General features: G+C 31.3%; 4 protein-coding genes across 4 annotated transcripts; 3 read left to right on the forward strand and 1 right to left on the reverse strand.

Annotated features, from left to right (window-relative positions):
• Nucleotides 1–11377: 11377 nt before the first annotated feature.
• Nucleotides 11378–16796, reverse strand: LOC125814651 (probable polyamine transporter At1g31830). Its single transcript, XM_049494124.1, has 2 exons — nt 16637–16796; nt 11378–12826 (listed from the first exon to the last, which is right to left on the reverse strand). The coding sequence occupies exons 1-2, from the start codon at nt 16778–16780 to the stop codon at nt 11378–11380; spliced, it is 1593 nt and encodes a 530-aa protein (XP_049350081.1). The 5' UTR covers nt 16781–16796.
• A 7034-nt stretch (nt 16797–23830) lies between these two features.
• LOC125814673 (ubiquinol oxidase 2, mitochondrial-like) lies at nt 23831–26494 on the forward strand. The gene is made up of 4 exons (XM_049494144.1): nt 23831–24259; nt 24456–24584; nt 25299–25787; nt 26435–26494. The coding sequence occupies exons 1-4, from the start codon at nt 23831–23833 to the stop codon at nt 26492–26494; spliced, it is 1107 nt and encodes a 368-aa protein (XP_049350101.1).
• A 10043-nt stretch (nt 26495–36537) lies between these two features.
• Nucleotides 36538–41568, forward strand: LOC125814656 (uncharacterized). The gene is made up of 9 exons (XM_049494128.1): nt 36538–36911; nt 37943–38123; nt 38512–38589; nt 38913–39276; nt 39411–39523; nt 39661–39825; nt 40119–40258; nt 41092–41184; nt 41297–41568. Exons 1-9 carry the CDS (start codon nt 36850–36852, stop codon nt 41454–41456), a joined length of 1356 nt encoding a protein of 451 aa, XP_049350085.1. The 5' UTR covers nt 36538–36849; the 3' UTR covers nt 41457–41568.
• A 6071-nt stretch (nt 41569–47639) lies between these two features.
• Nucleotides 47640–59522, forward strand: LOC125814647 (protein root UVB sensitive 1, chloroplastic). The gene is made up of 7 exons (XM_049494117.1): nt 47640–48388; nt 54738–55013; nt 55309–55365; nt 55548–55746; nt 56498–56610; nt 57310–57486; nt 58590–59522. The coding sequence occupies exons 1-7, from the start codon at nt 47672–47674 to the stop codon at nt 58878–58880; spliced, it is 1830 nt and encodes a 609-aa protein (XP_049350074.1). The 5' UTR covers nt 47640–47671; the 3' UTR covers nt 58881–59522.
• Nucleotides 59523–72089: the final 12567 nt, after the last annotated feature.

Consider the following 72089-nt stretch of genomic DNA (forward strand, 5'->3'; position numbering starts at 1 on the left):
TCCCAAACATGGGTGACTATCTAGGGAAATTACTCAGTTAAGAAGGCTAGCTCTTTCTCTAACGAATTTCGATTAACAAGGAAGAGAAAAATCGAATGAGTGTCGTGTAAAATTGTAGAAAAGATGAGAACAAGCAATCAACTTCCAACTTTCATTTAGTTTGTGAGTGAATATGGTTGCTAGCTACTGAATAGGAAGACATGTTTAAAATCGAAAAGCTTTGATGTTATGAAATGCATATATTAAATTTTAAAGACAAATAAAAAATATGTTGAAACTAGCTCTTATATAATATTAGCAAAAAACTAGTCACTAAACATGGATCTTGCACATTTATGACACATTCAACTGTTATAAATCTATATATACTATAAGAAATAACAATTAAAGAACAAAAAGTTCAAAAGATCCATAAAACATCCCTTTTGTGAAAAATATTTGCTAGAAGAGGCTACAAAAGAAGATATATCTTATATAATGCTAATCATTATATATGTGTTGCATGAATATCTCATTAATTATTCTAACTTTTTAAAAAAAAATTAAGAATAGAAATTATGAACACAAAATTTTGAAAAATAAAACCTCCGTCTTTTAATTTGGAAAATATTTTCTACATGAAGGTACAAAGACGACATATTTTATATATGTATATTTACGTTTTCATCTATATTTTCATCATGAATTTTCTTATAGCAATCTTGGCAGTGGTAGATCTAGGATTTCCATTAAAGGGGTTCGAAAAAAAAGAGTAGTGCCTAACTCCTAAGATTTGATCTTGAAACCTCAAAGAGAGTTTTGAACCCCTCGACCACTAAGCAAACATCTGATCTTACATTTAGGAGGTTCAAAATCAACGATATAAAAATTATTTTAAATACCTTAAATATACTACGTAATATTTTGCTGAGGGAGTTCGGATGAACCCCTCGGCAACCTCTAGGTCCGCCACTGATTCTTGGGAGCGTCACTTCTAGAATAGATCCTGCAATATGCGATTCAAATTTAGTCGAGCAATAAACATCAAATAAAAAACCAAAAAAAAAACACACATTTCTCCCAAACAGAAAAATATAGATTATTTTTTTTCGTGAATTCTCTAGAGCATTTTGGAAGAGCTTTGGAAACGTGATGTTCACGTGTAATACGTTATACTTCTTTCCAAAATAATAATATTTTAATTTATTTTTTCTTACCCTACTCACACTTTTAATTTTAAAAAACCTAACCGTTTTTGTTTTTTATTTCAATTAAATAACCGGGTTTCATACCGTGGATTTGGTTCCCGGTTTTTTGTTTCCTTGTTTTCTCCTCCAAGCGGTAATCCCACTATATATAACGCTTCTCACTCAAAAACTGAGAAAGCAAAAAAAAAAAAAAACACTTTCTCGAATTCTCCGCAATAGGTAAACTTTGATCTTCCACCTCTTCATCAATTGTTTTTTAGATTCAGAAATCAATCACGATTTGTAATTCGAAGTGAAAATTTGATATCTAAACTTTGAATCTGTGATGAATGTTGTTTTTGCTGCAGTTTTCATGTATTTTTTCACTGTTCATCTAGTAGGTGAAATGGCGTAGAAGAAATTGGATTGATTTATTAAGTTTCTCTCGAATTCTCAGCAGCATTTTGGTAAGTTTGATCTACCTGCGCTTCATCAATTTTTTTTTTCGACGGATAAAACAATAACAATTGAAAATTCTATATCTAAACTTTGAATTCATGATGAATTTTTTTTTTTGCTACAGTTTAAACCGGATGTGTTTGTGTTAATTAAATTTTCATTGAGGAGGTGAAATGGACAACTGAAATTTTACTATTTGTGAAATTTTAGTTTCATCGAGTAGGTGAAATGGCTTAGAAGAAGTTGGTTTAATTTCCTACGTCTTCTCACGAGTTCTCCGCGGCATTTTGGTAAGTTTGAGCTTGCTCTAATACATACAGCCTCAAAAACATGCTGAAGGACTCAACTGAGTTCTCTTCTAAATCTGTCCCATTTTTTCTCCAAAATGTCACACTACTACATGGGAAAGAAGAAAATCACCCAAGCAAGTTTCAGGAAAAGTTGCATGCGAGGAAAAGGTGACCTTGAAAATGCTAGCTGCACCGACAAGGGTGTCCTCCATCATACATCGGCAAATTGGGGGGCTGAAATCCATGAGCCTAACTATAGCCCTCGCCTTTGGCATGGTACGATGTTGCATACAAACATTGTGGTGATAAGGTCCAACTCAATTTTCCCAATCATGTGCACACAAAAACCAAGCTCAGAATTTAACAGGCTCTAGCTATTTGATGACACACAGTGGAGTTCAAAAGAGGGCTACAGTTTGGCTCACGGATTTTAGCAACCCATTTCCCCATGTACATTGGATGACAATCTTGTTGGGACAATTTGCATTTTCAGGGTCACCTTTGCCTGACGTGCAGCCTTTTCTGAAACTTGTTTAGGTGATTTTCTTCTTCCCTGTATCAAGTGTAGCATTTTTGGGGAAATGAGACCGATTTGGAAGACAATTGAGTCAAGTTATTCAACATGTTTTAGAGGTAATATTGTAGTTAAGAGGACAATAAATGGAGGAATTTGATTTCTTATGTGTCTGTATACATGTGAACTTAAGAAGTTCACTAATACTTATCAAAAACAATCAAACATTTTGCTTGTAGTAGCAATTAACACGGAAGCTACGCATGCATATTTTTTGGTCTCATGCAAAGATCGCCGAGAGGGGACAATACATTACACCTCAGAATACTTCTTTTCTCGAATTTCTTTTTCCTTTTTAAACTTCTCCAATTATGACACTACTGACCAAAATCATTACTTTTTTCGTCTTCTTCCAAGGTGGATGAATTTGAATGTTTATAAAAAAATGAAGTGAACCCTGATGTCAGTGCTGAAAAAGTTGATATTTAGGTTCTGGACTCGTAGTTTGTTGGTGTCTTCTTTTTATAGAATTTTTTGGCTCAGACAGATGCTATTTTCTTTCTTCTGAGAAACCAACTAAAATGACCAGTGCTAAGAAAGTTAATATCTTGTGCTATAAATTAATGTTGGTGTTTATATCAAAGGATTTTCTAAATTACTGTTTCATCCTTTTTGTCTAAGCTAAAATGTTATGCATATATAACTGATGAACTCCTTATGAATTTGGTGTCAAAGTCTTCACTCTTTTTTCTTTTTGAACTATTAAATTCTTATTTATCATTACCTTAATTCTACTATTTCTTGTGCTATTGGTTTCTATATTTTTGGTCGACAGTTCAGACAAACTCTATCAATAGAATTGGAGACGCATTTAACAAAATCAATATAATTGCTTTTATATACCATGTGATTGTTTTGATCATCGTTATGAACGTTGAAGGACAAAGGAGATAAGCTTGAGAAGATGTTAAGGCATTGCTGATGGGAAAAAGATAAAAGAGGTATGTAGGGCATGAATCTATGATAATGAAATATCTTACTCTTAACTCTTTTTCCTTCTTAACGTTTGTATAATATATTGACAACATATTATACACTTCATTGAATACATTTTTTGTATTACATGGTAATTGTTTAGTGTCTTTTTTAATGGACAAATTCTATTGATAAAACAAGAAAAGTCAATTATACATATATAAATAAATGTTTTGATTGTTTTTGACAAATAGCAAATTAAGATCGTACTTTATTCATTAAACTTTTTATTTTAAACTATTGATTTCACATTTATAATGTTATCCTCTTCTCCTATTTTTGTGTAATAATTTTATATGTTTCCGATTGATCATAATCAATATAAGAGCTTTTAGGTATCACATGGCCATTATCACTACTAAAGAAAAAACATATTTAGAAGACAATATATCTTATATAAAGACTAGTCACTAAACACGGGCTTTGCACATTTTTCGCACATCATTTTTTACAACTTTATGTCATGAACAAAAATTAAAAAACAATAAGTTAAAAATAATAAAATCTTCTAATCCAACCCAATTCATCTAAATGGGTCAAATCTTAGTCATGCTTTTACCGTGGAGTTTGGAACCCGGTTTTGTTTTCTTGTTTTCACCTCCCAAGGAGTAAACACACTACAAATAATGCTTCTCCCTCACAAACTGAAAAACCACAAAAACACATTTCTCTCGAATTCTCCGCAACATTTTGGTTAGTTTGATCTTCCAGCACTTCTTCAATTATTTTTTTTGACTCATAACGCAATTACAACTTATAATTCGAAGTGAGAATTCGATATCTGAACTTTTAATCCATGATGAATTTTGGTTTTTGCTACCTTTTTCAAAAAAAAATTCCATTTTTTGTGTTTGTGTTAATTATATTTTTATCAAGTAGGTGAGATGGCGTAGAAGAAATTGGATTAATTTCCTAGTGTTCTCTCGGACTCTTTGCAGCATTTCGGTGAGTTTGAACTTCTTCTACTTTGTCAAAAAAAATTTGAATCAGAAAATAATCACGTCTTAAACTTTGAATCCACGATGAGTTATGTTTTTGCTGCAGTTTAGAGAGTGATTCTCTAATTCCTTTTGAAGAATCAATTCACTAAAAATAGTTCCTTTAATTTTATATTTTTAAGCTTTTGAATTGAATGGGCTCAATTTTAGTCCATCATATGGCGTACTTGTTTTGTTGAAGTGTTAATAGGTGGAGGGGGACGAGAACTGGGAAATTAGGGGAGCAATTATAAGGGGTATGGAATCGAAGGTCACCAACATGATCAGGTCTTGGCGCTTTTGATATTTATCATCATCTGGTATTGTTGTTGTTTTTATTTCTTTCTTGTAGGCTTTCCATTGCTTAACTTGTTAGTTGTTATGTTTACTTCCTATTTTCTTCTTCTGTATAACATTCTTTCTACCTCCACGAGGTAGTAGTAAAGCCTGCATACACTCTACCCTACGCTGACCCCATCAATATGATGTTTTATGTGCAAACCACCACTATAATGTCATTTAATTTATGAATTGCTCTTTTAGTATTGAAAATGGAAGCCTATATTTCTTTCTCTTCGCCTCGTTCATAGATGGTCATGGTATGAGAGCTTCTATTCATCAGAGGATAGCTTTGGCGGTAAATGTACACTCTTCCAAAAGTGCATTTACTATAGTTGTTCAAAGCACCCATATTTTGTCTCAGGTTTGTTCATACTTATCCATATTCATTTTTTTTTAGGATTGACGTCAGAGTCTACTTAATCTTCTTTTTTTTTTAATATTCCAAATTCATCACCTTGGAAGAAGAAAAAAAAATTGAATTTGGTCAGTACTGTAGAAATAAAAAAAGTTTAAAAAGGAAAAAAATTCTAAAAAAGAAGAAAACCTAAGGAAGTACCATGAGGTGTAAAACATTGTCCACTTTTGGCGATCTTTGCATGAGACCAAAAAAGTTTGCATGCTTAACTTCCGTGTTATTTGTGATACAAGGAAGATAATTGATTGCTTTTGACAAGTAGGAGAAATCAAATTCCTCCATTTTTTATCTTCTTAACTAAAAATACAGCACCTAAAACATGCTAAACAACTCAACCGAGTTCTATTCCAATTTCCAAATCAATCCCATTTGCCCAAAATGTTACACTACTATTACGAAAAGAAGAAAATCATCCAAGCAAGTTTAAGAAAATGTTGCATGTGAGGCAAAAGTGGTCCTGGAAATGCTAGTTGCACGTACAAGGGTGTGGGTGTTCGCCCATCATACATGGGAAAAAGGGTGGCTAAAATCGATGAGCCTAACTATGACTTTCACCTTTGGCTTGGAACTTTTGAGACTTCTTACGATGTTGTTGCATACAACTGTGTGGTGATAAGGTCCAACTCAATTTTCCTGATCACGTGCACACAAAAACCAAGCTCAGAATTTGACTGGCTCAAGCAGTTTGACACACAATGGGGTTCTAGAGAGGACTATGGTTTGGGTCGCGGATTTCAGCTACCCATTTCCCTTGGTGCATTGGCGAAGAACACCTTTGTAGGTGCAACTGGCATTTTCAGGGCCATTTTTGCCTCACATGCAACCTTTTCTGAAACTTGCCGAGGTGATTTTCTTCTTCCTAGTATAGTAGTGCAACATTGTTGAGGAAATGGGACTGATTTGGAAGAGAACTGAGTTAAGTTGTTCAACATGTTTTAGGGGCAGTATTTGTAGTTAAGAAGACCAAAAATGGAGGAATTTGTTTTTTCCTATGTGTCTGTATACATGTGAACTTAGAAAATTCACTTATACTTGTCAAAACAATCAAATATCTTGCTTGTAGTAGTAATTAGCACGGAAGCTACGCATGCATATTTTTTGGTCTCATGCAAAGATCGTCGAGAGGGGACAACGCAATACACCTCAGAATACTTCTTTTCTTGAATTTTTTTCCTTTTTAAACTTTTCCAATTTTAACACTGCTGACCAAAATTATTACTTTTTTTGTCTTATTTCAAGGTGAATGAATTTGAATGTTTATATAAAAAAAATTGAAGTAAACCCTAACATTAGTGCTGAAAAAGTTGAATGTGGATAATTATGGTCTAGAGAACTTGAGTTAAAAGATGGGTGCTTTGAGTAAATGTACACGGTACATTTTCAGTACATTTACTACTGAAGCTACCTTATGATAAATACAAGCTCTCATAAGTCATACCATGTCCATCTAGGGACAAGGGAAAGAGAAGGATATGTAGTCTTCTATTTCCAACACTAAAAATCAATCTCATAAATGAAATAACATTATAGTATTGGGTTGCACATAAAGTATCACATTGATATTTAGTTACGGACTCGTAGTTTGCTGGTGTGTTCTTTTTCTTGAATTTTTAGCTCAGATGCTATTTTCTTTCTTCTTAGAAACCAACTAAAATGACCTGTGCTAAGAAAGTTAATATTTTTTGCTATAAATTAACGTTGGTATTTATATTAGAGGTGTTTCTAAATTATTGTTTCCTCCTTTTTGTCTTAGCTAAAATGTTATGTATATATAACTGATGAACTCTTTATGAATTTGGTGTTAAAGTCTTAGTCTTTTCCTTTTTGAACTATTCAATTCTATGTATTATTTCTTGTGCAATTGGTTTCTATATTTTTGGTTGACAGTTCAGACAAACTCCATCAATAGAATTGGGGATGCAGATAAAAAAATCAATCTAATAGTTCTTATATACCATGTGGCTGTTTTAATCATCGTTATGAACGTTGAAGAACAAAAAAGAATAGCTTGAGAAGATGTTAATGCATTGCTGATGGAAAAAGATACAAGAGGTAAGTAGGGCATGAATCTATGATAATGAAATATCTTACTTATTTTCCTTCTTAACCTTTTATTCCTGTTTTACTAGATCAGCTGATTACGTTTTTTTCCTATTTGTTGCACAATTGTTCTTTTGTAATTTCAACTGATAGTTCAGATAAACTCTATCGATAGGACATAAAAAGTATGCTTCGTAATCAATTTACATTTTGTACTACGCAATCAATGTAATAGCTTTTAATTCTGCAGCTTCATTGAATAGTGACTGTTGATGAAATCATCACCTCTTCATTGATTGATATCTTCCCAAAAGCCAAATATGAGGTGAGTATGAAATAACTGCAGTTCTTTCTCCATGGAGTGTAGATCTATCAATGTGTCATTGTATAGAAGTCGAAGCCTATATTTTTCTATTTATCAGCCATTCTAAAATGAATTTCGATTTTGCTACAGTTTTCAAATTTTTTCCCCAATGGATATCTAAATTGGCTGATTTCCTAAGGTTTAGAGAGTGATTCTCTAATTCATTTTGAAGAATCAATTCAGTAAATAGCTCCTTCATATAATATTTTTTTAATAAAAAATTGAAATGTGTAGGCTCAAATTTAGTCCATCTTATGATGTACTTACTTTGTTGAGGTGTTAATAGGGGAAGGGGAAGGGGAAATTGACGGAGGAGATTACAAAGGTAAGGGATTCGAACCATACCAACAGGCCTAGTGACACTTCTTGTTTACTAGTTGTTAGTACATTGATTGCGTCTGTGCATTTTTTTGTGTGGTAAATATGGAATGATTATTGATTTTCCTTTAAATTTGGATTTGAGACAGAATGTTGGTGCTAATTCTCCTATTCATCTGTAATTCTGTATAACAGGTAAATGCCATGCTTGAGCGCCAAGTTACTGTTAGCAGAATTCTTGGATACACAGTTGTGTGAATCCGGCTGCTCTTTTGTGGTCAGTAATTTCACCCATGTGCTTTGTATTCTTGTTGTTCTTGCTATTGATATCTATCATCATCTGTTTATTGCGTTTCGGTTCTTATTTCGTTCTTGTAGTCTTTGCACTGCTTCTCTTATTAGTCGTTATGTTTACTTCACTATTTTCTTTTTCTGTATATCTAGATTTGCTGTATTTTGAGTCAAGGGTCTTTGGGAAACAACCTCTCTAACTCTACGAGGTGGTAAAGCCTGTGTATGCTACATCCTCTCCAAACCCAACTTGTAGAATTTACTGGTATGTTTTCAAAAATCCTCTCCTTTTATTGATATTAGAGTGAGAAGGTGAGCCTATGTTCATTTTGCATTTTAGTGTTGTTTATAGAATTGATAAGTTGTTCTCTTTTGTTGTTCTTTTAAAGATATCACATGTCTTTAAGTTTGGCATTGCATTGTTATTCAGAAGTGTAAACCATTGTCCATTCTTGGCGACCTTTGCATGAGACCAAAAAAAAACTTGCATGCATAACTTCCATGTTAAATACTCTATAAAGAAGATGTTTGATTGCTTTTGAGAAGTATTAGGGAATTTCACAAGTTCACATATATATATAGACACATAGCAGAAATCAAATTCCTTTATTTTCTGCCTTTTTAACTACAAATACAACCCTTAAAACATGTTGAACAACTCAACTCAATTCTCGTGCAAATCCATCTCTTTTCCCAAAATGATACACTTCTATACATGGAAGAAGAAAATCAACCAAGCAACTTTCAAGAAAGGTTGCATGTGAAGAAAAGGTGGCCCTGGAAATGCTAGTTACAGCTACAAGGATGTTCTCTAACGTACGTAGGGTAAATGGATGGCTGAAACCGTGGCCCTCGCCTTTGGCTCGGTACTTTTGAGACTTCTTACGATGTTGTTTCCATATAAACTTTATGGTAATAAGGCTCAACTCAATTTTTCTGATCATGTGCACACCAAAAACCAAACCTAGAATTCAATTGACTTAAGCTGCTTGACATACACTGGAGTTCCAGAGAGACTGAATATGGTGACAATGATTTCGAAAGCAACTGCTTCTCTGCAGGGCAAGCTTCATTTCCATTACCGGATATCAACATAAAGGTTGAAAAGGACAACAATGGTGAAAATGTAGGATTTGGTGGAGTGTGGAAAGATTTGAATGCGAACTTATCGAAGATTGATCATCATGGATTTTAGCCACTCATTTGCCCCACGTACGTTGCCAAACACCTTTGTAAGTGCAACTAGCATTTTCAGGTCCACCTTTGTCTTGCATTCAACCTTCCCTGGTTTCTTCTTCCATGTATAGCAGTGTGATATTTTGGGGAAATGAGACCGATTTGCAAGAGAATTTAGTTGTGTTCAGTATGTTTTGTAGGTTGTATTTGACAGAAAAGGGAGAAATTTGGTTTCTCTTAGGTGCCTATATGCATGTGAATTTTTGAAAGTTCACTGATACTTGTCAAAGGCAATCAAACATCTGGCTTCTAGTAGCAATTAAAACGGAAGCTACGCATGTAATTTATTTTTTCAGTCTCATGCAAAGATCATCAAGAGGGGACAATGCTTTACACCGCAGAATACTTCTCTTTTCTAGAAATTCTTTTCCTTCTTAACTTTTGATTCCCGTTTTACTACATCAGCTGCATAATCATTTATTCCTTATTTATCTTTTCTTTTGCATGTATACATTTTTTATTTAGGAAGTTGGGGTTTCAAGAATGGAAGGTGGACTAAATAATTAAAGTCTCCAAATGCATGTCGATTTTTTTGTTGGAGTTGATCGGAAGGATGACTGAAGAAGATGTTATTGTGATCTGCGAGCAGAAAAGTGTCCATTATATATCACTATCGCCAAAGAGAAACATATTTAGAAGATGATATTTCTTATATAAAGACTAGTCTCTAAACAGGGCTTTGCACGTCATTTTTTTCAAATTTATAGCACGAACTTATAATTTGAAGTGAATATCGATATCCATGATGAATGTTGCTTGTACTGCAGTTTTCATAAAAGAATTTCACTGTATGTAATTATATTTTCATCGAGTAGGTGAAATGATGTAGAAGTGTTATATTATAGGTGTTTTGATGGTCCTCACAAAATGCAGGGATTCGGTCCCTGGCAGAGTGCTCTCGTCCAGATTCAAAGTGGTGTACAACTGTAAAGCAGAAAGTGCAGCGTACTTCACCAACGAGAAGGGCGGACGAGGTTGTTTGTTTTAGTGGTCAAAACTCTTGTTAGTGATTGATAGATACAACAATAAACAAACAACATTATTCATTCAAAAAGGAGAGAGCTAGCAAGTCTATTCAAGAACTCACAAAGAAAGGGACCTGGTCCCGGAAAGACTGCGTACGTGAAAAAGTCAAAAGATAGTTGTCTAAAAGCTGTCACATCTGATATGGTGGGTGCACAGCTTTTCAGAATAGCATGCTCTCAGCCAATGGTGTCGTCCCTAGGGGTTTGTATCCATTTGATATAGTCTCTTCTCCGAAACAAAAACTCAAGATTTGGCAAACAAAGTTGTGAATTTCTAACAATTCATAAGCTCAACAAGAAAAGGTCATCTTCATGGAAGAACACTGCTCATGCTCAACAAAGGGACCTGATAGAGTGCTGAAGCGTTTTTATTGTATTTTGAGTTGTGTCTTATGTGCTTAAATTGTAAATCTACTCCTAAGTTATAAAAGATAGTAGATCGGTTGTTTGTCTAAGTATTTAGTTTGAGTCGTATTAACTAGAGTTAGTTAGTCGAATCATCTAAGTTTTGGTCAAGCCTTTTTACATCATTGTTTTGATGTTCTCGTGGGTAGAGTAGTGTCAACTAGAGTTAGTCTTGTTTTGAGTGGGTTTTTAAAGTCTAGATCAACTAGAGTTAGTTGATTTAGTGGGCAATATAGTTATTGCTTAGTTTTCCTTTGTAGTAGAATTGCTACATAAAGGGGAAGGAATTAAAGAGTTTTAATTCCTGTGCTTTGTGTCTTATGTGCTTAAATTGTAAATTCGATATCCATGATGAATGTTGCTTTTACAGTTTACTGCAGTTTTCATAACGCAAATAACGAATAACAGTAAAAAGAGATCATAATTGAGGGTGTAAACATTTTCATACATTGAGTAACTTTTAAGAGAACCATATCATCATCGTCTATTTCTCTAAACAATCAATGAAGTAATGTTCCATTATCGCGATGAATATCAGGAAGGTCAGGACTAATGGAGAACTTCAACCATTTCTTCTTCTCAATGTGTTTAAGACAAGGTTGCATAACCAACCCAATTGCAATAGCAGCAAGGCTTATTATCATGACTTTAACGGTTGAAAACGCTAAAACAACACAAACGAGTATGGTTGGAGGCATACACAGTAGAATGGCTCCGATTGTTCCACCAGGTATCTTGAAAGGGCGCGATGCATTTGGAAACTTTATCCTTAATCGTACGAATGCTATGAATTCCAAGATCATTCCAAAGCAATACAAGAAGTTTTCTGCAGCTACAATCTCTTGAAAGCTCATCCATGATAGTAAAAGCACACCTGAAGCTGAGAGGAGGATCCCGACTAGAGGTGTTCCATGACGTGATCTTTTGGCAAAGAACTCCGGTAGCATCCCTCTCTCAGCCATACCAAGTAGCTGAAATGAGTCGCTGCTCATTTCAGCTACAAATGTACCCATATTTGACAATGCAGCAGCCCCTTGAATCCACCATCTTAGCCACACTCCACCAAGTATTTTCGCAATGTCTGAGAAATAGCCATCTGTCCACAGGTCACGCTCAAGTGGAACAGCTCCAGTACCAACTAATAGAGGGAAAAAGTACGATAAAACGACTAGAATCACTGCATAAAACAGAGCTTTAGGCAGAGTTTTCTTCGGGTTATGTACTTCTCCTACTAGAGTACTTATAGAGTCCCAATAATTCAGATTCCAAAAGAGAGTGTTTAGATACAAGTTCCAATCCACACTGTGCACATCCATCACCAACCACCTCGTGGGCCTTAGTTTCGGAATCGAGATCAACCCCATAACAACAAAAGGAAGAATCGACAATATCCCGAGCAGAACAGCAACCCATCCAACAATAGTTAAACCCCTATAGTTCATGTAAGTAAGGACCACAGTAATGCCTATGACCGCGATAACACGAGGAAGTCCACCACCTAATGCAGGAACTCCTGATTTCAGATAATCAAGAAACAAGACTGGGTAAAGAGCGTTATCAATGACTCCACTCAACCATTTCACCCAACCTTGTTGAAATCCCCAGTATGGACCTAATGCAGATGAAACCCAAACAACATATCCGCTATTTTCGGGGAACATGGTGCCTAATTCAGCTGTTATAAGAGCCTCAGGTACACTCCATATAATTGGGAAAACTAAGAATCCAACAAGTGCAAGAAGTGGACCAGCTGCTTGTACAGTGTCTTCAACACCAAATGGTCCACCTGATACTTCATAAAAAATGAGAAAAACTAAAGGCAATAGAGAAAGTTTCCTATCATTATTTGCTCTTGAAGAAGAAACAACTTCATTAATCTCTATGTATTCTGCATTATTACACTCTCCCATTGGAATTGTAGCTTCTCTTTGAGGTAAGTCCCTTACTTTCTGCATTTAGAATCAAATCTTTAACATTACCATCTCATTGAAATTAAGTAAACAACAACAACAACATATATACTCAGTGAAATTCCACAAGTGATGTCTAGTGTTTACGTTGATTTTGCCCCTACCTTAGAAGATAGAGTGACTCTTTTCGATAGATCCTCGGACAGTGAAAGAAGTCATGGCCAAAAAAAAAAAAAAAAGAAAGAAGGACAAAACATTCGCAAAAGGAACAGTAACTACAACAAAAGAAGACAATAATCGGGGTACAAGAAACAATAAAAAGTAACAGAAATCGAATAACAATAAGCTACAACAGTAATACTACAATAACTAGCATGAAAAGATAAGTGACATAACACTCAATGTACTTTACTAACTTTCTATCCTAATATGTGTACTCCATAAGCTCTTATCTAAGGTCATATTCTTAGTAAGCTACAGATGTGACATGTCCTGGTGATTATCTTGCTAAAGCAATCCATGTTCTCCATACGCTCCTATCTAAGGTCATATCCTTGATAAACTATAGTTGTGCCATGTCCCGTTGAATATCGTGCTAAAGCAAATAAAGGTTGCTATCCTAATCCGTAACCTCCTATCTAAGGTTATGTACTCTCTAAGTTATAGTTGTGTCATGTCATGTTGATTATCATGCTAAAGCAAATAAAGGTTGTTACTCCTATCTAAGGTCATGTCCTCGGTAAGCTATAGTTGTGTCAGATCCCATCTAATCACCTCTTCCCAAGAATCATCTTAGCTAAAGCAAATAAAGGAGCAAACTTTACCAACTTATGACATAGTTCTTCACTAAAAATCAAATCTTTATACAGAAACAAAAGCAAGACAAACAAAAAATACAAAATTGCTTAGTGGGTCATCAGATTCTTGAACAAGAAGTAGGAAAAAACAATTAGAAAAGAAAAAAACATATATCCACTCAAACTATGCTATACAAATGGAAGTTTAATAATTTACCTAAACTGAACTCATCAACTTTAGTTCTTGAATCTGTTCTTTGCTGAGATTTTAAAAAAATTGTAGAAAGTTGAGAGAAAACATATATTCTATTTTGATAAATTCTATGAGTAGTGAATATTTTCATGGTATTTTGTTCTGCAACACTTTGTTGTTGTTCTGCCAAGTACACTCACAAACACAGTCACCCCACTACAATATTTTTTTGTTTTTTTTCACTTTTTGTCTTTTTAAAAAAATGTATTTATTAGGCTTTTATATTTATTTTTTATTATCAAATTTGTGTAAAGTCACAGACTTTAAGTTAGTTAATTATTTTTAAAAATGATAAAGTAGAGATGAAAGGAAAGATTATTGGAGATTTTGAAATTAAGAGAAAAAGTAGAGGTAAAATGGAATTTTTAAAAATATTTTATGTGTCCGCTTTGAGCTTATGCCGTCATTAACTTGACTTAATACATAAACATATATTTATACTTGACTTCCGTAGGCTGGTAAACATTTTAACTTTTAGAGTGCATGTGAGTATATTAAACGTTTCAACTCATTTTCACTCTGTTAGATGAACAATTTAACTAACAAAATAATTATTTAACACCTTCAAAATTATGTATTATGGGTGTCTACAAGATACAACAGAGACGAGTTAGTTCACAATCAAGATCAAGTTAAGGTGATTAGAAGTACGTACACTCTCAAAATTAAAGTATTTATTTGTCAGAGGCTAAATTTAATGTTTGTTTATATAGTATGTCAATATATTTTATACCACAATTTAGATACTAAAATTTTGGCACTCCAACTTTTTTTTAAAAAAAAAAGAGACATCAGAGGCCCCTAGTGTTCTCAACACCATGAAACTTCATCATTCTCTCCTTAAAGCTATTTATGTATAATTAAGACAATAAGACACCAAGTTTTTACATTGTAACTAAGAAAAGAAACATATGTAATAATTATTCTCAAGTGCTTTTGTAGCTTAATTTAGTAAAACAATTTTAATAATCTTTTTCAAAAGTAATTTGTAAAAACCAACAATAAACAAAGAACTTATTGTACTAATTAAAACTCTCCCTCTTCTAGTTTATGAAAATTATAAATACCTTCCCTCTTCTAGTTTATGAAAATTATAAATACCTTCCCTCTTTTCTTGATAATAACAACTACACTATTTATATACTCTCATCGTCACAAAACAAGTGTTGGTTTACTTCATGTCAGGTTCATTAAGAAAAATGTTCAACACAAGGTATAATTTACTAAAATTATCTCTATTTATTAGATGTTTCTCGAAAACTGAACACTGTTTTCATTAACCCATCAATTAGTTCACTATTGATATTTTTCATTAATGATCATATATTTAAGAAGAACTAGTTAATTATTTAATATAAGAGTGTAGTTTAAAACAAGAATTATTTAAAGCGATATTTATTTCAGGGCACATTTTATTTTTATTAAAATACGGAGAGTAGTTATATTTGTTGTCATGATTATTATATAAAGTAAACTAAGTTAAGCATGCGTCAATTATTTGTTATAATAATATATGTCTTTGCATGTGTGTTTTCTTTTCTTTCTTTTTTCCATCAAAATTCAAAGATAATTATTATTTAAAATTAGTGCACTCATTGTGGCGTGCAGAAAATACTCTTTTTTATTTTCCAACCAACATATAAACCCCACCAAATCCCATAACATTCAACAAAAACACACAACACAAAGTAACATAATAATGTTAAGTTAAATTAGAAAAACTCTTAATGAATAAATAAATATTTAATAAGTTTCTAAACAATGTGTAATTTGTGTATATATATATATTAATTATTCACATATTATACCGTAATTATATATTGATTCAAGGTGAAGTCAGGTAGGGGTAATTAATGGATTCATTCGAACACTAGACAAGTATATATATAGATGTTGAGTTTTATTAATTATTTATATATTTATGTTTTTATATTTTTGAACTCCGTTAATAATAATTTTGATTTTTCTACTTCATTAATTATACGTTACATATTGGTTAAGTTTTGTAAAATTTATATTCCCTCCATCTCATTTTAGCTATTACTATAGCTTTAAAAACTTTGTTCCAAATAATTAATCATTTTGGAATTCAGGGAAAAATTAAAATGAAACAATTATTTTCAAGTATATCCTTACATTAAAGTAGAGTGCGTTCAATTTAAGATAAAACAATCAATTTAATTTTATTATGTGTTCTATTTATTATTTTTAATGGAGATAAAAATAGCTAAAGTGACAGTCAAATGTGCTTAAATGAACAACTCTTATCTTTATGATATCAACACGTCTTCATTTAACCCCAAATATTAAAATAAATAAAATACACATAAAGTATAACTAACACATACTATACCACCCTTTAGTTAGTAGACATATCAAGGTGAATTAAATTAATCAACATTTTAAAATCTTAATTTTAAGTTGAATTAGTAAAAATAAATATTTATCTTTTATATAGTAAACACATAAAAGTAAACGAAAGGAGAAATTTAGTTTATATATATATATATATATATATATATATAAAAGAATTGAGATAATCTTTTGACGAAAAAAGATGGAATTCTAAACCTCTTATGACATCCTGACTCCACCTCTCACTCATCACATGAAAAAAATGAACAAAGAAAAGTAAGAATTTAGCCATTTTTTAGGGTAACGATTCGTAACCGTCAGTACGATTAGTAACTTGAAAAATAAGACAGTTATTTATTGGAACACGTTGAATAATATTTATAGTGGAAAATGAAAAATATTTTTTACGCTATCAGTATATATATAAATTCATTAATTAATCACCTGATCATCACCATTCTGCACAAATTTATCATTTTGTGCTGTTGTAGGGGAAGAAAGAGCAGATGTTTTTTTTTCAGCTACTGCTACTTGTTGTTGAGCATTGGCAACTTCAATGGAGGATTTTGTTTCTGATTTTGTTGTCATTATTTTTAAAAAAATTACAAAATAGGAGAAGAAGAAAAAAAAAAAAATTCCTTAGTTAAGAAGTGAAATAAATTAAAATTAAAATAGAGAGAAAGGTGAAGGATTTTGTGATATTTTCATGTTTTGATGGAATAATAATAATAATAATAAGACTTAAAAGAAGAAAATTGGAGAGGGTTGTGGGTGATGATAAGAAGGTGAGACTTATATAGAGTGAGTGATTAGGAAGAACGTGAGTGTTGTTTAAATAGTTTAGTTGATGGGGTTTGTCCATTTTTAAATATATTATGACATTAATGTGGCTAAATAGACTTACTTATTAAAGATAACTGTGAAATTAAGATTTGAAGTTTATGAATTCAGAATTTAGTCTTTTGAGTTATTAATTAAAGACATGTCATTAAAAATAGAGATAAAATAAGATTTAAGGCGTATGAATTCAGGATTTTAAGTCTTTTAAATAAAAGGCTTGTCATTAAAAAAAAGTAGTAATTTGAAGCTTATGAATTCAAAATTTTAGTTATTTTGAGTTATTAAAGATATGCCATTAAAGACAAGGCGAAGCAATAGTTAAAGCTTATGAATTCAGTTATTTAGTCTTTTTGAATTACTAAAAACGTGTCATAAAAGGTAAAGGCGAAATAGGATTTGAAGCTTTTATATTTTAAATTGATTTCTTTTTGAATTATCAATTTTTATATTAATAATTTATACATATTAAATTTCTTAACACAAGATAAGCTTTGACCTAAAATTATGGGCAACTTTTACAAATAGCCACTAAAATAATTTTAATTAGGCTTCATAGCTATAGTTTGCTAATTAAGATTCGTAGCTACATGTTAGAGGGAGGAGAGAGGCGAGCGAGAATAGGAGAGGGAAGAGAGGCGAGTTATATATGTATATTTGTCGAATTGTATATGTATATCTGTCGAATTGTATATGTATATCTGTCAGATAATTATATATATGTAACTGATATACATATGTATTTGTATATCTGGCGAACGAGATTGAGAGAGGGAGGAGAGAGACGAGCTAGAGAGCGCAGAGAATGGAGAGAGGCGATTGCAATTATCTATATGCATATGAATAATTTGTATTTGTATTTGTATATGTATAAAGCGAGAAGAGAGGCGAGAGAGAGAAAGAGAGGAGAGAGGCGCACATAATTATAACTAAAATTAAGGTGCGTGCAGTAATTAATTCAAATTATAACTATATTAGCTAATTAACCAGTATATATTTGCTTATCCGTGTAATTTTCCCTAAAATTATTAGATTCTGTCGAACTCACTTTCTACGCTTTAATTATACCCCTAATTGAAGAATTGTTTGATTCGCGAGATAAGCTACCTAGGATAAAAGATAATAATTCTAGAATAAAAATGACTATTTATCCACATTTGATTGAACTTTTAGTTTTGAAGTTAGCAATCTCGTAATTATTTATACCACAATTATAATATTATATTAACAAAATTGGAAAGGTGTGTCATGCTTTCTTTCTTGTGTTCAAAATAGAGGCAAGAAGTCAAAGGCACAGTAGTCATTATCAGATGTATTCATGTATTTGGGAATTCCAAATCCAATAATAATTTATTTATTTGATGTTTCTCTTTTTATTTTTATAATAATAATTTAAATAATATATGTTATATGTGAACTGAAATTTGAACCAACCCCATCATGATCAAGCTGTATGGTTGTCTATTTTCTCTAAATGTGGGCGTGGTGGGTGGGGTGTTTTTGGAAATTAATTTAATTAATAATAAATGTATAAACATGTGGGAATGATGCTTTATTTTGAAGTTACCTGGAAATCATAAAGGAATTTATTAATTTATTCACATATTAAATCTACAACTTAGTTATTCTTATTTAAAATCGTGATTTAAAAATTCAGAATTCATACAATTATCATAATTTTGCCTATGATTAGAAGTATGTTTGGTTTAATTTAAAATTATGTTTATATTTTATATCTTATAATATAATCTCTCCTGTGATCTTAAATAAATTTCTCACATCTTGAACTCTCAAATATATATATAGTTTTGTGAACTCTCAAAGTATTAGTTTTTGTTAGGATTATCAAACTTAGCAATTTTTTGTGCTTTTTACCTCTCCACTTTTCCCCCCTTTTGAGTATTTTGTGCAAATGCCTTCTACCTACTCTTACCAACCAAATCTCATATAAGATTTTTAGTAATGATATTCGACGTCTATTATATGTTCACAAAAAAAATAAAAATTGATAGGGAGGATTTCGATAAATTCTGAGCCAATCCAAATATTGCCTTCTCGAAAAGTAAGAAAAGAGTCCATTGTGATGCTATATATATATATATATATATATATATATATATATATATATATATTTATTGGAGGATTATTTTCTTTCAAATTATAAAGGATTATGTTTGAACAATTTCTTCCCAAGGGACAACATGTCTTTCTTTTTTAGATGTTTTTTTAAAATGATCTTGTTTCTTAGAAAGCTCTTCTTCAATGTATAAAGGAAATGGACTTTTTAATCATAAAAGTTGGCTCATGATATGAGAATTGTCTAAAAATTAATAATAACGACTCGTTTTATTGATCAATGTGGAACTCTCTTAATAATACAAGCATCGATTTTGATATTCAGAATTAATATATGAAGCGTGAATAATATAATATGAGCCCAATATTGAGTAGATCAAAAATAAAAATAAATATCATGACAAAATAAAAGGCATTATGCTCAAGCTAATTCGAAAAATTAGTTTATATGATGAGAATTGTCCAAAGTCATATTAAAAAATAACACATCTACGTTTGTAAACATGTGTTAAAAGAATGGCTACTACATTCTTCTTTTAATTATTAATTAAATCTGTTAAATATTCAAAACCCACCACAAAAAGTCTAGACATACCTATATTACATGTTTTTTTTCCTTGTAAAATAAGAAATATTAAGTATTATTAGTAATTAAATATTTGTGCACATGTTGAAGAACACAAATAGATATGACCCATATGAAATGCAAGCACCTAGAGTACTTTGTTCTATATTTTTGTGATTAGTCAATCCAAATTGCATAATATTGACCAACTTTTGCTTTTGCATATTCACTAAAAATGGCATGCTATTCAACACATTTTTTCCAAGATCTAAAAATAGATATTTTTCGATTATCATATTATCTATTGTTGTTATTGTTCTTTTCTATGTTACTTACTTTTATATTTTTATATTTCCTTTTCTAATCTGCTTCGATGAGACATGCTTTGAAGAAATTTTTATTTTACAAAAATAGTTTTGAAGGGTGATTACTGGTGACTTAAACATTCTTTGTTCGAAAATTATGTGGATAAGAAAAATATTGTTTATATAAATCAAAATTACTTCTAATAGATATATTTTATAAATCAGAAACACCATTAAGGATATTTCTGTGTTTGATATTAAGTATTATCAATTTATATATGTTTAGTGCATCCTAACATACTAATTAATACTTCATAAACATTTCTTAAAAAATTACACAAACTTAATTACATTTACATGTATATTCACCAAGCGGATTTACAATGTAATCCATGTGCTTACATGAATTCAAAAACACTTTGCCCAATTAAGAAATTTACTGAATATCTATTTAATTAACTGTCAATCCAACTATTATTATATGTCAACTTAAAATTGCTTGCTATAAAATTCATAAATTTCAAATCATGAATCGACCTATGAACAAGACCTAAATATTGTATTTTATTTCAAGATACCTAATATTAATTTATAAACATTATATACTTTAGAGAAATGTCACTCATCATAACATTAATGAACAAAAAAGGAGGTTAACATGATTAACATTTTTTCAAATTCCATATTTTTTTTCCTTTTTGGGGGTGCGGTGGGTGGGGGTGGGGGTGGTAGGGCAACAAGTTTTATTTTAGTGTTAATTCATTCATCCCACGCGTGACTTTTTTTAAAGCTTTTTGAAGATTCTTAGCACTTCATATATCCATAAAGCCAAAACACAATTAGAAAAAGCTTTCATAATTTTGTCAAAAAGTTAGAGGACAACATAAGAAGAATAAGAAGAAATTAAAGAAGATTTAATTGATGTAAAAAAAGGAATTCAATTGTTGAGTACTAAGAGCCTTCTTTACGGTGGGGTGGTAAGTACTCGTTCATCCTTAATAAGAGGTCTCAGATTCGAGTCCTCTAGGTACGGAGTCGTCTTTGTTAGGGAGCACTTTACCCTCCAACTTCCAACATGAATTCGAATTTAGTCAGACTCAAACATGGACACCGGACACCGAACGGAAAAAAGAAGAAGAAAAAGAGCCTCCATTGTGAATCATGCATTATTATTATTATTATTATTATTATTATTATTATTATTATTATTATTACTTCTAGGTTTTAGCACTTATTTTTTCCTCCTTTTGTTGTTATTAGGTGAAAGCTACATTTTCAATGGATAAATACTCCGATATTTGAATAATTAATTTTATCGTCATTATGTAATTTAATAAAATGAAACATGCATTAGTTAACCATGATTAAGTGATAAAGTGTATGCGCAAATTCAAATCTACATGCTTAAATATTTTAATTTGATGATCATATGATTTTTGTGCTTAAAGTACTATACTTACATTTGACGACTAAATTGCATGAAGAACAAATTAAAGCCATGTGTATATGCTCAACAAATTAGCTAAAAGTCAAAAGTAATTAAATTTTATGATTAGATTTAATTTTTTATTGTGTATAAATTTACATTGAATGTATAATTTTTATATATTTGACTAGCGATTGTAACTATAATGCGGTAATTGAAAGGCTTGTACAAAACTCTTAATCTAGTGCAAGTAATTGTGTGTGAGGCTTTATATCCTAGAGTCATACATCAAAATAATATATAAAAATATATATTATATACATATAATTAATTTATAATATAAATATAGTACATACTTAATATATAATTTTTATATACTTCAACTAGTAATTATAATTATTTTGACCGATCGACCAATAGCTTATCATGAATGGCTAGCCTACTACTAATCAAGTGAAGCCCAACTATATAATTTAACCCAAGCAGAATTGGGCCTTAATTAATTCGTATTTAAGGCTGATTTTTCAAATGTCACACTTTTTAGGTTACCATTTTTAGATTTTGCCTCTATTTTTAAAGTTGGCCAAATGTAATTCTTGAGAAATTATAGTTTCGGATAGAGATAGTAAAATTTATGATTATTTACTCGATTCTATCCATTTTATAAGATGAGTTGATTATCTAATTATTTAAAAGTGGGTCAAATATAATCAACCTATATACTGATATTCCATGAGTATTCACCAATTGCACTCCTTTTATAGTATGTAAGGACGTATAAACCTTTTAAAAAGTACACTTATTAGGTGTGTTTGGTTTGAGGAAGGTAAAATTACACAAATGTTACCCTTATCTCAGAGATAGATAAGTTATTTCTGATTGACCCTTGATCGGCTAAAGAAAGTAATTCAAAAAAAAAAATGGAAACTACAAGAAATAAATAGATAATAATAGAGCAATAGTACTACAACAAAACAATATGATAGTCGAAGTAAAAAACAACAGATAATAACAAAAATCGAAAAACAAGAAACTATTCCAATAATACTATAACTACTAATATGGTGAGAGAACAAGAATACTAGATGATTCATTCCCACATAGTAATTTTGTACTATAATATGTATCATTCATAACTTCTTAGCTACGGTTATGTTCTCGATAAGCTAGTTGAAACTGTATTCTTTTGGAAACTATGTTTCTTAAAAATGAAAAAAATGATCACTTTCTAGTGAAATTAAAAAACAAATTTCACAAGTGACATTCTATATTAACTACATCCTCTCCACCCTTCAACACAACTCATTTTTACGTTATCTCCATTTATAGCCCATTCTCACCACTCCAAACCTACTCCATTTTCACTTTTTATAATCTTCATCTAAATTATATATAATATTTTCAAAATTTTATGTTTATACATATTAATTAAATACATATAATAAATAAATAAAAAACTCAATTAAAGCTACAAATGATTTCATGTCCATATTAATTTTTCGTTATTCTAGAAAGTAGAACAATCGAGGGGAAGTTTCTAGTGGTGGACTCTACAATTACTTCGTGGCTAAATTATTTCCACACTTATTAAGTACAAAAGTCCTTTTCCATCCGCGAATAAGGTGTAGTAGATGGAGTTACTCTGTTCTAGTTAAAGATTTTGAGTTTAAACCCTAGATATGAAAGAATCCTTTGTAGAAAGCATTTTTTTCTCAAATAAAACCTTTATATCGCATGAATTCAGAATAATCAAACTCCAACGAAGATACAAATAATTAAACTCTCAATTACTTGCCCCTACCAAAACAAAAAAAAAAGTTGGACTTTAACTTTTGTCATTTAATTCTAAGGGAGAAAAGTTTAGTCAACTACGATTTCTCTAGTTATGTCTAGAAATCACAAGTAAATAAGACATCGTTTTCCACCGCCTTAATTTGAAGCTTAAATGTACCTTATAATATTTTTTTAATAAAATAATGTTATTTTTCCTGTTTCAATTTGTTAATTCTATTTTAGTATGAGACAAAGTTTCACACGTTTAAAATATTTTTAAATCTTGTGATCTTAAATTAAAAATATACTATTAAATATATTAACATATCTTAATATTATAGTCGCAAACATATTATATGAAAAATTGATCATTTAATCTTGTGGCCTTAAAGATGTCATGTGGTACATTAAAATTAAATAATTACCTACTAAAGATAGTATGTATTTTTTTTGGTAACGGACTATAAAAAAAAATAGGACAAATAGATTGAAACACCAAAAAGTAATTACAAACCCTATATAAACAAGTGTCTTAAACCCTTTTTTGTTTATAAACAAGTGTCTTAAACTTTGCCTTATTCTCCAAGTTACTATCCAAACTTATTGCAATTCTTCAATTAATTTCACTTTAATTTAAATTAGTTCAAATAACAAAGATGATTACACGTGGCGCATCGAGGTTGGCGCGTTCTATGATGTCTCACATTGGTCCACGTTACTATTCAATTATATGTCCGGTGGCCGGAAATGAAGCCGGAAAGGGAGTTGTTACCGGTGCATCATTCAATTTCTTGCATGGAAATTCTATTAAGGGTTTCGAAAAGACGATGGTGACATATGTTAAGTACTTTTCAACTATGAATTCGCATAACAACACAAGTACAATGAATTTGAGGGACAAGGAGAAAAATGAAGAACAAAATAGTCAAAGAAATGCTGATCAGAGCGGTGGCGAAGTCAACGCCACCGCTCTTAGTAGTGGTGGAAATAATAATAATAATAAAGGTATCGTTAGCTATTGGGGTATTCAACCCCCTAAGGTTACAAAAGAAGATGGTACACCATGGAAGTGGAATTGCTTTATGGTACGTACGTTTTATTTTTATCGAATTAAATTTCTTAGAAATATAAGTACTATACGCTTAAGTCCTTGTATATATGTCATATGTGAACATTTGACCTATGCATATTTAATTTTAATGTTATTTAATCATGTAAAATTTGACACTTTTAATACATAGATTTTTTAAATATTTTTTTTTTGATGGATTTTGAATATAGCCATGGGAGACATACAAGGCAGATTTATCGATTGATATGAAAAAACACCATGAGCCTATTACATTGTTGGATAAAGTGGCTTATTGGACTGTCAAGGCCCTTAGGGTACCCACGGACTTATTTTTTCAGGTAAATTTTGTTGTCTATCTAATAAGAGCGAGCGATCCTAAGTAGATATGAGGTTGTTAACGTACTTTCTTAGGATATTCATTCATATTTGACATGAAAATTCAATAATAATAACAATATATCCCATGTCAGAAGTTGTCATTGACAAATTTTAAACGATCATAACTTTATGCTAGTTTGTTTAATTTATGTGATTTTGCGTATTTTTGAAGATCTATGTGGATCGCCGATCATCATTTATCACTTACAAGTTACAATTTACATCCCCAAAAAAAAAAAAACAAATTAGTATGGATTTTAATCTTTCGATTTATAAATTTTAATGAGCATTTATCAATATATTTCAATATTAAATAGTTTCAAGTAACTTATGTCGATGTTAATTTTAGTAATTTAGTAAGAAAAAGAAAAAACAAAAAAAACCAACCAAATAACCTTGTTAATCTCTTAATGGGTTTTGGGCCGGGTCGGACACTAGTTTTTTGTCCCAGCCCAGCCCACTAAACTTTTATCTAGTCCAACCCCCAACCTATTAGTAGAGCCGCACTTCAATGGGTTGGGTTGGATTGGGTCGGCCCGGCCCTATTGACACCAAAAGTCAATAGTATGGGTTTGAACGGTTATTTTATAAAATAAATATATCATATCAATTTTTTTAATATTTAATCTTATATAAACAAATTTTAGTCGATTTATAATTATAATATGCTACAGAAGAGGTATGGTTGTCGTGCAATGATGTTGGAAACTGTGGCGGCAGTCCCCGGCATGGTAGGAGGAATGTTGTTACATTGTAAATCTTTAAGGAGATTCGAGCACAGTGGTGGTTGGATCAAAGCACTATTAGAAGAAGCAGAAAATGAAAGAATGCACTTAATGACATTCATGGAATTATCAAAACCAAAATGGTATGAACGTGCACTTGTCTTAATAATACAAGGCATATTCTTCAATGTTTATTTTATGACCTATATTTTGTCACCAAAATTGGCACATCGAATTGTTGGTTACTTAGAAGAAGAAGCTATTCATTCCTACACTCAATTTCTTAAAGAATTAGATGAGGGAAATATTGAAAATGTAGCTGCACCGGCTATTGCTATTGATTATTGGCGTTTGACGCAAGACGCGACTCTTAAAGATGTTGTCATGGTGGTTAGGGCGGATGAGGCTCATCATCGCGATGTCAACCACTTTGCATCGGTAAGGACTAAGCATGGTAAAAAATTTCAGTCTTTGAGTACTATTTGATTCTTGAAAAAATAGGTAGATGTATTACGAGGATGACTTGATTCAAACTTGAACGTTTAAAAACAAGTCAAATCATTAAATAGGTCAATAATTCAACACGCAAAATTTTTACTAAGATAAAAATAAATTGAGTCAATTAGTAACAAGTCATAACGTAATTGCTCTGCATGATTCAGCCCCTCTCTTTTTTTGCTTTTCTTTTCGAAAAAGGGATGTAAAGCTCAACATTTTTTTTGTATTTACATATTTTTCGATTCATATGTTTGGGTTTCAATTGCAATTGACCTATTTATAGTTACACTACTTCAACCCGTTTTTACCATTTATATTTCAATGAGTTATTTGAGGCTCAACTCGTTGGATCAAGTCAATAGAGTCCACAATTTCACCCGTTTAAACTTGGATAGAATTACTAGAGAATGAATTGATTTTTTATAACCTTCAATAAATAACTATCCACAATAAGTGGACCTAGTTACCTAAAAAATAAGACATACAAAATTTGTATCATAGAAAATTCTAATATTAGTATAATTCTTGCATAAATTAAATATTGTTTAGGGTTGAATTAAGTGAATTCTTGTGGGAATTGATGGCAGGATATTTATTACCATGGACAAGAACTGAAGGACTGTCCAGCTCCACTTGGGTATCACTGAGACAACAATTTGGTACTAATATTATACTCTAAAATAAAACTTCGTAAAGTTTTTTGTCTAACATTATTAATAAATATTATTCAGTGTAGTTATTGAAACATTAATAAAATAATGACGTTATTATAATAATAAGAGAGGATCAATGATTGGGAATAACTTCTTTCGTCAAAATATTGATATCTTTTTTTTTTTGGTTAATCTACTACAAAGATGTTCGTTTTATCAATAATGTATAATCTCATTCATTATTTTATTTTTTTAGATGATATTTTCTTCTAAACCTGCGTGCAATGATTTTGCTTGGAGTTTTATGTCGAGTGTAATATCAAAAGATCTATAATCTAATACTTCAACTAATCTCTTCTTCTATCATAATACTATCAATAAATCAGATTTTGATGTATGCCTTACAAAATTATATATGTATGCCTTTCGTAATTATATAGTTTGATATATATTTTAAACAATTGGATGACATTGTGTTAATTTAGTCCAAAGGTATTTTTGGAAAAAGAGTTGCACATATTTATTTCATGAAAAAAGAAACATATATTCGATAACTTAGGCTACCTATTCATAAAATAAGTTTTAGTAAAGTTTCAACAAAAAAATGTGATTATCAAAATCATCAATAGAAATATTTTTAGAATCATGTTCCATATTAGGATCAACCACACACTAAACATTGTTTGCAAAATCCATAATTCCTAATTTCAAGAAATTTGCGATCAACAAAATAAACTCACACTTAACATCTACGCCACATGTAAATCAACAAATAACTTTAACCTCACCTAACTTTTCGGACAAAATCAAACTCAAATATAATTGATTTAATCACATAAAAATATAATCTTTAACAAAAAGTTGTAATATAAAGCCCTAAACAATATATTTAAAGGTAAAAATTGAGATTAAACAATAGTTTAGGCTTTATACTTTGTCATTGTATAAAACTGAGATTAAATTCGGATTTTCAAGTTCTTGATCAGCTAACTTCTGCCTTTGATTGGAAAAAGGAAAATGATTTACTGCTTTTCTTTTCTTTTGTTTAATAGAGCAGAGAAGATGCGATCAATGATAGAGATCAAAGAGAGTGATTACGTGTCTATTCAAAAACAAAATATAAGTCAAGTTTATATCCTAAAATGCATAACATCAATGACTAAATTGTCCTTATCTTTAAATTTAATGACAAATAGCACTAATATTGAGACTATATCTTCTATTTTATAGAAATATAATAGTATTTTATTTATACATATGCAAAAAATTGGTTTCGCTTTTTTTCATACTTGTTATTTACCTTGTAGTATTTTTATGAGCCACCTATCCTTCAACTTCCTAACAAACATATGGTAGTAATATTTATTTATAATAACAAAAAGATAAATTTAAACTAAGAAGAGGTTAGTCATGTGTTTGTAATTAATTATCTTAGATCTTGTTATGAAAAAATCATTTACTAATTTAAAATTATAAATAATTTAATCTAAAATTTTTAAAATATTTCTATAAAAACTTGAGAAACTGAATTAAATTTTTAAAAAGTGATTGGAACTTTCATGAAGAATATAGGAGTTAGATGTCCACCTGAGGTTTCGTGAATAATAATAATAATCATAATAATAATAATAATAATAATAATAATAATAATAATAATAATAATAATAATAATAATAATTCATAATAATAATAATTCATAATAATAATAATAATAATAATTCATAATAATAATAATAATAATAATAATAATAATAATAATAATAATTCATAATAATAATAATAATAATAATAATAATAATTCATATAATAATTATTATTATAATAATAATAAATAAAAGAAAAAATAAGTTTATAAATATTAATAGCAACATTTTGATCGAGGTGGTAGTTTTCTAGTGGTTAAATAAGGAATTACACGGAGGGCAAAAAAATAAATGTAATTTGAAAAATTATTAATAGAAAACATTGAAAACTTGAAAATAAGACTTAAATACATTTCTCTTATGTGATTCTACAAAATAGTTAATTTTTGCATTAATCAAAAGGATTTGGGAAATTGTATTTGAAACTTCTTAGTAGGTCTACAAAAGGAGAAAAATACCTTTTATTTTATTAAATTTATAATTATCTTTTAAATGACAGGATAATATTGAATTTCTTTTGTGTGAAGCTAACTCATCGATCCTTATTTGGACCAATGCTAACTCAATATTTCATTACTTTTTGTTCCTTCATATGCAACATCTATTTACTTCTCTAAGTACTTTCACCTCCAACTTACTCTAACTAATATCTTTAATTAAATGCATGATAGATATAATTTCAAATTTTATAACGAGATAACTCACTTAATCCCTTCGATTAAATGCGATATCATAGTGAAGTTTCACATGGTCATAACTACAAGTATTCATACATATATAAAATGTATTAATAGCCTATACAATATAATAGATTATCTATTATGATAAATTAAAATAAGTAAATCATATTAAAATTCTCTATATTGTATTAAATCTAGTGACTTTAATTTTTAGTCACTAAAACAATTGTATAAGAAGAAAATCATAACTACCACTACAACACCCCAAGCATTTTCTTCTGTCTTGAAAGACATAACTTGACAAACTAAAATGATCAAAACAAGAAGCAACCATCCCCATCCTCCGAACTCATCTTCATATCCATAAACATGACTTTGTTGATAACGACTCTCTTGGAAAGAAGGTAAATAAAAACTCGCAAAATATATTATAATGACCAATACAAGAGGGACAATAAGGATTTTTGAAAATGTATACGATAAGAGTATGAAAGAAACAGGTAGTATGATTGATTGAGTTGTATTGTGAAGTAAAAAGATAGCTAAAAGAGGGATTAAAATGAAAAAAGTAAAATTTAAATATTTTGCTAGTGAAATAGTGTTTATTATAAGACTATGACCATAAAGAAGTAACACTAAAGTGAGTACAAGGAGAAGAGGGATCAATGGAGAAGGCCCTTTGGCCATATATACAAATTAAAAAGAAAAAAAAAAGAACAAATTCAGAGTTTAAGTTATATATATGCATAAATAGTATTCAAAAACATTCATGAGGTAGTAGTAAGGTCTATGTATATTCTATCCTCCCCAAACCTCACCTGTGGGATCTCACTTAATATGTTATTGTTGTTGTCATGATGTCACTCGAAACGGCTTAAATCGTCAAAAAAAAGTGAGATTTATTATCTAAATCAAAATACAACAACTTACCTGCTAAAATTGGTAAAGTAACGAAATGATGTAAAATATATTTAAATCAAAATCGATGGATATTAGTTAAACTCTATCAATTTGGGGTTTGAGAAAGGTTGTGATGAATAATGAGGTTAATTTTATTGTAGATCTATTTTTTGGATTTAATACTCAAATGGCTCAGAACAAAAGGGCATTAATGAATCTTTAAATAAAAAATAGTGTTGGATAACTTTGCTTCTAATGAAAAAAATGATTTACGAAAAGAAAAATATTTGCTTTTAAGGGTTCTAATAATGAGTCATATCTTTCTTTTTCACATATATAGTATAGTAGTTTTCATTAATCTTATTTGTTTTACATTTTAAGTTTGTAATGATGATGAAATATTTGCTTCAAGCCTCACTTCAGTTAATTACTTCATTCGTTTCATTTTAACTATTGTTTAACATAAAAAAAATTATTTTTAAATAATTATTATTTTAAATTTTTAAAATAATAAAGAAAATAGAATAAATAACATACTATGACATATTAAGACCCAAAAAATGAATTACCTGTAACGACCGGCTTCCGTCGTTATAGAAAATCCATTAGGGAAAAGTTTTGGGCCGGAAAATTTTTTCATAGTAACTTGGAATTTCCCAACCTAATCCAGATTTGGACGAAATCGGAGTTAGTGAGGTTTAGAGAAATTTGGTAACAATTGGGAGATCTAATTATGAATTCGATCATATGAATAGATAGTTAAGACGTTAAGGAACCCGTACGACTTTACGAAATTGAATTCGGGCTAGCAGAACTCTCGAAATCGACCTTAGCGTGAGAGGGTAGTTTCTGAGTGTCATGTGATGAAGGTGTGTTCTGAAATGGGGGTTTGGAAATTCTTTATTTAGCTCTCTGTTCTGTGCAAGCAGCTATGGCGGGATTTTGTGCCGCTAGGGCGGGGCTGCTGTAGCGGGGTGAGTACCGTTGTGGCGAGACAGACGCGACTTAAGTCGGAAATAAACTCCAAAATCGTTTTATTCTGCACTTTTCGACTTTGAGAGCTAAGAGACGACCCCAAGTGTTTTCTTAACAGTTTTCTACCATTCTTGAGGCTAAAGGTAAGGTTTTCACTTCCCGAATCCATTTTTCAATCCGTAGAACTTAGTTTCTTGGGTGATTATTATTGGGGAAGGGTTTTGGAACTGTTTGGATGGTGGGAAAAGCCCTAGTTTGGGTATAGGGATCATGGGTTTGATATAGGGTTAATAGTATTGGCTTTAATCTGGGTAATTAGATATCGTTTATTGATTTCCTTGTTATTATGATTGTTTGTAGACCAAGAACAAGCGGAACGAATCCGAAAAGGGAAGAATCAAGTTTCTTAAGGGATTCAAGTTTTGTTTGAGGTAGGTGATGGTTGTGATTTCATGTTGTGTGATGTATGTTTGTTCTTGCTTCATTATAATACATGTATGTATGTGAATGTTGCATTATTGATCACACTAATTGTAAATGATTGGATAGATGAATGATGAATGCCATGAATCATGACTTGATTTGTATGATTTGAGAATATACTTGTGATTGTGATTGTGGCTTGTTGAATGGATCGAGTGTTGCGTTCCGATACACTAACTTGGATCGATTGCCAGGTTCCGGCATAAATATGGGATAGATTGCCACGTTCCGGCATAAACATTGAATCGGGTACCACGAACTGGTACACTAACAGTTTGGGTTCTATGAGAGGACCATTGACTTGACATAACTGTGTAATTGAGAATTATGAACTTGATCGTTATTCGTAAATGATATTGATATTGTATATGTTCGGTGTATGCATGTTATTATTATGTTGTAATGGCTTATGTATGTTGCACTTAGTAGGATAACCACGTGATCATATCAGTACACTGTGGTTGTGTACTGATACTGCACTTGCTCTTTCTTTGTTGAGTACAGGGCATCTTCAAGCGACTATTGACAGACCTCGTTTAGAAGATGAGTGATCGTTTCGAATTCAAGGGTGAGCCAGTTTTTTCGGGCTGCCATGAGTTCTCTTTCTGTTTATGTCCACATTTTTGGACTTATTAGACTAGTTCTTTAGATTTCTTATATTTAGTATGGGGTTGTACCCCTTCTTGTTTAGACTTATGGTTGAACCTTAGATGTTTTGGTACATTGACTTTTCAGGTTGCAGGTGTTATTCCGCATTGTTTTGGTTGATAGACTTTTGTTTAGAGTTTATGGGAACTCCCTATTTCTTTTCCTTAGCATTTAAACATGCTTCTGTACCTTTAAATGCCTTAGTTTTTCGTAAGTGGCTTAGCTTGGGTTATAGTAGTGGTTCTCCCACCGGAGGGTTAGTGTGGGTGCCAATCACGACGGTCTGGGTCGTGACATTACCCCCTTTCCACCCCAACACTCCTCGCTCACTTTAATTAATTTTACGAAATATATATTAATTTTTATCAATATTATATTACTCTAGCTATCCACTAAAGTGAAAACATGTTTTCTCAATTATTGAGTCTTTAATTTTATTCTACTGAGGCTAGGACATTTCTCAATTATTGAGTCTTTATTAATTGAATAAAATAGAAGTTCCAAGAAAAAAAGTCAGTCAAACTTCGAGAACCCTCAAGAAGTCAAATGTTCAAAACTATTAGGGATTGAAACTAAAATATATAAAATAAAAAAGGAAGAAAAAATAAAATAATATATATACCAAAAATTCTTAAACAACTTGTTGTATGCTATATTTGTGGATATGTCTTGATGTAGATATGCTGAGTCAATTAAAACATATTTTATATTTTGGGTGGTGGTGATAATTCATTAAATTATTGAATCTAATAATTGGGAGTTGTATATTTTCTTTAAACCAAAGAAAATGACTGTTTTGTTATTTAGAAAGTCAATTGCTATATTTTAAAAAAAAATATTTTTATTTATTTATAATATCTCTATACTTTTTTCTAAGTATTTTTATTAGAATTAGAAATTAAATATGTCAAACTCTGAAGCTACTTTAACTTTGTTTTTTTTATACGCACTCAATGAACACCAAATTAATCAATATATGCATAATATAACATTTGTTCTTACAATATCACTTTTAACACTTAATCATATCATTATTACTTAATTAATTAAGTTGATGTGACACATTTTTATTTTTAATACATTTCAAGAAGAAGAATATACCTCTAAATTCTGAAATAATTAACTTTATTTACCTCAATAATTTTTTATATAATAAAAAAAATATTATGACATTCTCAACACCATGATCTACATAAAAACAGATTACTTATTCTTACATAGAAAATATATAAATTAAAATAGAAAAAGTAATAAATATTTTTTTAATCTTTATTTGTCATTTAATTATGATTATACAATTTGATGTAAAAATATGGACGAAAAATATGAAGTGGGTATATACCAATTGACATAAAAATATTGATATGATGTCGCCTCAGTGGTCACCCAATAAACTATTTTTAATAGTTAATATTTAATACTCCATCCGATCATTTTTATTTGTTATTTTGCGATTTTCAAAAGTTAATTTGACTAATTTTTAAAGTTAAATTAGATTACATTAATTTAATATTTTAAGCAAAAAATTTAGATATTCAAAAACTATATGAAAAATACTAAAAATTGCAAGTTTTTGCATATTAATATGATGAAAAAATACATCGTAAAATATTAGTCAAAATTTTTATAATTTGACTCTAAAAAGGAAAACTATTACAATTAAAAGTAAACAAATAGAGTATTTAAGACTGGGGATGAGATGTTCTCCATAATGTAATGTCTAGAACTTAGATCCAATAATGAATTATTCTACAGTATTGATAGCAACAGGATATTCTTATTCCATTTTGTGTTGAATAATTACTTTATATATATATATATATATATACTAGTAAAGAAAGCCCGGGCGCTGCCCGGGTCCAACATTAATAAAGTTATATTGTTACTCTCTCCGTCCCATATTAGATGAGAATTTTACTAAAAATATTTTTTTCATATTATTTGAGCACTTATTAAATTAGGATAGAATTAATTAGTTCTTTTCTATTTTACCCCTACAATTAATATGACCATTCCTATATTGTATGTGTATTTTTTGTAACTCATTTCAATGTGCATTGATATAAACAAAGGGCAAAATGGTGAAGTCTTCCAATTTATTAATGATTTCTTAATCACCGTGTAAAGTTGAAAGTGCCCATCTAATATGGGACGGAGGGAGTATAGTTTATGTATTGTTATAAAATTAGTAAAGATTGTTATAATATATTTTGCTCGTAAGTGAGCTAATATAGAAACTTATGTCATTTGTCTTTTTAATTTCAATTTTAAATAGCAAATAAATGTAGCGATAAGATTGAGGGTAGAAATGAAACATATCTTTCTAAATTTAAGTAAAAATAAACAGAGTAGAAGTAACATTAGGGTTATCGATAGGACGATTCATTCGGTTATTTTTAAAAAAATTATATCATTCAATTTTTCGGCTATTTTATAATGTATAACCAAAATTAAAATTTTAAAATCATCCCAATCCTAATTTATATGACAGAAGTAGTACAACAATTAGTCTTTTTTTTGTTGTCTTGTAGATATTTTAAGTTATTATTTATTGTAAATTATAGTACTTTTTATTAAAGCTTTTAATAACATATGTTACTTTTTATGTTTGAGAGTTAAACCAACTTTTTTTTATATGTCTTTTAATTTTATATGTGTTTTGTCCTTTTCCATTTTTAAAAACCAATACTCTCTCCATTTTATTTTATATGTCATTTCTTTTTATAAATATATTGGTTATTCCCTCTTCTTATTGGAACACATGTTGACTTGTGGTGAATACTTATTCCCTCTTCTTATATAGTAAATATATTGGTTATTCCCTCTTCTTATTGGAACACATGTTGACTTGTGGTGAATACTTATTCCCTCTTCTTATATAGTAAATATGTTACTTTTTATGTTTGAGAGTTAAACCAACTTTTTTTTATATGTCTTTTAACTTTATATGTGTTTTGTCCTTTTCTATTTTTAAAACCAATACTCTCTCCATTTTATTTTATATGTCATTTCTTTTTATAAATATATTGGTTATTCCCTCTTCTTATTGGAACACATGTTGACTTGTGGTGAATACTTATTCCCTCTTCTTATATAGTAATACTTATTCCCTCTTCTTATATAGTAACATATATATAAAGGATGTGTATAGAAAAAAAGGAACTTATAGAAATCTTATTAGTTTAATTAGGACTTTATTATTTGGATACACTCTAATTTATAATATCATGAATTTTATCAGATTTTGACGCGTCTAGATACATTCAAATATATATATCTTGAAATACATGAGATCAAAATTAGGTGTAATTTTATTCTAGATACACTATATTTTGATATATAGACAAATCTCACTCGCCTCCCTTCCATCTCGCTCGCCACTCTTCTGTTTATCTAGTATCACAGATACATACAGACACATGTATCTAGTGTAATTTGAATGTATCTGGGATACATCTCTATCTCCTTCCCATATCGCTTGCCTCCCTCCTCATCTCGCTCTCTCTCTCTACTTCAATGCATCTGGTAGCAAAGATACATATATCTAAGTGTATTTTTAATAGAAAACTCTTAATCAGTGATAAGATACGTATGCAATTATTTAAAAATATAGGTAGAATTAGTATATATAATATAAATGTATGCCTAATAAAATAGTTTTTCCAAAAAATACTAGGTGAAAGAAATGTTCATCAATTAACTAAACTACTACGATTTCACTTATCAAATAATATTACTAGAAAGAAGAAACCATATATTATACTAATATTTTCTTCTCCACCCTTTCTTGGTGGGAAGTGATGTTGCTTTTGTGATGACTTATGTCTCAACACTCTTTCTTTCTTTTAACTAAACATTAACAACCCTATCCTTGGCACTCACTTCACTTCTCTTACCTTGTTTTCTTCATAATGCTAATCTACAAGATTCTCATACCTGCTCAACATATTCATAAACATAGTCTACTATTTATATTTCTGAGAGTTAGTAGTAAGGTCTGTGTATTATGTATATTTTGTTATTTTTAGATTTTATTTTTTAGAATCTCATTAGATTGGTTGTTATTGTTATTATAGTCTAGTATGTATATTTGTTATGGTTATCGAGGTGAAGTTAAGACTTTAAGTTCTAGTAAAGGTAACTTACTGAGTTTTAGATAAAATATTTATAAGATATAAATAAAATTTCTGAATTTTATCAATTTCTTTAACAAAAGTATAACTCGTCTTTAATTGCCACATAAAAAGAATTATAAGTTTATCTTTGATGGCAAGTGAAAATATAATTTTATCTCTGATAACCTCATAAGCAGAATTATAACTTTGCCTCTAGTGACTCAATACATTCACATTTTCTCAAATATGAAGACATAATAAAATTTAAAGTATTTTAATCACTTATTGAATTTTAGATAAATTATTAAAGATTGTCTATTGTCTATAATAATGTTTATGTTTCGTTCACACAAATTAATGTCTATAATTTTAATTTTTTTTCTTAAAAAGAATTTGTCCATTTTAGCTCTAAAAGATAATATTATTGAACATTGCTGATAAGATAAATTAAAGGCGCGTTTGCATATGGTTTTTTTTTTTACTAAAAGAGTTTCAAAACAACATTTAATTATACATTCAAGTCACTATAAATAAGAACAAGAAAAAAAAGCAATTTTTTTTTTATCACATAGAACAAATAAAATACACTGATATCATGAAATCCAAGTGTGAAAAGAGAAGATTTTAAAAGTATCCTCCAATACCATGGGTCTTGGAATTTTGTGTAATAGTAGTATTGTCAGCTTCCACTTTTGTTCTTATACTTGTCATAATAATTTCAGTTACTTCAATTTGTCAGTTTCTTTGTTCAATTTCACTACCAAAATGGACTCATACACACACACACAAAAAAAAAAAACTCCAATTTTGATTCTTGAACAAGTGGACAACTAAATTGATCAAAGATTTCAACTTTTCTTCTTCTTGATTGTTTTCCCCTCTTTTAGTTTTCTTGGACTAGAGGAATGGTTACCAGTGGTGTGAAAGCATCTTCAGTAGCTATGGTTTCTATAGACATTTGCAACAGGTAATTTTTTATTTTTTTTTTAAATTCAAGAATTGCATTTGGGTTTTGTTGGATTTTGGTTCTTGTTTTGATTTATCAGGAAAAGATGCAGTTTTTTTTTTTGTTTTGCTTATGGTTTCTTTAGAAGGGTGTTTGATGAATTTTGGTTCTTGTTTTGATAAAGTGAAGAAAAATGTGAGTTTTTTTTTGTTTTCTTTAGAAGGGTGTTTGATGAATTTTGATTTGTCTAGGAAAAAATGCAAGCTTTTTTTCTTCTTTGTTTGGTTTCTTTAGAAGGGTGTTTACTGAATTTTGGTTCTTGTTTTGATTTATAAAGAAAAATGTGAACTTTTTTTTATTTCTTTTCTGTTTGCTTTCTTAAGAAGGGTGTTTACTAAATTTTGGTTCTTGTTTTGATGTATAAAGAAAAATGTGAACTTTTTTATTTCTTTTCTGTTTGCTTTCTTTAGAAGGGTGTTTGCTGAATTTTGGTCCTTGTTTTGACTTATCAGTAAAAATATGAGCTTTTCTTTCTCTTCTTTAGAAGGGTGTTTGTTGAATTTTGATTCTTGTTTTGACTTATTATGAAAAATGTGAGCATTTTTTTCTCCTGTTTGGTTTCTTTAGAAGGGTGTTTGATGAATTTTGATTCTTGTTTTGATTTATCAGGAAAAAATGTGAGCTTTATTTCTGCTATTTCTGGTTTCTTTAGAAGGTGTTTGTTGAAATTTGATTCTTGTTTTGATTTATCAAGAAAAATGTGAGCTTTATTTCTTTTCTTTTTGGTTTCTTTAAAATGATGTTTGTTGAATTTTGGTTCTTGTTTTGATTTATCAAGAAAAATGTGACCTTTAGAAGGGTGTTTGTTGAATTTTGATTCTTGTTTTGATTTATCAGGAAAAATGTGAGCTTTAGAAGGTTGTTTGATGGACTGTTTTTTTTTTTGTTGTTGTTGATTACTTTGTTTATGTAAAGTTATTTGTGGATTGGAGAAGAATTTTTCCTAGTACTAGGCGAAAATTCCCAAACCCTTCATTCTGTAGGATCATCAGGTGTGATTTTGATGGTCGCGTTGGATGTTGGATTGGGAATGAGAAAGGAAAATGGAACAAACTGGCTGCTGCTGCTGCAAGTACAAAGGCACCTAAATTGGGAATGAGCATTTCACCTTTGCCTTCCTCTGCTGCTCTAGCAGAAACCCGATGGTCCTCGCGAGCCAAGTTCTATAAGGAGGTTTGGGACTATATTTCTTGTTATATGCTGCTTTATAGAACAATTCTTGCTGTCAAAATGATGATTTGATAGTTTAATCAGTGAATAGAGATACTTTCTTCTGTTCTATTCTATGGGACACCCTTTCCGTTTTAGCCTGTTAAAAGATGAATGACACCTTTCTGTATTTGGAAACCTTACTGTTAGCGACATGTTCTTTTCGCCATATAAATGTCACGACATGTTTAAGAGCACACGTTTTAAGATCTTTCTGGTCTTAATGTGCCCAGTCAAACACCACCATGTAAGAATGAAATGCAGCGAGTATATAATAGGCCTATTTTTGTTTGTCTATTGGAGTATCTCGGTCTAAATTTTGATCATTGATTGAGATTTTGCGATTTGGCAGGTTTTGAAAGATGCTAGGGAAAAGTTTACACAGGAGATATCATTTCAGTCCAAGGACAAAGATATATCCCTGGCAAAGGTAGTAATTTGTCTTGCTAAGCTCTTTTCGTACAATGCAGTTGATCTGTTGGTTTGAATATAACCACTTTCTTGGTTTCAAGGGACAGAAATGAAGTGGCTGTCTGTTTTTGGAATGTTCTGTCCTTAAATAATTCCGGCATTGTCGTTTTTCTTTTAGATAAATATAAATAAGTAAAAAATTGTTTGTATATGAACGGTGGCGTTCAGCATACGAGTTAAACCATCATTTCGCAAGTAACGTGCATGTTTCATCCGTTTTTTTACTTGTATTAATTGCATTCTTCATTTGGTTGTTTTGTTGTTTTCTATTATTCGGGTTAGGCTTTGCTCTACGTTGCTTCTGAAGACGAGGCATTTATGGATTTCAACCGGGAAATGGATTCTTATTCACTCCAAAATGAACGAAGATCTACTTCACTGCCATCTGATACACTAGACTGGAAGTGCGTAGAAGCCATGCCTCTGGCTGGAAAGAATATGAGTGAGTGGATGGCCGAGTTAGATTCCATTGCAAGGGAAGTTGAGGCAGAGCTAGTTCCGAGAGATATAGGATGCCATTTGGTTGAAGTTTTGGATGCAGTGAACGTTGTTCTTTTTAAGTCGAGGGGTTTCAAAAGGTCATCCGTGATAGTGGACTCAAAATGTTCATACCTGCATTCAGTGTTAAGCTCTGGATATTGTAGCGGTATATCTTAAAATTTGTCTCACCAATATCCTCGTTATTTTGCGTATTTCTTAAACCTCATGAAATTCAGAATTCTTTCGTGATTGCTTCATTTTTATTAATGTAATCTGACATGCTGTTTAACTTATGTACAGCAATTTTGCTTAGCGTCATTTACATCGAAGTTTGTCGAAGACTTAATCTAACCATTGTGGGATCTCGAATTGGAGAAGAATTCTTGATATGGCCCCAAACCGGAAACCCTGAGGTATGTTGATCTGAGCAAATGGATGTTTTGATCTTTTCGTTGGCATGTCCATATACTACTTCTGGTATATTCCTTCAGAATTTACGTTAGTCTCTAGTCTTATTGAGTTGGTATGTCTACATTTGCAACTGTTGTAGGAGCTATTCAAGGTTACTTCTGGTCACAACTTGTTTGGTATTGTTAACGGGAAGTGCGTTTATGACCCTAGATCAATGGCCTCGGACATCAATAGCAATTCACTGTCGGAGCTTGAGATTGCAACAAACCGAGATATTATCGGAATTGCTTTGGCTAATCTCATGGTGAGTTTTGTTCTTCTAAAAGGTAGAGTCTTTTGGATGTTTTAAGCTTGTATTTATACATCTCGTGGTGTTATTTATGAGTATTAATGTCACCATTCATAGATTTGGCAAAATAATTCTTTTTCCAAAACTAAAACTAACTGAACTAAATGAAGTGAAGTTCGCTGAAATAGTGTACTCGTACTATTACTATAAAGAAAAGAAGAGCGGGATGAATTGGACAAATACACAGAACCCCTTCTATTATATGTATTATCCTTTCCTGACATTATCGAAGGTTCCTTCCTACACAGAGGATTCATTGGAAACGTGCGTCAAGAGCAAATCATGGTTTGATGCTGACTTCTCCACTTAGGTCTGTGGATAAGTCTGACGAGAAGTTTAAGAAGACCGATGCTTCAACTGTACCTTTGCTGAGGCCTCAAGATTTGAGGTAAAGATCATATACTCTAATTGTGTCTTTGTTACTACCGCTGGTTCCCGTTCCTGATTAAGCAGGCCACTTTGTGTTGTCCCTACAGGTTCAAGATGCTAATATGCAACATTTGGCATGAGAAAAGGAGAACCGTGAATAATTTTGGCTACATTATTATTCTTATTGATTCTAACTTCCTACAAGAAAAAAAACAAAACTTGATCTACTATGCTGCAATATTGCATGAGTTTTAATTCCTCCATCTGGTTTTTTAGTTAGTCAAGCATAATTAGGTTCCCAGAACCTTCTCATTTATAGCACCATTTGGTTTGACAAAGTGCTTTCCATATCTAAACTCGGTGGTCTATCCGAATATCTGTGTTGCTCGGACTCTCCAAAAATGTTGTCGCACCTGTGTCTGATTCTCCAAAACTGCACTACTTTTAGAGGATCCAGCATATTCATCCGTTGATATTTCTTTGGTCTGCCAAATATGTCTAACTTGTACTGATCTTTAGATATGATTGTTAAGAATGAAAACTTTCGAGTTCTCATCAGTGTTATATCCATGTCCATTTCTGCATCCTAGTATTTCGATAGTTTGTTTTCATCAAACATGGGATTACCTCGACTTGGCATTTGATTATCATCTCTAGTGCATTAACTTTTTATCCGAAATGTAAAAACATGCTTGACAACGTTTTTGAGGTGTTTGTTTTATTAGTTTAGGCGAGTAAGAACGTCTTTTTTCAGTAGAAGTTTTGACCTTAGCTATCGAGGTATTAATTTTTGTGTGCAACATATTTCTCGCTTGTAATGACAATATGTCTGGGATGGTACCAACTTTCTAGGCTGGCTATTATGGCTTCGCAAAGATTGCTGATTCTGCAGCCACACAATTGGGCTCTGAGGAGAGACCACGGCATGATGTTGTACTATAGCAGGTACATAAACAATGACACTCGAATGAAATATAACCGTTTCTGTTCTTTTCCTCGTTTTTGCTGAAACATTTCATGCTATGAACAAATTTTGACAAAATGAACAAATATCCAGGGAATACGAGGAGGCGGTCCAGGAGCTTAGCATTTGCATGGTCTTTGCACCAGAAGAAGAGGCTGAAGTTCTAGAGGCATTTGTTGAGAAGTTACACCTACTACGGCTCGAGTCATCATGGAAGAATCTGGAACGTAAAGGTCGGTTAACAGTTACTTGACTTGTTTGTTCCAAAAACTTGTGCTCTTTCTAGCTTGTTAAAATAATATAACATATAGAACTTTAGCTGTAACAACCTCCTTTTTTGACTTGTGTAAATACTTTCCTTGTTTTGAAAATGAGATGAATAACATAACTTGAGCAGCTCAACGGTATATGTATGAGCGAAAAAACGAGTACAAGTGGTGTTAGATATACATTTTTAGAACCCACTATCATCACCACTTGATACTCGTAGTGTCTAATTCTTGATCCGCCACTGCCTACTGGTGCTCATTTGGTCATTTCTCATGCCAAAAGAGGACTGTGACATTATTGTTGTATCTTCAAGCTGAGTATAGTGCTTAGACTAGGACTCATGGTCTATGTTGCTCGGATCCTCCGAGAAGTTGTTGCATCTGTGTGTTAGATCCTGTAAAAATCCATATAAACTTCAATATCTTCAATTTATAGAAGTTCAAACTTTTTCCTCCTAGAAAACGGTTAGTTTTCCTTTTTCAATGTAAAACATAATCATAGTAAAATTCAAATATATAAGGTAGAAAATTCAGGATAAATCATAACATGTTTATAGTTATTTAATGCAGCTAATTAAACAAACTTATGGCTGATTTTAAGGATTATAGATAGAAAATAATTTGTTGCTTAAGTAAGCACATAAGCTAATTGTAGCTTTGCTAATCTAAGCTATAAAAGTTGATAAGTTTGTTAAATAAGCTTTACCAAGAATCATATATTAAAATAATCTGATATAATGATATATTATTAATTTTTAAAATTAATGTAGATACCAATTATTGTTATTTTCCATCATAGAATCATTCTAATTGTTTAGAATTTCTTCTACTAATGTCCTAATCCATGGTGTGTCATCATTCTTGAATCTTTTGATTATGATTTGAACTAATGGGTTAGGTAATTGGGTTGATAATGACTTTAATGATGTGGACATTGAAGTTGTTTTCACATTATTAGCTGGAGTTGGAGATAAGATTGACAAGTCCGCGACTCCCCCCGCCCCCTCCCTCTCCCTCTCCTGGAGAACAACGATGGCTTGTGGTGGATTATTGTTTATCCATAGGGAGAGGGTCTAAGGGGGGCAGGTGTACAAATAGATTGCGATCAAGAATGTGATCTAGTGGTTAGTGAAGGGAATGCAAATTTAGGAGATCAAAGTTTAGATTCTAATAGGGAAAAAAAGAGAAGAAGATGCTTTTTCTTCGGTTATTTTGAGGTTAGGGGTGTATCGGTAACAATCTAGATTCTGAAAGGATAAAGTCGTACACACTGCTCTCTCTTGACTTCACTAGTGAAATCTGAACAATGCTTAACTCAGGTCTAATATTGGTTAATATGTCGTTCAACTGTACAAATAAAATATTTAAGCGTCGTCTAATATTTGCAATAGTGAACTTACAAAACGATCTAACGTTTTTTCATAAAATTTTCAATTTAGCACAAAAAAAAAAATTAGATTGTGATCTAAAAGATTAATGAGTTTAAAGATAAATGAAAAAAGAGAATCATTTATTAAATAGTTATCTAAAAAGGGGATAATTGATAAAATAATTTTTGAAACGTATAAAATAAATTTTAAATTAAATGGTTTTAACAAAGAAAATATCAAATTAGATAATTGAATGAAGTTACGTACAACTTTAACAACTTCTAGATAACAAGAATTAATTTTCAAACTACATAAAATATAAATAGTTAGGTAGCAATAATTGGAGTCCGAAGCCAAAAGGGCAAAAAAAATTGTCAAAAATTCCAAAAGGGCAAAAAAAATTGTCAAAAATTCCAAAAGGGCAAAAAAAATTGTCAAAAATTCCAAAAGGGCACATTATATTTTTTTAAAACCAAAACGGCAAAATCGCTCCTGCCGGAGCGATTTTCCTTTGACACATATTAACGCCGTGTACTCCGTTAAAATAAAATCGCTGCCAGGGCAGCGATTTTACAAAAAAAAAATTTTCTTTTTTTTCCACTAAAATCGCTGGCACAACAGCGATTTTTTAACTATAATTTTTTCCTCCACCTAATATTGCTGCTATGGCAGCGTTTTCATAGAAATTTTTTTTTTTGTAAAAACTTTTTTTTGGAAAATCGCTGCCCTGGCAGCGTTTTCCTTAAAAAAAAAAAATTCGAAAATCTTTTCTTAATTAGACTGTCTTTTCAGCGATTTTTGCTAAAAAAATCATTTTTTAATAAAAACACTGCCTTGTTTTCAAAACGAAAAATAATTTTAAAAAAAAAAAAATTGAAGAGAAACGAATTAAAAAAAAAAAAAAATTTAACTAAAAAGCTGTCAAGGCAGCAATTTTCAGCCTTTTGACAGTTTTTTTTTTTTTTAAAAAATATATATATATAATCGCTGCCTTGGCAGCGATTTTGGTGGAACTAGTTTTCTATAAAAAAAAAATCGCTGCCTTGGCAGCGATTTTTGTAGAAATATTTTTTTATTTTATTTTATTTTTTGAAATTTCTGTCAACTAGTCAACATCTGATGGTAAATTTCTTTTATTTTTTTTTAAATCGCTGCCCGTGCAGCGTTTTTGCGATTTTGTTTTAAAAAAATAATCGCTACCCTTGTTGACTAGTTGATAGAAATTTAAAAAAAAATAAAAAAATAGTTCCACGAAAAGCACTGCCAAGGCAGCGATTTCTAAAAAAAAAAACTTTTTTCCACAAAATTTATAATAACGCTGCAACAACAGCAATTTAAAAACAAATAATTAATGCCAAAAAAATAAAATAAATTTGCTTTTATAATAACGCTGTAATAGCAGTGATTTTAATTTTAATTTTTTTAAATAGCAAAAACGCTGCACGGGCAGCGATTTAAACAAAAAATAAAATAAAATTTACCATCAGATGTTGACTAGTTGACAGAAATTTCAAAAATAAAATAAAATAAAAGAATATTTCTACAAAAATCACTGCCAAGGCAGCGATTTTTTTTTTATAGAAAACTAGTTCCACCAAAATCGCTGCCAAAGGCAGCGATTTCAAGATATATATATATATATATATATTTTTGTAAAAAAGCTGTCAAAAGGCTGAAAATTGCTGCCTTGACAGCTTTTTAGTTAAATTTTTTTCTTTTTTTTTTTAAAATTCGTTTTTCTTCAATTTTTATTTTTTTAAAATTGTTTTTCGTTTTGAAAACAAGGCAGTGTTTTTATTAAAAAATAATTTTTTTAACAAAAATTGCTGAAAAGGCAGTCTAATTAAGAAAAGATTTTCGAAAAAAAAAAAATTAACAAAAACGCTGCCAGGGCAGCGATTTTCCAAAAAAAAAGTTTTTACAATTTTTTTTTTCTATGAAAACGCTGCCATAGCAGCTCAATTAGGTGGAGGAAAAAAATTAGAGTTAAAAAATCGCTGTTGTGCCAGCGATTTTAGTGGAAAAAAAAATTAAATAAAAATCGCTGCCCTGGCAGCGATTTTATTTTAATGGAGTACACGGCGTTAATATGTCTCAGAGGAAAATCGCTCCGACATGAGCGATTTTGCCGTTTTGGTTTTAAAAAAATATGATGTGCCCTTTTGGAATTTTTGGCAATTTTTTTTGCCCTTTTGGTTTCGGACTCGCAATAATTGTTTTAATTAAATAAATAGTAGACCTTTTCCATTTTTATAAAAGAAAAGGGTAAAATAGAATTTGGTATCACTTAGTTAGGTTAATTTACAAAGTTAGTTGGACGTTAGGTATAAATTCACACTTTTTGTCATGTTATTTAACTCCAAATATTGACGGATTAATCAATGTAGGACTCTTTTTAAAAAAAATTTTTAATTATCAATCTATCACAATCCTTTGCTTTATATTAGTCAAATAATAAGAAAACGATCGAGAGGGGGCCAAAAGACCGTATAAACAAAACCCTAATTAAAATAAATGAGATTTATTTTCTTGATTTTTTTTTTATTCTATTCTCGACATGAAAAAAGATTCATAGATTATTAATATGCATGCACTCATTAATGTGAAACTTCATTGTTACGAGATCTTAGACTTCACAAGTAAAACGTCAAGATAATAGTTTAGAAATTCTTCTAGTAAAATTCGAGACTCCGTGATCAAAGCTATTTCTCAAAAATAGAATCGAAAATAACCGTACATTTTCTACTAATTTACCATACACTATAAAGTAAATTTACTTATTTTTAAAAAAATATTTTCATGAAAAACATTTTCCTTCGTAATAGACACAAGTGATATGTTTGTTTTGTGTATTATTACCATAAAATAATACTTCTTCTATGTCATTTTAGGTGATGATATTTGATTGGATCTAGAATTTAAGAGAAATATATTGAATTTAATTTAATTTTTAGAGAAATTATAAATATTTGCATGATTATAAAACCATATATTTAAGTACTTCCTAGTTGTTAACTCTTAAGTGATCATAAAATAAAAAGAACCCATATTTTTCCTATACTACTAATATAAGAAGACTAATTTGAATAATCTATTCTTATTACCTTTTTAATATTGGATTACATTAATTAATCTATAGCTATTAGGGTTCTCGAGTATATGTACACTTTGAATTTTGTCACTTCTAACAATTATATAGTAAGTTCGATATTACTATCAAATGGCTTACACCCTATATATCAATGATGAATTTAGATTTAATTTTGACAGTACTTGTTATAATTAAATTTCTATCGACAATATTAGAGGAGTTTTCAAAGATAATTGTTATTTACTAATATAATCTTTGAATGTAGGTACTATTTGAGGAAATTGGAGAATTCTCATATTCGACATAACTTTGGAGAAGACCACAAAATGACTTATATATTATATTACTAATAATAGAAGAGTACAAAAAAAATTAATTTGCAGCAAGGACAAAAGATGATTGCTATAATATTAGAAAATTTAATCGTATAGATTGTAAAAATTTGGCAAAATTTAAAAACCTCTAACCAAAAAAAAAAGAGAAGTTATTTGTCTTTCAATTCTAGAACAACAAACACTACCGGTAAAGTTAAAAAAATAATAATCATTTTTAACATGTAAAATATCTTATTATATATATATAATATCGTATTTTTAGGACTATGAATCCAACATAGAAGGGTACACATTAAATCCCTATATTTTTAAGTGATATGGTAATGCAATTTTTCTATATTAATAGTGTATATACTTAAATATATATTAATTATAATTTGATAAATGATAACTAATTTGTTAAATTATATTGATAATGTAAATTGCGGTCTCAAGCCTCTGAATTGGGGTTTACAAGGAAAATTAGAAAATCAAATTAAATCAATGAACAGAAAATGATATTTTTTTGATTTTAAATTTTAAAAATCGATAAAATTTAATTAGATTTTGATTTAAAAAAAAAAAACAATTGAAACAACTAACCAAATCGACTACATAAATATTGGAATGTGAGCGTACATATGCATAATTACAATCTTAATTTATAGTATAGGTGTTTGTCATTATAGTAATCACTTTACTGTTTCATATGATTTATAGTTTTTATTTAATAGAATTCAAAAATTTACTTCATGTTTAAAATAATTTAATCTTCTAATTATTTAGTTATTCATCACTGTTCAACTTGTAATTGTCGTTAAAATATGTTGGTATATTGCATCAAGTTTTTAAATATTTTGCATAAAAATAAAATTCATTGTAAGATTTTTTTATGTTCCTTAAAAATGGTTAAATACTTAAAAATGCATACAATTTTTTAAAGGAAGTTACATATATAACTTGATTAGGTCTATATTTCCTTTTTTTTTTTTCAAATATTAATTAATTTTGATAATGTTATGCTAGAATATAGTCCATTTTATGTGTTTGAAACTATATTATCATATAATCAAATAAAAATCGATAATAAACTGAATAAACCTACAAGAAATGAAGCTAAAAAACCAGAATTGATTTGATTCTAATATTTGAAAAATCAACTAAATTAATTTGATCATCTTTTAGAGAAAAATCGACTTGAATCAAATGATAAATTTCATTACTATTAGAATAATTAAAAAAAAAAGGCAATACTATTTAAGAGTGTTATCTTGGAAAATGAATTTTACAATACGCAATTTTGATTTAATAAGCCTCGATATGAATATCGAATGGAGAAAAAGATAATGTAAATTACTAAAGTTAATAAAAAAAAAAAAAAAGAAGCGCGACCTAACAACCCCTTGGAAGAGTCCTCACTAGTCATGAGCTACGCCGGCCACCCTCTCTCTCTTTCCCGTTTGACTTCACCACCGTTTCCCCTCCTTCCTCCGCCGACCACCGCTGTGTTCTCCGCCGCCACCGGTTACACTCCTCTTTTCTCTCCCGTTAAATTCCATAGGCGGTCTCTTCTTCGGAGTTCAGGCAGCCGAGATAACTACATCGGAAACGGCGGTGGCGGTGCTGGTGGAAACGGTAAAAACAACGGCGGTAGTGGCGGCGGTGATTGGTGGAGCAATTTCTTCAATTTTGATAAGAGAAGATCTCTTCTCCTCCTTCCTATTTTTAGAAATGAAGATACTTTTATCGATTCCGTATTATCGTGTAAACCATTGTTATTGTTCCTTGTATCAGCTTCTTCTTCAATTACTTGCTGCTTACTGTTAGCTTCATTTGTACAAGCAAAATCTAATAATGGAGAAATTGTGTATGAAATTAGAGGAGGAAAACGGTTTGAACTTGTGCCAGATTATTCAAAGGATGAATTTGTTCTTACTAAGACAATGTGGTCACGGTTATTGCCTGATTCGAAATCGGGGAGTTTTGTTTCCAATTTGTGGATGCAATGCAAGGAATTAACGACGACTTTGTTGCTTCCTGAGGGATTTCCGGAGAGTGTTACAAGTGATTACTTGGAGTATGCCCTTTGGAGAGGGGTTCAAGGTGTCGCTGCACAAATTAGTGGTGTTCTTGCAACTCAGGTACTACTCTTGTGTTAATTAAAGATATATTAGTCCAAATAAATATGACGAGCTAATGTTGTTGAAGTAGTTATTTGAGTCTAATGAATTTGGATTTGATTAAAAAGGTCTTATTTTGTTGGGATAGTCTGTTGATGAACCACTTTGTTAGCTCAAGCTGTCATCTTATCCTAGAGCATGTCAAATGTCGCGACACACCAAATCGAGTGAAAGAGTCAAATAGGATTATGTCACATGCTAAATGATGTGACATACCTAGTAAAATAAACAAATTTCTCTACATGCAGCATTCATGTGTTCTAGCATTCAAAGATCAAGAATTAAATCAAAATCAAACTTCAAACCCTTGGATTAAAATACATCATGTTCTAGATAAAAATCATAGGCACTTGAATAGCTTCAACCTAAGATTAACCAAGCTTCTTTTAGTCATGCAATTTCAAGAAATAATTTACTACAGAGAGTATATACCCCGTCTTTCAAACAGGCGTATCTCCTAATTGAAGTTGAAGATAGTGGGATGTTAACCAAATTGTTGACTCATACTCCACTAATTGGTTGGTATGCGAGTTCGTGGCTATTTTAGAGGAATTCTCTCCAAATGGTTGATTGGACTTTAGAACATAACTAGAATTCTGATCGATTATCTAAAATGTGGTCTCCTCAGACTCTTAACCAGCGTAAATTGAATGTTACAAGCACCCTTTCAAGCCTAGAATGCCAAATAATTCAAGGAGAGATAGTGATTCCACATGACGTGACATACCTAGTCAAATCAAAGACCAATAAAAACATGTCATGTGTACAAGTGACATGTTTTGTCCAATCAAATGTAGCATTGTCACTTTTTTGCCTCTACTTTCCTTTTGGTGTACTTTCGAGGTTCCTATATGTTGAGAACCATATTATTGTGTAGGTTCTCTTTTTTGGTGTATGGGTTGTATACGAGGTTCCCACAATTATTAATAAAATACTTACCTTATCAACAAAAAAAGTGGCCTTGTCAGTTGTCACTATTTCAATCTTATTGGTCAGGCGATTAAGTCAACCAAGCAAATCAAAGGTCAAAGGAAAAGAGTTTGTTCTCATTGCAATTCTTTTCTCTTCCACAACTATTAACAGGATTCCTCATAACTCAAAAAAGATACCAGGATTCATAACGAGTAACAACTAGCAAGAGAGCTCGTGGATCATTGAAAGTTTAATAGATTATATATACTTCTGTTTGTTATTTCTTTTTTCACCTTTGTTGTCTTGAATCATCTTAGGAAGAAAATCATATGAGTGAACTGTTAGAATATAAATAAGTATTTCCTACTTAGAATAGAAATAAGAATAGGAATAGGAATAAGAATAGGAATCCTAGTTGGAAAAGGATTCCAATGTAGTGTCTATAAATAGGGTCTCAATGTAACTATTTAGATACACAATTCAATAATATTTTTCGTATATATTTCTCACATGGTATCAGAGCATTGGTGAGAACAAACAAGTCACCGTATGTCTATGTCAATTTCCGGTGACTGTTGGGTCTGATTTTGTTATACTTTTTTCTTTCTGTGGGTGTTGTGCGAAAACCAACACCACCACGAGGCTCGGAAAGCCCTCGCGACCAAACCCCAGCCAAAACCACCGGAAAACACCACCCCACGCGCTCTCACGCGCCTATCGGAGGTGGCAGTTTCCGGCGAGATCTGTCTCACGCGCCGGCGCGTGAGGGCTTTTCTGATCATATTTTTTTGAGATTTTTTTGACAGTTGGGGTCGTCCAGCCAATCCGACCAGGCCCATACTGTTTTTGACCAGATCCGATCGCCGGAATTAGAGTTCCAGCTATTTCCAGGCAGTTTCCGGCGACTTTTCTTCGAGATTTGAATTTTCCGAGACAAATTTAGCATAATGTCTTTTGGGTGAGATGTTTTTGGTTCCAAAAATATGGGGATTGGAAGTTCTAGCCCTATAATCACTTCAGAACTTTTATTGGGAAGTTCAAACTATTTATCTTGGGCTTCCTCGGTTGAGTTGTGGTGCAAGGGTCAAGGTGTCCAAGATCACTTAACGAACAAGGCTTATGAGGTAGATGTAAAGGCAAAGACTAGTGAGGAAGATGCAAAAGCCAAAGCACAATGGGAGAAAGTAGATGCTCAATTATGTAGTCTCCTATGGCGTTCTATTGATTTCAAGTTGATGCCCTTGTTTCGCCCATTCCAGACGTGTTATACAGTTTGGGAAAAGGCTCGTGCTTTATACACTAATGACATATCTCGATTCTATGATGTGATATCTCGATTGACCAACTTAAAGAAACAAGAATCCGATATGTCTACTTTCTTAGGACAGGTACAGGCAGTCATGGAGGAATTTGACACATTAATGCCAGTTACTACGAATGTGGAAAAACAACAAGAACACAGACAAACATTGTTTCTAGTTCTTACTCTTGCTGGACTTCCTCCTGATCATGATTCTGTACGTGATCAGATTTTAGCTAGCCCTACAGTTCCTACAATCGATGAATTATTCTCTCGTTTCCTTCGTCTTGCGGCACCTCCCAGTCACAAGGTAGTTTCATCACCCACTGTTGACTCATCTATTCTTGCATCTCAAACCTTTGAAAAGCGTACATATCAATCTATGGAGAATCGGCGAGGAGGAGGGCGTTTTGGGAAACCTCGATCCAAGTGTAGTCATTGTCATAAGCCTGGACACACTCGTGATATATGTTATATTTTGCATGGTCCACCACCCAGTTATGATCCTATTGTTCTAAAGGAATATAATGAGTTCCTTCGAAATCGCGCAAGTAAACAGACATCTCCACCAGTAGCATATGGTGCTCAACCTAATCAACCATCCAATAATGCTCATATTGCTCAGACAGAATATGATGAGTTCCTTCAGTATCGTGCAAATAAGCAAACGTCTCCACAAGTAGTTTCGGTTGCACAACCTGATGTCTCTGTTGCGGGTAATTCTTTTGCTTGTGTGTCGCAATCTAGTACTCTTGGAACATGGGTCATGGACTCTGGGGCTTCTGATCATATCTCTGGTAATAAATCACTTTTATCCGATATTGTTTATTCACAATCTCTTCCAGCTATTACTTTAGCCAATGGGATCCAAACCAAACCAAAAGGGGTTGGAAAAGCCAAACCCCTATCTTCTGTCACCCTAGACTCTGTTCTTTATGTCCCTGGTTCTCCTTTTAATCTAGCATCTGTTAGTCGTTTGACGAAAGCCCTACATTGTAGCATAACTTTTTTCGATGATTTTTTTCTCATGCAGGACCGCAGTACGGGACAGATGATTGGAACAGGACATGAATCACAAGGCCTTTACTATCTTACCTCTTCAAATTCCTTAGCAGCATGCTCCGTTACAGATTCCCCAGATTTAATTCACAAACGTTTGGGACATCCGAGTCTATCCAAACTGCAAAAGATGGTGCCTAGTTTGTCTAGTTTATCCACATTAGATTGTGAGTCGTGTCAACTTGGGAAACACACTCGTGCTACGTTTTCTCGTAGTACTGAGGGTCGTTCAGAGTCTATTTTTTCATTAGTTCATTCTGATATTTGGGGTCCTAGTAGAGTCAGTTCCACCTTAGGATTTCGTTATTTTGTTAGTTTCATTGATGATTATTCAAAATGTACTTGGGTTTTCTTAATGAAAGATCGTTCTGAGTTATTTTCTATTTTCAAAAGTTTCTTTGCTGAAATACAAAATCAGTTTGGTGTTTCTATTCGTACTTTTCGTAGTGATAATGCCTTAGAATACTTATCCTCCCAATTTCGGGAGTTTATGACTCACCAAGGCATTATTCACCAGACTACTTGTCCATACACCCCTCAACAAAATGGTGTAGCTGAAAGAAAAAATCGGCATCTTATTGAGACCGCTCGTACTCTTCTCCTTGAATCCAATGTTCCATTGCGTTTTTGGGGAGATGCAGTTCTTACGTCTTGTTATTTGATAAATAGAATGCCCTCTTCTTCTATTCAGAATCAGGTTCCCCATTCCATACTGTTTCCTCAGTCACATCTCTATCCTATCCCTCCTCGTGTCTTTGGGAGCACATGCTTCGTTCATAACTTAGCCCCAGGAAAAGATAAATTAGCTCCTCGTGCCCTCAAATGTGTCTTTCTTGGTTACTCTCGAGTCCAAAAAGGGTATCGTTGTTATTCACATGATCTTCATCGATACCTTATGTCTGCTGATGTTACATTTTTTGAGTCTCAGCCTTACTATACATCTTCTGATCATCCTGATGTCTCTATGGTCTTACCCATACCTCAGGTTTTACCTGTGCCAACCTTTGTGGAATCTACGGTTACTTCTACATCTCCAGTTGTAGTGCCACCACTACTAACTTATCATCGCCGTCCACGTCCAACCCTAGTCCCAGATGATTCATGTCATGCGCCAGACCCTGCTCCTACTGCGGACTTGCCTCCTCCTAGCCAACCGCTTGCACTTCAAAAAGGTATACGATCCACTCGAAATACTAACCCACATTATACCTTCTTAAGTTATCATCGTCTATCATCACCCCATTATGCATTTGTGTCGTCTTTGTCCTCTATTTCCATTCCTAAGACTACAGGTGAAGCACTTTCTCATTCTGGATGGAGGCAGGCTATGGTTGATGAGATGTCTGCTTTACATAAGAGTGGTACTTGGGAGCTTGTCTCCCTTCCTGCAGGTAAATCTACTGTTGGTTGTCGTTGGGTTTATGCAGTCAAAATTGGTCCAGACGGTCAGGTTGATCGACTTAAGGCTCGCCTTGTTGCCAAAGGGTATACTCAGATATTTGGGCTAGATTATAGTGACACTTTCGCTCCTGTGGCTAAAATTGCATCTGTTCGTCTTTTTCTATCTATGGCTGCCGTTCGTCATTGGCCTCTTCATCAGTTGGACATTAAGAATGCTTTTCTGCATGGTGATCTTGAGGAAGAAGTCTATATGGAGCAACCACCTGGTTTTGTTGCTCAGGGGGAGTCTAGTAGCCTTGTATGTCGATTGCGCAGGTCACTCTATGGTCTAAAACAGTCTCCTCGAGCTTGGTTCGGGAAGTTCAGCACAGTAATTCAGGAGTTTGGCATGACTCGTAGTGGAGCTGATCACTCTGTGTTTTATCGGCATTCTGCACCAAGTCGATGTATCTATTTGGTTGTTTACGTTGATGATATTGTTATCACCGGTAATGATCAAGATGGTATCACCGATTTGAAGCAACATCTCTTTAAGCACTTCCAAACTAAAGACCTTGGCAGATTGAAGTATTTTCTAGGTATTGAGGTTGCTCAGTCTAGATCAGGTATTGTTATTTCTCAGCGCAAGTATGCCTTAGACATTCTTGAGGAGACAGGGATGATGGGATGTAGACCTGTTGACACTCCTATGGATCCGAATGTTAAAACTTCTTCCAGGACAGGGGGAGCCACTTAGTAATCCTGAAAGGTATAGACGACTTGTTGGAAAGTTGAATTATCTCACAGTGACTAGACCTGACATCTCTTTTCCTGTGAGTGTTGTAAGTCAGTTTATGACTTCCCCTTGTGATAGTCATTGGGAAGCAGTTGTTCGTATTCTGCGATATATAAAGTCAGCTCCCGGTAAAGGACTACTCTTTGAGGATCAAGGCCATGAGCATATCATTGGATATACAGACGCTGATTGGGCAGGATCACCCTCTGACAGACGTTCGACATCCGGATATTGTGTTTTAGTAGGAGGTAATTTGGTGTCGTGGAAGAGCAAGAAACAGAATGTGGTTGCTCGATCTAGTGCAGAATCAGAATATCGAGCAATGGCGACAGCAACTTGTGAGCTAGTTTGGATCAAACAATTGCTGGGAGAACTAAAATTTGGCAAAGTTGATAAGATGGAACTTGTGTGTGATAATCAAGCGGCTCTTCATATCGCATCAAATCCAGTGTTTCATGAAAGGACTAAGCACATTGAGATTGACTGTCACTTTGTCAGAGAAAAGATACTCTCGGGAGATATTGTTACGAAATTTGTGAAGTCAAATGATCAGCTTGCAGATATCTTCACCAAGTCCCTCACATGTCCTCGTATTAATTACATCTGTAACAAGCTAGGTACATATGATTTGTATGCACCAGCTTGAGGGGGAGTGTTAGAATAGAAATAAGTATTTCCTACTTAGAATAGAAATAAGAATAGGAATAGGAATAAGAATAGGAATCCTAGTTGGAAAAGGATTCCAATGTAGTGTCTATAAATAGGGTCTCAATGTAACTATTTAGATACACAATTCAATAATATTTTTCGTATATATTTCTCACAACAATGCTGATTGATTTTTCATACTCTGTTATGTCTAGGCCTTGCTTTATGCTGTTGGATTAGGGAAAGGGGCTATTCCTACTGCTGCTGCTGTCAATTGGGTGCTTAAGGATGGCATTGGATATCTAAGCAAGATTCTTTTGTCGAACTATGGCAGGCATTTTGATGTCAATCCTAAGAGCTGGAGGCTGTTTGCCGATCTTTTGGAGAATGCTGCTTATGGCCTAGAGATTTTGACCCCTGCATTCCCACATCTGTTTGTTCCTATCGGAGCTGTTGCTGGAGCAGGGAGATCAGCTGCTTCCTTAATCCAGGTAATATTTTTTGAAGCCAAGTGTGAATCTGATCATGATTAAAAAAGGGCAAGGTTCTGATCTGCATGTCTTACTGCAAATCCACTGTTTTACTGGTATTGTGTCTCAAACATGTGCTGCAAGTTTCTCTTAGGTGTTTCATTAAATTTATGTAATTTTTATCTTCATTACAGAGAAGAATTGGATGTTATGCCCAAACACATCTCCTCACCCCCATCCCTGAAGGAAAAAAAGAAAAAAAAAGAGATTAAGGTTCATACAGTAAACAACGATAAACAAAACCTTTGTCTTACAGGCTGCTACAAGGAGCTGCTTCTATGCGGGTTTTGCCGCTCAGAGGAATTTCGCTGAGGTAATTTCTTTACTTCTATATTCTTACTTTGGTTGTCAAAATATGTTGGGGTCATGAAAATTCTAATGTTCCAGCCTCTCTTGATTACCTACAAGAACCACTCATGTATTTGTGCACATATGCCTTGTGAGGACCGAGGAGTTACCAGAAGAATTCCATTCTGAATCAATTACTAATAGCAGGTGATTGCAAAGGGTGAAGCTCAAGGAATGGTGAGCAAAGCTATTGGAATCATGCTTGGCATTGCACTGGCTAACTGCACCCGCTCTTCTACATCTCTTGCTCTTGCCTCTTTTGGAGTGGTAACTTGGATCCACATGTTCTGTAATCTGAAGTCATATCACTCAATTCAACTAAGGACTTTAAATCCTTATCGTGCAAGTACTTCTCTTCTCTTGAGTTTTTATTTCTTATATCATAAGATACAAGCAATTAATTTGAAAGGCACAAGGAAGTTTGCTCCCAAGGCCTAGCTCAAGTGGAAAAAGGTGGAGGATTTGTGGCTTAGGTCGCTGGTTCAAGCCCCACACCATGCAAAGCGAAGCTCGGTATTTAAATGGAGAAGGGTAGAGGGGGCGGGCCCATTATCCACCGAGTTTAGAAGGCTGTGATTGTTCCAAAAGGCGGGTTATAGATGGATTTCTCGGTTATCAAAAAAAAAAAAAAAAAAAAAGCACAAGGAAGTTTACTTTGTATTCTGTATTTTGTGTGTTAAACTGTTCAGTGGATTCTTTTACATGAGAGTAGCCTATTATTCTCGCTTCCATTGATAGAATGAGTGTTCAAGAGGACCTATTACACAATCACTTTTACTGTTGGAAAGTACATCTCAGATCTAGTTCTAAGTTCCTTGTCCTGAATGATGTAACATAAGTGAAGGAGAAGATGTTATAGTGATTAATTATGGAACATGTGCATATGCATTGACAACTTATATGACATGTACCTTGCAGCATAGATCACATTATCATTACAATTTGGATTAGGATTTTGTATATTAACTTTATTTATTAACTGCTGGAGAAGTGTTGCTTTAATTTAATAGAAATCTTACTAAATTATAAGAGGTAGCTGAAACTTGTCACGTAATCTGTCCTTGTTTAATCTTATGTTAGCGACTCTTTTTTGATAGGTCTAGTCTTCAGTGAATATCTGCTCAGTGGTCTAGTTCCTTCTGTTAAAGAGGTCAATGATGAGGAGCCCCTTTTTCCAGCTGCTATTTTAAATCTAAAGGCAGCATATGAAGTGAGTTTGCTTTCACTTTTACTAGTTTCGTAAGACATCTTCCCTCATATCTATGCAAACCTCAGAACCTGGAAAGTTCTTTTGTGTGTGTGTTGATGTTTTACTATGTAAACAAATTTTCATTTATCCTCCAAATTTATAAAACACACTGCAGGGATTTCTGGTCTATGTTTATGCAGTAAAATGTGTTTCGTTTGTGTGTGTGTGTGTGGGGGGGGGGGGGGTTGGGGAGGCGGGGGGCAGCAGGGTAGCTGGGTATTCTCTTATATCATTCTATAAATTGATGACATAAAAGATGGTTATCTCAGAAAGACTATTTTTGTCCAGCTTAACTGTTTTATCAAGTTATAGAGGACAAATGAGGTGTGCTCATGTGCAACTACTAACATCAAATGAGATTAGGAAAATCTTAGAACAGTTGAAGAAATTAAGAAAAAATATGCTTATTCAAATACAAATGGACAGAAAATTAATAATAACTAACAACTCGCAAGATAGGCATAATCTTGAGTGATAATGAGTACCAAGGATGACCTAGTGAATATTGACTAGGGATGGCCCCAACTATAACCCTTGTTCCTTGTTGGGAATGGGAGAAGAATTTCTCTGTTGATGCCAGCTTCCAGTTGAAGATATTATTTGGTTTTGACTTGCAAACTATGAAAATAGACCATCTTCTCTGATTATTGGTCTTTTCAGACACAAACGGAAGTGCTTTCTGTTCATGCTAAGCAAGCAGCTGCAGGGATTGTGGGACGGTTGCAGCTGGGTTCTAAACTTTCTGATGTTGCTACAAGCCGAGAAGATGTGCTTGCTCTGTTTGAACTGTACAAGAATGAAGGTTACATTTTGACTGAGCATGAAGGAAGATTTTGCGTAAGTAATCCAGTCTCTCCTCCCCCTCATTATTTTCATTGTTGAGACATCACTTGTTTAGACTAACCTGTAAATTCCAGCTAAAGATTTTATTTGATCTACCTTCTGCAAGAGGCGTCAACTTCCTAAAAACTGGTGAATAAAGTGTTAAGAGCTCAAATTTCTGATTGATCTTCTTAAGGAACCTTTCTTTTTATCAGGAACAGTTGATCATATTTTGGCCTTTCCAGAGGGTGATTGTACTTTGTAGTTACTATAACTAAAGAAAGATTAACCTCCCACCGGGACATTCACTATGAATGTTGGGTATTTAAACAAGCTAAACCTAGTCATAACAAGTATTAGGCTTTGAGTGGAAAGAATAATATTGCCCTTCCTATGTTTCTTCAAGAGTGTTTATTTCATGTTCTGTGGAACTCCACTTCAGATGCAACCCAGCTATTTTGACCTACATTTTTTTTTGTATATATAACAAAGAGAAGTACTGCAGAATCCATTTTGTAACTTGCAATCACCACTATAGAGCTATGATGGTCACTGTTTGAGTTACAGGCAATCCAAAATTTTATGCCAGTATTAGCAGACAACGGTGGGAAGTTCTGTGATAAGAGATCAAAGAACTACATGCTCTTCTTCTTAGTACAAAAATTGTTCAGCAATTGCATCAGTGTAGCTCCCAAAATACCTTAAGTTGAATACCAAGCAGTATGGTGAACCTCATAAAAATGGTGATTGAGATCTAAGGTTGGCCTTCTTAAGTGTGAATTATTGGAGTTAGTGTTGGTAGAATGAAATGTCATTTAGAGATATTGAACTGTATAAATAAGGGAGAAACTCTCTGAAGGGAAAATGAATGACTCATATATATCATTCACTTAGCAGGAAAAGTGAATACTCCAGTGAGTGACAAATATCAGAGAGGGAGGGGGAGTTGAGCATGAGTAGATCGTTAGTAGGCTTGTTTTACTTGGAAATTTCCTGATTCAATTCCTGTCTTTATCTCACTTCTGCTTTCCATTTCTTCATTGAAATGGATGGAGGGTGATTGTTTGACCTTATGCTTAACTAACATTTTTACATTTACTTTGCACTTGTTGGAGCAGATTGTGCTGAAAGAAAGTTCATCACCACAAGATATGTTGAAGTCATTGTTTCATGTCAATTACCTGTACTGGTTGGAGACAAATGCAGGAATCAAGTCGAGCAATGTAGCTAATGACTGCAGGCCTGGGGGAAGGCTTCAGATGTCTTTGGAGTATGTTGAGAGAGAGTTTAACCATGTCAAAACTGATGGTGAGGTAGCAGGTTGGGTAACTGACAGTCTCATTGCGAGGCCTTTGCCAAATCGGATTCGCTTGGATTACACAGCTGTAGCTTCTGTTGCAGAAGGTTGACCGTATATAACAAGACACAGCTCCTCTGAACAAGCTCTTGTTTCCCAGCTTAAGTCAACCCTTCATACCCTGTATAGCTGCCAAACCATCATGATGGGTTCATTTGGATTTGCATCTGCAGGCAGAAGTGCTTGAAATCAATTGGTAAAACCCATTTCGGTGACTGTACAATGAGCTTGAAATGGTGTCATGGATCAATAATTGGACGATGCAGTATGCTGGTTTTGAATGGGGTGAGTATTCGAATTTGTTTCTGAATGCTTGATTTCATTGCTGCCCATCCGCTTGCTATTCTATCAATAGCTTAGAAGTTCCATTGATCTTGAATCTACACTGCAACATGTGGAGCTTCTCCTCCTTCGTTCTTTCATGATTTAGTTATCTTCTTACTCCTATTTTCCTGTAAGTAAGTTTACATCTAGAGGCCAGAGCAAACACTTAACTCTATCGAAAAACAAAAACAAAAAACTTTACTCTAGAATCTCCATCAAGTTGGAGTCGGGGGTGAGATTTGGTAGGATGTTCTGTTTCCCTGCAGCATAATGGGAGATGGATGAAGTAGTTGAGTTTGGTCGCCATTTTTGCACTGTTTCCTTCAATTTTTTGTGCTAATGAACGAGCATGTTCGTGTCAATGACTTGTTAGTTTTGTAGAACTTTTGCATACAAGCTAGATTGGATTATAATTTGGTGAGAGATAGATGGTGAAGATCTGTATCTGAGTTTGGCGACTCTATAGCTCATATCATGTTATTTTGTGACCAATTTTACAGTTACCCTACCAAATTTGAATATGGTTCTTCTAATCTCATTTTAAAAATTGAAGTTACTTTCTCTTCACACTATTTTAATTTGTACTTACCTTTGTTTGGAAAGCATTATAACCTGCTGATTCTTGTACTAGTTCTGGGAACGTGCATTGCATATTTATCTCAAAATATTAAATTTTGTATTGCAAATGATATACTTTATCCCCTTCAAATCTATTGGTATTTACTAAAAAAGAAATTAAAAAAATCATCATTTTTATGCTAGAAAGTACAGTTCTTATTAAAAAGAATATAACCTTAATTATAAAATTGACTAAAGTGCATAAAGTAAAAATAACTAACAATTGTACAAATACAATTTTCAAATGAGGAAGCTAAAATACTACATGCTAGTTAGTATAATATGTGTAAACTTTATATATATATATTGTCACGACCCAAAATGAGTTGCGAGTGGCACCCACACTTAACCTTCTAAGTGGGCGAACCAAGGAATCCAATCCCTAACATATATCAATAATTCAACTACGAATAACAACAACAATGCAGAAGCTCAAAACTTATTAAAGTAACCAATCAAATAAACCTTTAAAGTTTTAACACTTATTATCTCCAAAATCTGAAAGTCATTACATCAAGGACATCTAATCTTCAAATACTAAGTCTAGGAGTATTAAAGACACCAAAATAAATGAATAAAATAGTTTATGTCTGAAAACTAAGGATATCATGCCATGACCAAGAGAATCCAACACGAGCTGGAATGAATAACTCACCCTGGAACTTGATGTGCTGGAGATTGGCTAGAGCTGAGGGCGAGTCGAAGTCACTGATACACTCGCTGCACTCCACAAAAAGAAAACAAAGAAAAACACAAGTAGGGCTCAGTAGAGGGAAACATGTACTGAGTAGATATCATCGGCCAACCCAAAATAGAACTAATATGTAATGAATAATAGTATAAAATCAACTATGACACTTAGCTGGTGGCAAGCAACAAACACATGAACTAGTGTCAACAACACTAAAGTAAGTACGTAATCAGTCAACAATATCAAGATCACACATGAGGACTCATGCCTCCAAACCAAACTAATTTGGGAATTGAGTTCTTTGAGATTGAGTACATTAAGTTAATTCAATATCTTTTTCCTTTAATGCTACCGTGTCGGAACGTGACACTCCGATCCAATTATACCGTGTCGGAACGTGACACTCCGATCTAATTATACCGTGTCGAAAAGTGACACTCCGATCCAATAATACCGTGTCGAAACATGACACTCCGATCCAATAATATCATTTATTATCACCACTTTTCAATTCATTAACAATATTTCATCAAGCCTTCTTTATTCAAGGCATCACTTCGATAGATAGGGTTTAAGATTATAAATTCCACGGTCTCAGGATTTCAGACCAATCACAAACCACACAACCAAGCTACACAATCACACAATCAAGTACACAGAGAACGTCACAATATCATTCAATGCATATCAATCACTATTAATAGTCCATCTATCAAATAGAATAAACCATAACCTACCTCCACCGAAGAACCGAAGTCAAGCAAGCTACTTCTCCAATACTTTTCCTTTCCTCAATGCCTTCGAACCTTTCCAATCTATCAAGTATATATGTATAATTTGTAAGTTAACGAGTCTATAAACACTTATATTATTCTATGTCTAAGCCTAGACCCAAAAACTCACCTAATTCTATAATCAATTTCCTAAAGTTCAAACCTAAGGGTAAGTCTTAATTCCTCCAATTGGGATAACCTTAACGATATTCGAATAATATAATATACCTAATATTTAATTACCTATCTCAATATATTACAACTTACTTTATATTATGATAATAAAATAATATTAATTAAAAATGGAAGCTAACTGGTGATGAACCAGTGGTGAGAACCATGCTAACTCTGAACACCTATGCCATAAGTAATAACCTGACCTATTCAATTGTATAAACTACACTTCACTGGAGTATGTTGCCAACTTCAATCTATTACTATATGATGGTAGTAACTAACTCAATTGTCAATCATTAAGAAGTCGTACAATAATGCCAAGAACTCACATCGTATAATAATGCCAAGAACTCACATGAATGACTAACCACGTTTTCCATACAATTTTTAATACATCAACACTAACAAAAATAACCAACCAATATTTATCTAATCACTGTAGTATCAATTCTTCTCAAATAACAATTTCCTACACCACATATTATAATCCCAATACTATCCCATAATTATTCCTCAATTATGTCACTGTCATTACCCAGACAAACCGACAACAATTTATCCCCACCATTTTCATATACACAAGTTGTCCAATTCATTATCCAATTACACCCACATATATATATATATATATATACTAGAAAGCAATGGCCCGTGTCAGCACGGGCCCAATATTAAGTATTATTTCTTCTTTTTTTTTGTTAAGTTTGTTTTTACGTGAAATTGGAGAAAAGAAATTTGATGGATCTAAGGTGGTGTTCGCTATGTAAAATGTTAATTTTTCTATATTTGATCAGTTAAAATCTTTGCAGTATATTTTCACTAGAAAATAAGTTTTTTATCCTTTTAAAATGAGGAAATGATTTCTATAATAGACGTATGAAAAAAAAAGTTACACATGATTCTACATTGATAACGTCTTCCTCCATTTTCAACCACACCTCATCTTTACCCCCATAATATGGAGCCCCCTCACCCATCTTCATCTCCACCACCACACACATCCCTACCCTCTACCTTCACCTCTTATAGAATTTGTCTAAATTATATAAAAATGCTTTTAGGATAATAATTTTTGTCAACCTATCAAAAACAAGAAAATAAATAAGAAACATATTTATTTTCCTAGAAATCATTTCTAAAATAATATTTTTAATCTTAACAAACACATCCTAAGTAATTATTAATCATATACTCATAGTATTGCATCCTAAAAATTGAATACGCTCTCGATCCATGAATAGATGTTGATTGTCAAATAATAAATTATTATACTCATAGAAATATTATACCATTAGATACTTAAAGCGACACTTTATACACATAGAGTATTACTATTATATATTAGCGAAAGATGACACATTTTTTTCAATAGTAATCAAGGTTCTTATTTTTAGTTTTTTTACCAAAAACATATTATGGAATAATTTTATTAATTATATTTTAAAATTTATTATTGATATATCATTGTTAAAATAACAATTAGGATAAAAATAAAGAAAATGTGCATACTCTACTAATTAATTTAATTTTAGACTCTCAATTATCTAGGAGTTTAACTTGACTATTAGTATTTTATAGAATTACTTAACGATAATGATAAAGTCAGGTAAAAATAATTAATTTTCTAAATGTATTAAAATAAGCAAGTAAAATATTATTTTATTATTATAAGAGTCAAATTAAAGATAACATTTACTATTTACTTTATTAATTATAATTAGTGGATATGAATTGATTTTCTTGAAAACTCTCAGCCAATAAGAGGATAACATTTTCCTTGATTCCTATAATTGATTCTTCTCATTATTTATCCTTTCTACCATCTCATCTCATTATATGTTATGTTAGCTCATTTTTACTTGTCATAATTGAACTTATATATTCATTAAAAATAATAATTTATAGGTTAAATAATTAATACTAAAAAAATAATATAATTTTTTTAAATTCTTAATATATGAAAATTGACAATAAAAATAAAAAATTTCTTTTTTAAATAATGGACAAGTAAAAGACGAATGAAGTATGTACTCCCTCCGACCCTTTTGATTGTGAAATTTTGACTTGACACACCTCTTAAGAAAATAATGATTGGTATAATGAGTTTATCATTTTACCCTTATTAATCGATAAAAATTTAAACATATTTACTCACTACTTTTTAAAAAAATATTAATTTAATGTTAATAAATTGAAGGTATAATAAGAGAAAAGGAATATTTTCTTGATTTGTGAAGTATATTTGACAAATAAATAGAAACGAGAAAGTATCTATGAAATTTATGCGAAATGGAAGAGGGAAAAAACGGAAGTGGACCAAAGCCCACGTCTTATGATACTTATGGCAAATAGAAAAGTGAGGTTCATCATATTCTTCAATGACAGGATAGGATTTGTAATTAAATAAAAAAGATTGGACTTTTCTTAAAGCTCTTGCTGAGGTACAAAAAACAAAGCAAGAAATACAACTTTTTGAAGCAAGTTTAGCTTGCAAAATCTTTTGTAAGACTTTAATAACATTTATGGCAAATAGAAAGTGGGACCATCATATTCACCATGGGCAGGACATAGTTTGTAATTAAATAGAAAAAGAAGGATCTTTTTAAGAGCTCTTACTTAGGTTCAAATAACAATGCAAAAGTTACAACATTTTAAAGCAAATTTATCTTACAACTTTTTTAAAAGACTTTAATACCTTCAAACTTTAATTTAATGTCAAAAAACTGACTCGTTGGAAAGGACTTGAAACTGTCCTTTCTAATATATAGAAAAATATATATATATTACCTTCCCTAATTATTACAGCAACCTAACCTTCCATACATTATTTGTTTTATCTTACCCCCAATTTGACCAACCATTACGTTCCTCAACTTTGTACCTTTCAATTCTTTAATCCTTTTCCACTATTCATCATACAGACCCACTAACGATAATTAACCAATAATATACAATTAGAATGCTGGAACAATTTCGGTGAAACAGTTACCTGAAGCCGTCTTTCCAATCTTTGCGACTCTTTTGGTTTTCCTTTCTTCTGCAGATTAATTATTAACCCTAATTATTATATGACTAATTATAAAAGAGGTAAAATTTGTTCACTACTAATTTTAGTGTTAATTCTTTAACCACCAACTAAATTAATTATTAAAACTACCCCACTAATTTAATAATATAGTTATGAATAGTCCAAAATACTCATTTAGAATCTATCGAAAGAGTCTTTTATGCAATAAAAAGTTCTAGTACTCAAAACGACCAAATTCATGTGTATTTTCAGCTAACACAAATATCTAAAAATATGATAACTTGAAGAAAACTTTAGTAGAACCTAAAAAGATAGAGAAACAAGACTTGAGGAAAATGAATCCTTTTTTATCTTCATATACTGTTTTTTGTGGATGTGTCTTCTTATCTTCTCTTTGAGATATTCATTATTTGGAAATATTCAATATAATGCCTTAAATTTACTTATATATACGGAGTAGTAATTACAAACACATGAACCAGTGTCAACAACACTAAAGTAAGTACGTAATTAATCAACAATATCAAGATCACACATGAAGACTCATGCCTCCAAACCAAACTAATTTGGGAATTGAGTTCTTTGAGATTGAGTACATTAAGTTAATTCAATATCTTTTTCCTTTAATGTTACCGTGTCGGAACGTGACACTCCAATCTAATTATACCGTGTCGGAACGTGACACTCCGATCCAATAATACCGTGTCGGAACGTGACACTCAGATCCAATTATACCGCGTCGAAACGTGACACTCAGATCCAATTATACCGTGTCGAAACGTGACACTCCGATCCAATTATACCGTGTCGGAACGTGACACTCCGATCCAATTATACCATGTCGGAACGTGACACTCCGATCCAATAATACCGTGTCGGAACGTGACACTCCGATCCAATAATATCATTAATTTATCATTTATTATCACCACTTTTCAATTCATTAACACTATTTCATCAAGCCTTCTTTATTCAATGCATCACTTCGATAGAGAGGGTTCAAGATTATAAATTCCACGGTCTCAGGATTTCAGACCAATCACAAACCACACAACCAAGCTACACAATCACACGATCAAGTACATAGAGAACTTCACAATATCATTCAATGCATGTCAATCACTATTAAGAGTCTATATATCAAATAGAATAAACCATAACCTACCTCCACCGAAGAACCGAAGTCAAGCAAGCTACTTCTCCAATACTTTTCCTTTCCGCAATGCCTCCGAACCTTTCCAATCTATCAAGTATAGATGCATAATTTGTAAGTTAACGAGTCTATAAACACTTATATTATTCTATGTCTAAGCGTAGACCCAAAAACTTGTTGGGTTATGAAGGGGAGATTAGGGTGTCATGCAGAAGCTTACAATTTGCAAATCATATAGTTGATAAATCAGCTAACAAAAAAACTTATACTAAAAATCAAAATATTATTATATCAAAACTAATATAAAGAAAAACATTGAAATTTTAGAGAGAATAAATCTCCCCATAAACAAGACTCTTAAACGACTACATTGTGGATGTTATTGTTATTGTGTTAGAAGAAACAAACCTATATTTATAGAGTCCTAAAACCTTTCCTACTAGAAAAGGAGTCCTAAAAGGAGAGAATAAATCAAATATAAAATAATATTATATTTTCCTTTCAAGAAAAGTAAAAACATTTATGATAATGTTTTGTTTTTTCTTTAAGGAAAAATAAATCTTAAATTATGGTAAGAAAATCAGGGCAAAACCCTAACAAAACTCACCTAATTCTATAATCAATTTCCTAAAGTTCAAACCTAAGGGTAAGTCTTAATTCCTCCAATTGGCATAACTTTAACGATATTCGAATAATATAATATACCTAATATTTAATTACCTATCTCAATATATTACAACTTACCTTATATTATGATAATAAAATAATATTAATTAAAAATGGAAGCTAACTGGTGATGAACCAATGGTGAGAACCATGCTAACTCTCAACACCTATGCCATAAGTAATAACCTGACCTATTCAATTGTATAAACTACACTTCACTGGAGTATGTTGCCAACTTCAATCTGTTACTATATGATGGTAATAACTAACTCAATTGTCAATCATTAAGAAGTCGAACAATAATGCCAAGAACTCACATGAATGACTAACCACATTTTCCATACAATTTTTAATACATCAACACTAATAAAAATAACCAACCAATATTTATCTAATCACTGTAGTATCAATTCTTCTCAAATAACAATTTCCTACACCACATATTATAATCCCAATACTATGCCATAATTATTCCTCAATTATGTTACTGTCATTACCCAGACAAACCCACAACAATTTATCCCCACCATTTTCATATACACAAGTTGTCACATCGTCCTTCTAATTCATTATCCAATTACACCCACATATATATATATACTAGATATTAGGTTCCCGCGCCAGCGCGGGCCCAAGATATATTACTTCCTCCGTCTCATTTTATGTGAGGTAGTTTGATTCGCCACGGAGTTTAAGAAAGAAACGAAGACTTTTAAAACTTGTGGTCCAAAATGAATTATATAAATTTGTATGACTGTAAATTATTTTACTTAATATAGAAATGTGACATTCTTTTGGGACTGACTAAAAAGGAAAGTAAGTCACATAAATTGGGAGTAGTTCTTTGTTTCAATTTATGTGACACCGATGAAATTTGGAGAGTTATTTAATTTTTTGTATGTGATTTTGTTAAATATATTTTGAAGTTGTTAATTTATTGTGATTTATAGCACTTCTTATATCATTTTCAAATAATATATATTACTCTTTCTGTTCCATTTTATGTGATGTAGGTACTTTTACGAAAGTCAATTAAATTTCTTATATGATTCTTAAATATTTTTTGTTGTTATTTTACTTTAATTTACAGTACTTTTTATGTTATTTTCAAACAAACTTCTTTTGTTTCAATATGGAATTAAAGAGTCAATAAAATTTCTTTTATGATTTTTAATTATGTTTTTTTAATATCTTATATTATTACATTGTGATTTTAAGTACTTATTATGTAATTTTGAAATATAGAACAAATTAAAAGAAAAACAAGGAAAAATTTAAATGAAGAAAGTATTAAAATTTTCAAATAATTGTTTTATGGTATTTCGTACTTTTCAAACTTGAAAAATGATTGTGCTTGCCTGCATCATAAATGTACTCCCTTTTTGTTGGACACAAAAACCATTTGCTCTTTTTCCTCTTTTACGGCTAGGTTTAATTGTGTGGGCCCTATTATTACTTTTGTACACCATTTTATTTTTCCTTGCATTGTTCTTATATTTTACTATTTTCAATTTCTATCCTCCAAGGATCTTTTAATATTATTTATTAATTCATTCATTCATTAATAAATTATTTATGTTGTTCCTTGGATTTTAATTGTTTCATCTATTTTTGTTTTGCACGAAGTGTTAAATATGAAGAATATTTGAAGCGGGTTGGAGCACCCAGTTGACCATCAAGATGTCAGGCTGTGTGCTTCCTCTCATAATTAGCAGATTGAACCTAGGCAACTTCCACTTTTTTATTCCTATTTTAATTCAGCCAATTTATTCATTTGTAGCTTTTTGATGGGGTCCAGTTCAACCCTTTTCTTTTTTTTGCCACGTGTCGACGGAGAAGAGTGTGTTTATTCACTCTTCTTATATAGTAAACTAGATAATGTTGCCCGTGCTATGCACGGGCCCAATAATATAAATGGTATATTTTGGGGCGATTGTTTGCGTGGATATAAAGGAATAAGTTTTTTATCACAAACCTGTACTTTCTTTGACACTATTCAAGGCACAATAAGACTACTCACATACAACATTTTTGAAATATTTTATGTTGTCAATTATCATGATTTATAGTATTTTTACGATAGATTTACTTAAAGAATGAGTGGAATTTGTTGTATTTTTTTCAAAACATAATTTATGTTGTCAATTATCATGATTTATAGTATTTACGCATTTTTTAAATATAAAAAACCCCCCCAAAAAAAATAAGACAAATAAATTAAAATGGACCCAATATATGTTATTTTTGTTGTCTCAATTTATGTCACACAAATAAAATTTGGAGAGTCATCCAAATTTTATTTTATTTTTAAAAAAATGTTTTAAGTTATTAATTATTGTGATTTATAGTATTTTGATGTAACTTTCAAATAACCAACATTACTGGTCACTTTGTCCTAAAATTTGTGATATGGATAAAATTACAAAATTAACCCTTTTAAAATGTCTTTAAGATATTTTAAGTTGTTAATTATTATTATTTATAATACTTTTTTGGTAATTTTAAAATGATATGTGTTTTTTTTTCTGTTTCAATATATGTGAGTCTGATAGAATTCTGAGAGTGAACCTATTTTATTATATATCTTTTAAATATTTTAAATTGGTAATTATTGTAATTTTTAATGCTTTTTAAGTCATTGTAAATGATATATGTTGCTTCCTTTGTCCCATTTTATATAGTATAAATAAAATTCCCGAAACCAACTAAATTTTTAATATATTTTAAAAAATATTTTAAATTATTAATTATTGCGATTTATAATATTAAAAAAATGTACAAAACTTGTATCAGCCTAAAAAATGACCATGATAATTCGAAGCCTGCAGAAAGCAATATGGTTATACATAATTTTTAAATACTTAATATATATTACTTCGCTTGTCTCAATGTATGTAGCATAGATAAAATTTCAAGAGCAATCAAATTTTGTTAATTGTTAAGATTTATAATACATTTTAGGTAGTTTTCAATAATTTCACATTAAACAATACATATTACTCCCTCCGTTTCACAAAGAATGACCTGGTTTGACTTGGCACGGAGTTTAAGTAAATAAAGAAGACTTTTGAATCTTGTGGTCCTAAATTAAAGTTATGTCAAATGTACAAAATTGCCCTTAATCTTGTGGTCTTAAACATGTCACGTGGAAAGCAAAAAGTAAAATGTTACCAAAAAAGGAAAGAGGTCATTCTTTTTTAAATTGACTAAAAAGGAAAGGAGGTCATTCTTTGTGAAACGGAGGGAGTACTACTTTTGTCTCATTTTATGTGACATTGATAGATTAATTTTAAGAATCAGTCAATTTATTTTTTTGTGTTTTTTTAATAAATATTTTAAGTTGTCAATTATCACGATTTATTGTATTTTATACATAAATTTTAACGATAGATTAATTTCAAGAATCAATCGAATTTTTTTATATGTATTTATTTTTGAAATATTTTATGTTGTCAATTATCATGATTTATAGTATTTTTACGATAGATAAACTTCAAGAATCAGTGCAATTTTTTGTATATTTTTCAAAACATATTTTATGTTGTCAATTATCATGATTTATAGTATTTTTATGCAATTTTTAAATATAAAAAAAAACAAAAAAAAGAAGACAAATAAATTAAAATGGACCCAATAAATGTTATTTTTGTTGTCTCAATTTATGCGACGAAAATGAAATTTGGAGAGTCATTGAATATTATATATTATACTTGGGCATAAACTCCCTTACGCACGGGCCCAATAACTATTATTTTTTGTCCTAATGTATGTGACACAGATAAAATATAGTGAGTTATTTAAATTTAATATGATTTTTAAATATTTTAAGTTGTTAATAATGTAATTTATAATATTTTTACATAATTTGTAAATACTTAATATATATTACTCCGCTTGTCTCAATGAATGTAACATAGATAAAATTTCAAGAGTTAATCAAATGTTGTTAATTGTTAAGATTTACAATACATTTTACGTAGTTTTCAAAAATTTCACATTAAATAATACATATTACTACTTTTGTCTCATTTTATGTGACATTGATAGATTAATTTTAAGAATCAGTCAATTTATTTTTTTGTGTTTTTTTAATAAATATTTTAAGTTGTCAATTATCACGATTTATTGTATTTTATACATAAATTTTAACAATAGATTAATTTCAAGAATCAATCGAAATTTTTTATATGTATTTTTTTTAAAAATATTTTATGTTGTCAATTATCGTGATTTATAGTATTTTTACGATAGATTAACGTCAAGAATCAGCACAATTTTTTGTATATTTTTCAAAACATATTTTATGTTGTCAATTATCATGATTTATAGTATTTTTATGCAATTTTTAAATATATAAAAAATACTAAAAAAATAAGACAAATAAATTAAAATGGACCCAATATATGTTATTTTTGTTGTCTCAAATTATGTGACACAAATGAAATTTGGAGAGTCATTAAATATTATATATTATACTTGGGCATAAACTCCCTTACGCACGGGCCCAATAACTATTATTTTTGTCCTAATGTATGTGACACAGATAAAATATAGTGAGTTATTTAAATTTAACATGATTTTTAAATATTTTAAGTTGTTAATAGTGTAATTTATAATATTTTTACATAATTTGTAAATACTTAATATATATTACTCCGCTTGTCTCAATGTATGTAACATAGACAAAATTTCAAGAGTTAATCAAATGTTGTTAATTGTTAAGATTTACAATACATTTTACGTAGTTTTCAAAAATTTCACATTAAATAATACATATTACTACTTTTGTCTCATTTTATGTGACATTGATAGATTAATTTTAAGAATCAGTCAATTTATTTTTTTGTGTTTTTTTAATAAATATTTTAAGTTGTCAATTATCACGATTTATTGTATTTTATACATAAATTTTAACGATAGATTAATTTCAAGAATCAATCGAAATTTTTTATATGTATTTATTTTTGAAATATTTTATGTTGTCAATTATCATGATTTATTGTATTTTTACGATAGATTAACGTCAAGAATCAACGCAATTTTTTGTATCTTTTTCAAAACATATTTTATGTTGTCAATTATCATGGTTTATAGTATTTTTATGCAATTTTTAAATATAAAAAAAAAACTAAAAAAATAAGACAAATAAATTAAAATAGACGCAATATATGTTATTTTTGTTGTCTCAATTTATGTGACACAAATGAAATTTGAAGAGTCATCCAAATTTGCATTTAAAAAAAATGTTTTAAGTTATTAATTATTGTGATTTATAATATTTTTATGTAACTTTCAAATAACCTACATTGCTGGTCACTTTGTCCTAATTTATGTGATATGGATAAAATTACAAAATTAACCCTTTTAAAATGTCTTTAAGATATTTTAAGTTGTTAATTATTATTATTTATAATACTTTTTTGATAATTTTAAAATGATATATGTTATTTTTTCTGTCCCAATATATGTGACCCGGATAGAATTTTGAGAGTCAACCTATTTTATTATATATCTTTTAAATATTAAATATTTTAAGTCATTTATAAATGATTTATTATATTATATATATATTATATATTATTTCTACTATATAATCAAAGAGAGTTTATGTATATATTAAATTATATATTATATAAACTTCCTTTTATTATATAGTAGAAAAATCAAATGTTGTTAATTGTTAAGATTTACAATACATTTTACGTAGTTTTCAAAAATTTCACATTAAATAATACATATTACTACTTTTGTCTCATTTTATGTGACATTGATAGATTAATTTTAAGAATCAGTCAATTTATTTTTTTGTGTTTTTTTAATAAATATTTTAA

This window comes from Solanum verrucosum, unplaced genomic scaffold, assembly GCF_900185275.1.
Source record: "Solanum verrucosum unplaced genomic scaffold, falcon-dt-bn FXZP01000268.1, whole genome shotgun sequence".
NCBI lineage: Eukaryota > Viridiplantae > Streptophyta > Magnoliopsida > Solanales > Solanaceae > Solanum > Solanum verrucosum.

Excerpts from the sequence above, each read along its gene's own strand:
- LOC125814651 (XM_049494124.1), bottom strand. The coding sequence starts at position 16,780 with ATGACAACAAAATCAGAAACAAAATCCTCCATTGAAGTTGCCAATGCT. Across the intron at positions 12,827-16,636 it reads TGCAGAATGGTGATGATCAG|AAAGTAAGGGACTTACCTCA; the intron begins GTGATTAATTAA and ends TTCTAAATGCAG.
- LOC125814673 (XM_049494144.1), top strand. The coding sequence starts at position 23,831 with ATGATTACACGTGGCGCATCGAGGTTGGCGCGTTCTATGATGTCTCAC. Across the intron at positions 24,585-25,298 it reads CCACGGACTTATTTTTTCAG|AAGAGGTATGGTTGTCGTGC; the intron begins GTAAATTTTGTT and ends AATATGCTACAG. Across the intron at positions 25,788-26,434 it reads ATGTCAACCACTTTGCATCG|GATATTTATTACCATGGACA; the intron begins GTAAGGACTAAG and ends AATTGATGGCAG.
- LOC125814656 (XM_049494128.1), top strand. The coding sequence starts at position 36,850 with ATGGTTACCAGTGGTGTGAAAGCATCTTCAGTAGCTATGGTTTCTATA. Across the intron at positions 39,277-39,410 it reads AAGCTCTGGATATTGTAGCG|CAATTTTGCTTAGCGTCATT; the intron begins GTATATCTTAAA and ends ACTTATGTACAG. Across the intron at positions 40,259-41,091 it reads CTGAGGCCTCAAGATTTGAG|GCTGGCTATTATGGCTTCGC; the intron begins GTAAAGATCATA and ends CCAACTTTCTAG.
- LOC125814647 (XM_049494117.1), top strand. The coding sequence starts at position 47,672 with ATGAGCTACGCCGGCCACCCTCTCTCTCTTTCCCGTTTGACTTCACCA. Across the intron at positions 55,747-56,497 it reads TTTAAATCCTTATCGTGCAA|GTCTAGTCTTCAGTGAATAT; the intron begins GTACTTCTCTTC and ends CTTTTTTGATAG. Across the intron at positions 57,487-58,589 it reads AGCATGAAGGAAGATTTTGC|ATTGTGCTGAAAGAAAGTTC; the intron begins GTAAGTAATCCA and ends TTGTTGGAGCAG.